This window comes from Perognathus longimembris, chromosome 6, assembly GCF_023159225.1.
Source record: "Perognathus longimembris pacificus isolate PPM17 chromosome 6, ASM2315922v1, whole genome shotgun sequence".
In the NCBI taxonomy this organism is placed as follows: Eukaryota; Metazoa; Chordata; class Mammalia; order Rodentia; family Heteromyidae; genus Perognathus; species Perognathus longimembris.
Window position 1 is genome coordinate 4,046,822 of NC_063166.1, and position 70,962 is coordinate 4,117,783.

At 43.8% G+C, this 70,962-nt stretch overlaps 4 protein-coding genes and 1 long non-coding RNA gene across 5 annotated transcripts in view; 4 read left to right on the plus strand and 1 right to left on the minus strand.

Annotated features, from left to right (window-relative positions):
* The first annotated feature begins 13,455 nt into the window (after positions 1 to 13,455).
* LOC125352498 (cysteine-rich secretory protein 2-like) lies at positions 13,456 to 21,322 on the plus strand. Its single transcript, XM_048347640.1, has 7 exons — positions 13,456 to 13,524; positions 14,326 to 14,442; positions 15,537 to 15,624; positions 16,534 to 16,679; positions 17,207 to 17,304; positions 19,289 to 19,377; positions 21,198 to 21,322. Exons 1-7 carry the CDS (start codon positions 13,456 to 13,458, stop codon positions 21,320 to 21,322), a joined length of 732 nt encoding a protein of 243 aa, XP_048203597.1.
* Positions 21,323 to 24,015: 2,693 nt separating this feature from the next.
* On the plus strand, positions 24,016 to 26,080 carry LOC125352501. The gene is made up of 3 exons (XR_007211174.1): positions 24,016 to 24,053; positions 25,127 to 25,248; positions 26,045 to 26,080. It is a non-coding gene; the product is annotated as an uncharacterized LOC125352501 (long non-coding RNA).
* Positions 26,081 to 35,089: 9,009 nt separating this feature from the next.
* Positions 35,090 to 42,833, plus strand: LOC125352496 (cysteine-rich secretory protein 2-like). The gene is made up of 7 exons (XM_048347639.1): positions 35,090 to 35,158; positions 35,915 to 36,031; positions 37,061 to 37,148; positions 38,611 to 38,756; positions 39,288 to 39,385; positions 40,679 to 40,767; positions 42,706 to 42,833. The coding sequence occupies exons 1-7, from the start codon at positions 35,090 to 35,092 to the stop codon at positions 42,831 to 42,833; spliced, it is 735 nt and encodes a 244-aa protein (XP_048203596.1).
* Positions 42,834 to 48,577: 5,744 nt separating this feature from the next.
* On the plus strand, positions 48,578 to 61,585 carry Rhag (Rh associated glycoprotein). The gene is made up of 10 exons (XM_048347641.1): positions 48,578 to 48,777; positions 52,604 to 52,787; positions 53,578 to 53,728; positions 55,344 to 55,491; positions 55,753 to 55,919; positions 57,589 to 57,726; positions 59,044 to 59,165; positions 59,961 to 60,034; positions 60,359 to 60,432; positions 61,476 to 61,585. Exons 1-10 carry the CDS (start codon positions 48,621 to 48,623, stop codon positions 61,548 to 61,550), a joined length of 1,290 nt encoding a protein of 429 aa, XP_048203598.1. The 5' UTR covers positions 48,578 to 48,620; the 3' UTR covers positions 61,551 to 61,585.
* A 9,034-nt stretch (positions 61,586 to 70,619) lies between these two features.
* C6H6orf141 (chromosome 6 C6orf141 homolog) overlaps positions 70,620 to 70,962 on the minus strand; it is a 477-nt gene continuing 134 nt past the window's right edge. Inside the window, exon 1 of the mRNA XM_048347538.1 lies at positions 70,620 to 70,962. This exon is cut by the window's right edge and continues 134 nt beyond it. Within this exon, the coding sequence (XP_048203495.1) occupies positions 70,620 to 70,962 (343 nt within the window).

Here is a 70,962-nt window from a genome sequence, read left to right on the forward strand (position 1 = left end):
CATTGCATGGCATGGTGAATGCAATTTGTGGTCATAATTATACTCTCAAAAACAACTTGGAGAACATGGCACAGGTGAACATGAATTGATTCTTTGTGCTCCATCCTCAGATGCTCTTTTGTGGCTTGACCTTTGCTCCTGGCTGTTTCATTATCACAGATTTTCACAGCACCCTTCAGGCACAGTGTTCGTTTGGGTTACCATAGCGTGGCCTTGTCTGAGCTGCATCAATGGGCAGACCCTGTTGGGCTTGCTCCGTACTCTCCCCTCTCCCCAGGACAGTTTCTTTCCTGTTCTCTCACCGCTGGTCTCCTTAGCCTGCTGACTAATACACTCCTAAAGCAGCCTGAAAAGGAAGACAGCAAGTGCCAATCTTTGGGGATGTTAGCAGCTACAAAACCACCCTAATTTTTTGGGGGGGTGTTAACAATGGTAATGTTATTTTTATAGTTTTGTTTTATTCTTTCCACTCCTATTATTTTCAATGATTTAATATCAGTAGGTACAGATATTAGGACCCCCAGGGGTCCTCTGCAATCCCCACCCTTCTCCGTGAACTCCACCTACGTGGGGTCCACTTAGGCTGGGCCTTTCCTCCACACAGGTGCACATCCAGAATGCCACCCTGGCCTGGGGAGTCGCGGTGGGCACCTGTGCGGTGTGTGGACATGGAGATCCAGCCGTTCGCATCCATGGTCATTGGGAGTGTGGCAGGAATGGTCTCCGTGCTCGGATACAAGTTCCTGTCTGTAAGTAAGGGCACACGTGCTGCGCCCAATCTGAAATCTGCACCCTTTGCTTCTCACATTCCAGACACAGGTGAAAAGGCAGACAATCAATGCCCTGCCCCCAGGGGCTCTCCTTGTGTGGATGCCCTTTGTCTTCCTTTCTGGGGTACCCCACACACATCTCAGTCAGTGGGTGGCGCAGTGACTTCTGGGTATCAGGAGAGAGCCCCATGCCAGGTATTTACAATTAGTACAAAGTCACTGTTAAGTACCTGTGTGCTGCTCTTCTCCAGGGATGTGCTTCTCCTACTGCAGATGTTGTTTCTGTTTAGCATGGCATAATGAAGGGCTCTGGGCTCTTTTAAGAGGTGTGGGCTGTGGTCAGAGGTGAGAAAGAGTAGGCCCTAAGATCACAACCCTCCAAACCCATCCACCACAGACTGAAATGGCAATTTTGTCATCAGTGTCATCAAAGCATTTGGTTCTGGTGGATTTCAGCTTTGACCCACAAAATTCTCTTCTTTGGGGATAAGATGGAAATGCGAAAATGCAAAGTAGAAGTGACATAGGATAAACAACCTAAGGCAAGAGGAACACAGATCTTTAAATATATGGAACTAGTATAGGGTGGGTATTATTTTTGCCCCTCCAGCCCCATACAAATAAAGATGTACAGAGATGACTCACTGCTTCACCATAGAAACCTATTTGTAGAACCTATGTACAGTTTGATACAATAGGCATTGGATATATTTCTTGTACTGTTTGTTACCTCCTCCCTCATTCCTCCCTCCCCCCTCTCCCTTTCTGTTCCCCCCACACACACATGGGTTGTTCCATTCATTTAAACCAAACAGTTTTGCAAGTATTGCTTTTGTAGTTGTTTGTCTTTTTTTACCCTGTGTCTCTCGATTTTGGTATTCCCTTCCAATTTCCTACTTCTAATACCAGTATACATGGTTTCCAATATACTCAGATAAGATACAGATATAGTGCAAGTACAACCACAGGAAGGCAATACAAGAGGATCATCAATAATAGAAGCTACAGTTACACATAGCACGTTGAATGTAGTTACAACAGTGATATAACAATCATTTCCATAACATGGAGTTCATTTCACTTAGCATCATCTTATGTGATCATAAGGGTATAGCTATTGGGCCTTGTGATGCTCTGCTATGACTTGCCTAAACCTGTGCTAATTATTCCCTATAAGGGAGACCATACCCATGTTTCTTTGGGTCTGGCTCACTTCACTTAGTATAATTTTTTCTAAGTCCTTCCATTTTCTTACAAATGGGGCAATGTCATTCTTTCTGATAGAGGCATAAAATTCCATTGTGTATATGTACCACATTTTCCTGATCCATTCGTCTACTGAGGGGCATCTGGATTGGTTCCATATTCTAGCTATGACAAATTGTGCTGCGATGAACATTGTTGTGCTGGTGGCTTCAGTGTGATTTTGTTGGTGGTCTTTTGGATAGATACCCAAAAGTGGGGCTGCTGGGTCATAGGGGAGCTCTATGTTTAGCCTTCTGAGGAATCTCCATACTGCTTGCCAGAGTGGCCAAACTAGTTTACGTTCCCACCAACAATGAAGTAGGGTTCCCTTTGGCCACATCCCCTCCAACAATTGTTATTGTTAGTTTTCTTGATATAGGACGTTCTTATTGGGGTGAGATGGAATTTCAATGTTGTCTTGATTTGCATTTCTTTTATGGCCAGTGATGTAGAGCACTTTTTCATATGTCTCTTGGCCATTCTCATTTCCTCATCAGAGAAGTCTCTTTTTTAAGTCTTTAGCCCACTTGATGAGGGGGCTATTGGTTCTTTGCGGTTTTGTTTTGGAGGGATGTAATTTTTTTAGCTCTGCATATATTTTAGAGATGAGGCCTTTGTCTGTTGAATGTCTGGTAAAGATCTTCTCCCAGTCTGTGGGCTTTCTGTTTATCTTGTGAGCTATGGCCTTTGCTGTGCAGAAGCTCTGCAGTTTGATGCAGTCCCATTTGTCCAACCTTTCTTTGATTTGTAGCCTTTCTGGGTATTTGTGAAGGAAGTTCCGTCATGTGCCAAGGAGCCCAAGTGTTTCTCCTACTCCTTCCTTTAGTGTTTTCACGGTGTCTATTTTGATTTCGAGGTCTTTGATCCATTTGGAATTGATTTTGGTGCAGGGTTATATATAAGGATCTAGTTTTAGTTTGTTGAATGTGTTGAACCAGTTTTGCCAGCACCATTTGTTAAAGAGGCTATCTTTTTTCCATCCTATTTTTTTTAGCTCCTTTATCAAAGATTAAGTAGGCGTAGTTCGGTGGGTTCATTTCTGGGTCTTCAATTCTATTCCATTGGTCTTCAGGTCTGTTCCGGTGCCAATACCAAGCTGTTTTTATTACTATAGCTTTATAATACAGCTTGAAGTTGGGTATTGTAATTCCTCCAGCACTGTTCTTTCTGCTTAGGATTGTTTTTGCTATTCTGGGTCTTTTATTGTTCCATATGAATTTCTGGATTGCTTCCTCTATTTCATTAAAAAATGGTTTTAGGATATTAATGGGTATTGCATTGAATTTGTAGATAGCCTTTGTCAATATTGCCATTTTGATTATATTAATCCTCCCAATCCAGGAGCATGGGAGGTTTTTCCAGTACCTTAGTTTTGCCTTAATTTCTTTTTTAATGTTTTTAAAGTTCTCATCATAGAGGTCTTTCACTTCTTTGGTTAAGGTTATTCCTAGGTATTTTATGTTTTTTGAGGCTATTGCAAAAGGAGTTGGTTTCCTGATTTCAGCTTTGGTGTTTGGGTCATTAGCATATAGAAATCCTATTGATTTTTTGAGGTTTTATTTTATATCCTGCAACTTTGCCAACGTTTTGGATCAGCTCTAGTAGCTTGGGGGTAGAGTCTATGGGGTTCTTTAGGTATAGGATCATGTCATCTGCGAAGAGAGAAAGTTTAACTTCATCTTTTCCTATTTGGATCCCCTTTGTATTTTCTTCTTGCCTAATTGCTCTAGCTAGGAATTCTAGTACTATGTTGAAGAGAAGGGGAGAGAGTGGACATCCTTGTCTTGATCCTGATTTTAAAGGGAATGGCTTTAGTTTTTCACCATTTAGAGTTATGCTTGCTGTTGGTTTGTCATAAACTGCCTTGATTATATTCAGGAATATTCCCTGGAATCCCAGTTTTTCCAGGGCTTTTAGCATAAATGGGTGCTGGATTTTATTGAACATTTTTTTGCATCCAGTGATATAACCATGTGGTTCTTTACCTTGCTCCGGTTGATGTGGTGGATTACATTAATTGACTTGCATATATTGAACCAACTTTGCATCCCTGGGATGAATCCAGTTTGATCATGGTGTATGATTTTTTTTATGACATGTTGAAGTCAATTGGCCAGAATTTTGTTGAGAATTTTTGCATCTATGTTCATCAGGGAAATTGATCTATAGTTGTCTTTCCATGATGAATCCCTGCCTGGCTTTGGGATGAGGGTTATACTGGCTTCATAGAATGTGTCTGGTAGTGAACGTTCTCTTTCAATTACATTGAAGAGTTTGAGAAATATTGGTGTGAGTTCAGTTTTGAAGGCCTTGTAGAATTCTGATGGGAATCCGTCTGGACCTGGGCTTTTCTCGGATGGGAGATCCCTTATTGCCATTTCTATTTCAATACTGGATATGGGGGGGGGGGGCTGGGGATATAGCCTAGTGGCAAGAATGCCTGCCTCGGATACACGAGGCCCTAGTTTCGATTCCCCAGCACCACACATACAGAAAACGGCCAGAAGCGGCGCTGTGGCTCAAGTGGCAGAGTGCTAGCCTTGAACGGGAAGAAGCCAGGGACGGTGCTGGGGCCCTGAGCCCAAGGCCCAGGACTGGCCAAAAAAAAAAAAAAAAAAATCAATACTGGATATGGGTTTGTTTAGAAGGTTTTCATCTTCATGGTTGAGTTTGGGGATATGAATTTTTTCTAGGAAATAATCCATTTCTTCCAAGTTCTCAAATTTGTTGGCTTAAAGGTTTGCAAAATAGTCCTTTATTGTGTTCTGAATTTTGGTTGTTTCTCCTATGTACATTCTAATAAACATCATGTGACCTATCTGTGTATTCATAAAAATTCAACCTATTTTTGAATAATAGCTTCTGTTGGGTACAGGTGGCTCAGGCTTGTATTCCTAGTTACTCAGGATCCTAAGATCTGAGGATGCTGGTATGAAGATAGCCTTGGAAAGGAAAGTCCCTGAGACTCTTGTCTCCAATTAACCACCAGAACACTGGAAGTGATGCTGTGACTCAATGTAGTAGAGTCAAACCTTGATCAAAAAAAGCTCAGGGACTGTGTCCACACCCTGAGTTCAAGTTCAGTTGGGGACCTCTACATATCTACCAAATAATGATGTGTCTTCGTCTTCCATTCTTAGCCACTGCTTGCTACCAAGCTGAAGATTCAGGATATGTGTGGCGTCCATTATCTGCTCGGTTTACCTGGTGTGATGCGTGGCCTGGCCAGTATCGTGGCGATAGTCATGAACGTGCCCAACAAGAGAGTAGGAAATGGATTTGTGTCTCACTGGCCTGGCACAGATTCCTCGCTTATCTGAGAGAAGAGAACAAACATTTTCTTGCTGTTTGCTTCTTGTATTGCCATTTAGCTCACCTTGCACAACTGTTCCTTACTTGCTGTGAGAGGGGCCTGGTGCTGATTCCCATGCCCCCAGGGCACTGGTGTGTCCTTTAATACCTCATGCCTCTCAATTTGTACCACCTGCTACCATTCCCTCCGTTGTAGAATCTTTTCTACTGATTTCATCTCCATGTGGCTGGCCGTAGGAAGGTAGACATCTCCTTACACATTGGTAGTGAGTTATATCAAATAGCCTGAAATTTGCCTTTCCAATCTAATCTCTGAATTTCATAAGCAGTGTATCTCTCCAGTGGCTGAGGGAACAGGGCTCACGGGTGCTTTCTACCTCTCCCCTCTCTCCATGGAGGAGAGCAGCTGGCACACAGCTGGGATCCAATCCCATCTACTGAGTGCAGCAAATCAGGCGACCAATGTTTGCAAAGCGTTGACTTCTCTGTAGGAAGACCTTACATTGTCCTGAAGCGACATCAACAAAATAGTTCCCTTTGAGCACGTTTAAGAACTTTGCTAACTCCACTCAGGTGTTTCAAAGAAAAACAAAACTAAAGAATATAAGTGTGCTGCCCAGCTAGCAGCTCACTGGAGTGCAGTGCTGTCCTCCGTCCTGCAGGGGGCAGAAAGCCATGCCCTCAGTAAGGGAGGTTTGGTGTTGGTGTGCAGGGAATCAACCATTCTTTCTTGTGTGACTTCCTACATCTTCCATGGCCTTGCAGGCTGCAGCCCTGGGTTCTTCGGTGGGGACGGCCGTCGCCGGAGGACTCATTACAGGTGAATGCTTAGCTGGGCAAGGTGGTACCTGGCACTAATTCCAGCTGCCCCGGAGGCTGAGTGACAAGACTGGGAGGTTTCTGTCAGCTGCGCTCACATCCGAAGGCCCTGTCTACAAGGCAGAAAAAGAAAAGTTGAACATTTCCCTGGTACAATCCAGTACTCAATCATAAGTAAACCAACCCAACAGTTGCCATGGCATTTGTACTACTATTATGGTTATTTCTATAGTCTATGACTATGATCATTTTTTACTGTCTGTTACCATGGTTGTTACCCTGGTATAGAGGTGAACAAGTGCTCCCTACATTTTTAAAAGTCAAACTATAAGAAACTAGTCTCACGGGTGGGGATGCAGCCCTCTATCATGGACTCCTCACCAGAGTTTAGAAGCTGTTATAATTTTAACACTGAAGCTTATATTTAGTTACTCCAGTTTTCAGGTCAGCCCTAACACTACAAAAAAACAAACTGAAATCCTAACCGATTCCAGTTAGTTCAGTCCTTGATGGTCCACAATATCAAGGTCGTTTGTAATATTTTGGGTATTTTACAAAGCTATTCAGTATCTCACTGTGCCGATTGTCATTACTCAATCACAGAAGCCCTAGGACCTTCAGATGAGTTGACAAAAACATTCAGTTTATGAAGCTCATCTTTCTATCATCTGATTCTGCTTTTCTTAATAAATAACACATTGGTGGGTGAGTTGTTTCTTCTGCTCTCTGGGTAGCCTGCTGTCCTACAAAACCGTTGGACAGCTCTGAAAAGAGAGCTGGGGAGAGGAGTCAGTTTCAAGTAACCATTTTCTTCCAACTGACGGTATTTAAAGGTCAATTGATCTATAAAATGCTCTAGTCAAAATTTGGCTGAGACTAGAGTCACGTACTAGGAGGGCTGAGTTCTACCTAGCGCAGGGAACCCCCTTCCAGCTATCTTCAGCAGAAAAGTATTTAGTGTGCTAAAATGTCTTGGTAAAACTAACAAGCCCTGGTAAATGAGGCTGGAAAATGCTAAAGTCATTTGTTAAAAGTTTTGTCTTAAATCTTGGATGGTTATTGCAAGAGTAAGGTTGGCATAAATACCTCTTACCACTGGAAAATGTACGGGCAATATTTATTTTGCATGTTTTAATATCTTTTACCTATGTATGTGTGTGCATGTGTGAGTGTGAACATGTTCAAGATTAAAACTGTCAGTATAATGTAAAAATGGGCGAATTTAAGTTTAAACTTGAAGGTCATCAGATTTGGGCCTTACCAAATGTTTTAAAGAATTAGTGCATAGTTTAAAAAAAAACAGTTAAAACATATCTAAGGGGGCTGGGGATATGGCCTAGTGGCAAGAGTGCCTGCCTCGGATACACGAGGCCCTAGGTTCGATTCCCCAGCACCACATATACAGAAAACGGCCAGAAGCGGCGCTGTGGCTCAAGTGGCAGAGTGCTAGCCTTGAGCGGGAAGAAGCCAGGGACATTTTGTTTAGCAAAAGACATCGGAAATGTAAAATTTATTTTCCTGTACTGTTAAAATTTGGAGCTAAATGTCAGAAATTTGGATATTAATGTTTGGTATCACTGCTAAAAATTGCTTGGGTTTCTCAGTTAAAGATGGGGGGAAAGGACAGAAAAACTTAGGACGAGCCTGTGATCTGGCAAAGGTGCAGCTTAGCAGTCCATGTGGTGGGCCAGGCCCTGGGGGGAGCCCACACACAGTGAAAAAAGAATAAGCTGGCACAGAGGCAATTCATCAAGCCCCAAGGAATAGGATGGGCAAATGGAGGCTTTTATTTGTCCTGTATCTTTTCCTTACAGGTGGACATAAAAATCTGATGGTAAAATATGTGTTGTGATGATGCTATTGAAATCTAAAACTGCCCCTTGGGAGGTTTTAAAAAAATTTTAAAGTTTTCAAAAGAGAGTTAAAAGTTTATCTGTACGATGTAATTTGATTTCTAGGCTATGTTGCAATTTGGATGTATCTTTAAAAAAGGGATAAAGATGCTGAGTCTAGATTCTTGTGTTTGTAATTCTGGTACTTGTAATTCTTACATTAAGGGAAAACTGTCATTTGAGTTCAGAGGTGTTCTAGGCAATAACTCAGACTGCAGAAAAAAAAAATGGCCCTTTTTAAATGGGCCACCCTGAGGCAATGGACTGTGACCAGTGCCTCTAGATTTCAGAGTTCTTCAAATACAAAAGAAAGCTAAAGTGTAATTATTAAAACAGAGGTTAATGTTAGACTTTTTTAAAAAAATCAGGAATGGATTTCTATATATGAGATTTAAAAATAAAGTTGTCCTAAATGTTTGTTTTAAATTAGACAAAAATAATTGAGGCTGCCAAAATGATTGTTTAAATTGCTATTCCAGTTTGACTTGCAGGTTTTATAACAGTTTTCAGGTAGGACTACAGTAAAGGACAGATGATTCTTACAAGTTTATCAAATGTAACTTTGGCCTTTAATAAGTTCCAGGTAAGATCATGCTTAAAAACTACTTCTGGGGCTGGGGATATAGCCTAGTGGCAAGAGTGCCTGCCTCGGATACAGGAGGCCCTAGGTTCGATTCCCCAGCACCACATATACAGAAGACGGCCAGAAGCGGCGCTGTGGCTCAAGTGGCAGAGTGCTAGCCTTGAGCGGGAAGAAGCCAGGGACAGTGCTCAGGCCCTGAGTCCAAGGCCCAGGACTGGCAAAAAAAAAAAAAAAAAAAAAAAAAAAAAAAAAAAACTACTTCTGTGTGGACCATCTTGTTGCTTTAATTGGAGTAAAGTGGCCTTTTGTAAGACTCATTGATCTGAAAACTGCGGTTCAAAGCCAGCCCTGGCAGAGAAAGGTCCCTGTGAGAGTCTCCATCTCCAATCAGCCAGCAGAGTGCTGGGAACAGAGTTGTGTGGAGCTCTAAGTGGCAGAGTGCTAGCCTTGAACTGGGGAGCTGAGGGACAGCACTCAGGCCCTGAGTCCAAGTCCAGCGACAGATCAAGAGAAATGCCGAAGGTGCTTTTACCTCCGAATAAAAAAGTCACTCCTGGGACAAAAGTGATGAAGCATCCAGAGACAGTAAGCCACTCCTTGGATGGCAGAGATGGTGTCAGATCCTAGAGTCATGTGTGCTTGGCCCTTAAAAAGTTAATCAGAGTTGGGAGGTCCTAGAAGAATAGTTTGTAAGCATGCCTTTCTAATACCCATGTCTGTCTACTGGACAGGAACTTGCCAGTCATTTCTGATAGTGGGTAGTAAAGCTAAGATTGTCAAATGTGGGGATAGTTTAAATCCCAACCCCCTGCATCTGCTCAAAGCCCTAACTGGCAGTGAAAATTCTGAGTTGGCATATCTGTTCAGGAAAGGAAACTTGTGGACCTGAGATTGTGTCCTTATCGAGACCTACCTGAGGCCTACAAAGGTAATTTAGGCATTGTTAGGTTAGCAGAGATCCGTTTCCCCAGCCAGTCAGGAAAATGCTTTTTGCAAACTAAAATGTTAAAAGGCTACATTGATGTAGCCCCAAAAAGTCTGTATAGTTGTTAAAAGTTTAATGTTGAATGTAATTTCCAGTTTGGAGTAAAGCTCCTAATAGACATCTAATCCTGCCACCTCTCGGTAAAGTAGACTAAGGTTATAGATTCCTGTCTAGGTAAGGTCAGCACCCCTCAGCCAGCCTCAAGAAGTTACAGAAGATGAATGATCTTCGCCCATCAGCTCCCTTAAAAGATGAGGCAGGATAAAGTAGGAAGCCCGCTTCTCCTCCTGATGTACTCCCACTTCGACCCTCCCTTCTCAAAGAAGACTCAGGCACTAGACGTCCTCTTCCCCACTGAATTCGTTGGCAGGTAGGGAGTGGCTAAAGGGTTATCACCAGGCTCTTTTTGGGGGGGGGGGTCCTTCGGGCCACCGGAAAGCGCCCAATCAATTTGTCTAAGGTGCTAGCTTTTGTAGACACTTTTTCAGGATGGACGGAAGCTTTCCCAATCAAGTAGGAAACAGCACAGACAGTAGCAAAGAAGCTGCTAGAGGAGATAATTGCCAGGTTTGGACTCCCAGTAGCCATAGTCTCAGACAATGGTCCCTCTTTTCATCATTCAAGTAACGCAGCTATTAGGTAAATTACTGGGGATTAATTGGAAATTACATTGTGCCTATCACCCCCAAAGTTCAGGTCAGGTAGAGAGGAAAAGATACCTTTACCAAATTAGTTCTTGAGACTGGCAAAAACTGGACTACCCTCCTACACCATACTTTAAGGGCATCACACCTTATAGTTGTTAAAAGTTATGAAATAATGTTCAGGAGGCCTACTCCCTTATGCCCTAAGCTTGGTTCTGAAGCAATAGCTAAATTGTCTAACCAACATTTGCTAAAAGGCAAACAGGAAAATATTAAGGGATTTCACTAGTCAGGCCTTAGTATAAACTTCTTTAACCAGTCTAGGCAGAAAGTTGCAGGCAACCCAGCAGAAGGTGTGACATTCTACTGGAGCTACTGGGAGACACTGCTGCCTGTTGCTGCCACATTTCTTCCCATACCATTTGGGTTAAGATCAAAGATGGCTTGACAGTCATCTGGAGCCATCTATAAACTTCTCACTACTCAAGTAGATTTGGACATCAGGGACTACATGCATCCACTGATAAGCTGAAAGCAGGGGATGATATGAGCCTTTGTTTAACTGGTCCCCTTGTCTGACATTGTTAATAACCTCAGTAGCAGGACCTTTGATGTTGGTAATATTTATTTTAATGGTTGGTCCTTGTATTCTTCACAGGCTCACTACATTTGTAAGAGATTGTGTCAGTACGGTACAGCTAATGATGCTCAGGTCTCAGTATCAGCCCCTGGACATGGAAGACATATAAATGTTTGATAATGAGGCCATGATTGGCCCCTTCAGTAACCAGTAGAAGAGGAGGGAATATTAGGGCTGACCTGAAAACTGTAGTAACTAAATATAAGCTTTAGTGTTAAAATTATAATAGCTTCTAAATCCTGGTGATGACTCCATGATAGAGGGCTGCACCCCCACCCATGAGACTAGTTTCTTATAGTTTGACTTTTAAAAATGTAGGGAGCACTTGTTCACCTCTATACCTGGGTAACAACCACGGTAACAGACAGTAAAAAATTATCATAGTCATAGACTATAGAAATAACCATAACAGTAGTAGAAATGCCATGGTAACTGTTGGGTTGGTTTACTTATGACTGAGTACTGGACTGTTTTAGCCCACTCAAGCTTGCTCAGTGGTAATGGGAAAATATGGTCATAATTGTTAAAATAAAGTTGGTACTAGGTCAGCCTGACCACAATACTCTGCTTCTGTAAATGGTTTGCTTAGCCCATTTGTGACTTGCTCTACCCCTGCACTAACCCCCTGCATCAGTGCTACATGACCACCTGTTGTCAATTCCTGATAACAAGGCCAGTTCCTGATATCAAAGCCAAAATAGATAACTGAAAGGGTAGATAGCCAATAGAAATAGGACAAGACTTGCTTGCTAAATGCCATCCAATCAAGTATCTGCCAAGTTGGAAATACCTTGACCCTGTTGTAATCACAATAAAAAGCCTGCCTATCTGAGGGTAGGGACTCTCAATCCAGATCTGCTGTGTCGGTGATGGTTGGGAGTCCAGGCTCGAGCTTGCAATAAAGACTCTCATGCGTGTACATCAGTATCGGCTCCTTGGTGGTCTTTAGGGACCAGAAATCTAGGCATAACAGTAGTTTATGACATAAAACAAGCATAAGGAAAAAACATTCCTTCTAATCACTAAGGTGGTTGTCCTGAGTATCCTACAACAATCTTTTTTTTGTTGGTTGTGGGGCTTGAACTCTGGGCCTGGGTGCTGTCCCTGAACTCTTCAGCTCAAGGCTAATGCTCTACTATTTTGAGTCACGGCACCACTTCCTCTAGGAGCAATCTTGATTCAAGTAGAGTGTAAATTAAGGAGCCATGGTTCTACTTCTGATAGAGGACAGCAAATCAAATAATGGCACCCACTGAAAGAAACTTTCCCCCAAACCGAGGTACAGGAAAAAAGCCAGCACCATGCTAAAGGAATCTTGCTTATACCTCATTTCATTTCTGCTGCGGAAATGGTAACAGAGCAGTAAACAGGAGGTATAATTTCTTTACCACCCATAGCTGTACCCCAACCATATTGATCACCTTCCTCATTTTATTTCTGGTTGCTCCTATTAAAGGCAAGGTTGGCACAGCACAGCCCCAACTGCCCAGTGCCCCAGTACTCACTACATTGTGGGTTATGTAATAACCCGCCATGCTGGGAAATCCCGCCCTGTGCTGCATGACTGCCGAGCATGTAAGAGGCTGCCTGGCATTAGGCGGGGTCAGCAGTAAAGGAGGGGCAGCCTGGGAAGTCCTGACCCCCCAGAAAGCCAAGGTGGCACTCCAAATTGGTCTGGTGATTGGAGGGGGCCGGGCTTGAGAGCCTTGAGTGTATATATAGGCTGCCTGGGCAGCTGGGGGAAGAGAAGGGAACAGAAGAGAAGAGTGAGGAGGGTGATGAAAGGAGGAGGAGAGAGGACGTGAGTGAAGCCAGTGCGGCCGGAGGAGCTAAGCAGAGGAACTAAGCAGAGGAGCTAAGCCCGCAGGAGGAGCAGGGTGTCGTGGGTCTGCAGCCTCAGGCCTGAGGGAGCATCCACGGCCTGCAGCCTGAGGAGGAGTCCCAAGCCTGAGGTCTGAGGCAGAGTCCTGTGGTCTGAAGCCTGGAGTCTGGAACCTGAGGCCTTAGGGGGATTTGGGAACCTGACATCTGAGGGAGAGTCCAGAGCCTGAGGCCTGAGGGAGAGTCGGAGCCTGAGGCCTGGGGCAGTCTCCCGAGCCTGAGTCCAGTAGACAAGCCTAACATCCTTGGGGAGGCTTGAGGCTTAAGCCTGAGGAGAGGAGAGGCCTGCAGGAAGGAAGTTTGCTCCTCTGTAGGGTTAGAGGTTTGGACGCTGAGGTAGTTGAGGATTAAGGTACGGAGGCTCAGAGTTCAGGTCAGGACAGGTCTCATGTCTGGGTTCTGAGTAGCTAGCCCAGGACAAGTTAGTCACAGGCTAGCATGTGGAGATGGAAAGCTGCTCTGGTTCTGAGTTTTAGGTTATGAATAAAATCCCTTTGTAAATAAAACCCCTTCCCACCATAAGTTGTTCCTCAATGGATTATTGTCGCTCTGGGAATACAATAGGTGAACCTGGCTCCAACGTGTTCCTTGGGGATAATTTAGACCAGGACATGGTTTTCCTCCCTTTCATTCTCATGTTGTGTTCATGTGAGCCCTTGGTCTGCTTTGCCTCAGTTTCCAGCCATGGCAGCTCTCTCCATGCTGATGTTTGTCATTACCATGCTGCTCCCAGCTTTACCCACACAGGCCAAGGTAAGGTTACACGGGAAGATCCTTCCAGAGCTGTGTGACGCCTTTGTGGTTTGGGAAGCAGAAGAGGAAAGAGCCTGCATTGGGAGTGGTGGAGGGGGGAAGGGAAAGGTGGAGAGCCCTGAGCCCAGTGACTGAGGGAAGAAGGGAAGGGCTGCCCCTTGTGGCAGCCAGCAGCCCTGCATGGCTAAGGAGCGCTCCTAAAGACCAGTCTGAGACTGAGGACAAAACCCTTGACTACAACTACTTAAAAATAGAGGTATTATCATCATCGCCATTCTTATCTTTAAGTAGTGGCACAAGCCGGTTTATGAGTATAATGCATCTTGATCATTGTCACCCCTTCCATTATTCTCCCCCATCCGCCTAACCCCATCCACACCCTTAGGTGCCATGGTTCACATACGGATGTAGACTATGTATTGACCCACCCTTCCTCTCACCATTCTTCTGGATTTCTCCCTGTAGCGCCCCTCCTTCCACAGACAAAATGTGTTTCCAGTGCCCGGCATTCGTTTTGTTGAACTGTTGTTTGGTCCTTTGGAGGATCAGCACCACTGGAATCCTTATGGTGCCACACTGTGACGGAACCAGATAATATTCCTTCGGATAATGTAATGGTTGTGTGAACAATCCCCGTAGCTATTACAAAATTTTAAGGGAATTTTATTTCCCTCTTGAATCTTCTTATTGACAATTGTTTGCCGTTTCCAATATATATACATACATACATACATATATATATATATATATATATATTATATATATATGTTTCCCCAAAAATAACTTCTTCTTTTCCTTTAGGACCCAGCTTTTACTACTTTGTTAACAACTCAGACTCAGGTGCAAAGAGAAATCGTAAACACACACAATGACTTGAGGAGATCGGTCTCACCCCCAGCCAGCAACATGCTGAAGATGGTAAGAGCCAGGCCTGTGGATTGGCTGGGCTGGCAGTGGGCGGAGCAGGAACTTGGTGCTTCTGTCTCTGAAATACTATTTTATTTGAACACTTCTGTGGAGATAACTATATTTCCTTTAAAAGCAATGGTTCAATACTGTATTTGAGTTACATTATAGGTTATACTATATTTTATTACACAGGAAAGGTAGCATTAGGAGTCAATCTTTGGGCACCCATTGGGAAGCCATTACATTTTTTCATTCTGAGTTGGAAATCTAGATACTGTCCTCTTTTCTTCAGGATTAGTGTCAGTATTCGAGGAAAAACTACTTTCCAGGGCATACCTGTAAAAACTTGTGAACCTAGTAAAGTGTATACCCCCACATGAATGAAATAGGCTTTAGGTACAGTTGGAATAATCCAGAGCAGTTTACCATGAAAAAAAATGCAATATTTCACATGTTCATCAATGTTTAGAGTGGCACTATTGCATAAACACTAGGTATGGCTTCATAAATAGTTAGAAATGTGATGTGTGACAGCTTAGATATGTTCCCTACAGCCTTCTCCTCATGTGGAAAACAGCACTAGTGCACGGCGCGAAAAACAACACCAGCAAAAAATGCATTTTATTGGTGTATGTTAGTTGTATAGAGTAAGAAGATTCAATATCACATTGTCTAGTGCTTTACCACTTTGAGCCACAGCGCCACTTCAGGTTTCCACACGGTTCATTGGAGATATAAGAGTCTCACAGACTTTCCTGCCTGTACTGGCTCTGAACTGCAATCCTCCAATCTCAGCCTGAGTAGCCAGAATCACAGGCGTGAGCCACCAGCTCCAGCTTCATGATGATATTTTCACACATGTACACACGTGCTTAGACCGTAGTCACCCCCTACTGATCCTTGCACCCCCTCACCTGCTTCCGTTCCCTACCCCCACCCACCTTCCTAGTAGTCACCCTTTTGCAAAACTGCATTATAATAACTAAGAAAGTTAGAAAATAGTTCCAGAGACATTGTAAAACAGTGCTAATGAGCCTACCAGTCAGAGTACAGGTTTTATGTGGTCAAATCATAAAGTGTAATGTTTTTTCTTTCACATCTAGCAGTGGAGCTTAGAAGCAACTCGAAATGCACAGAAGTGGGCAAATATATGTATTTTTAAGCACAGCAATGCAGAGGATCGAAAAACCAGTATGTAAATCAGCAAATGTTTGTTGAATGATTGAAATAATAGGCTTTGTTGAGTATTATGTGAAGAAAACCTCATACATCAAGGCTAATTATGCTTCTCTCTTGAAAGTCATTTGACCATTAGGTCTATATGCACACAGACAGCTAATCATGGTAAGAACAAGTTTATCTTTGTCATTTCCACTATGCAAATAACTTGGATGCAATTATTCATCTGTTCCTCTCTGCCAGCTCATGAACAAAGCCAGTCACACATGATATGCTTTATAATTTTTAAATTAGAAACCAAGATTTGGGTAATAAAAGTCATTTGCTCAAAAATATACAGCACTTGTGCTGTCTAGGGTTTCCATGTTTCTAACCCACCACTCATTCTTGATATGGCATAGCAGGTATTTCTAAATCAGTTTTGGTATTCACAAAACATACTGCATTAGCTCTGATCATATGAAATAATATCTTATCAAAATGAACTAAAAATACTGAATTATGCTTCATATTTTGAGCTTGGATCTAAAAAATAACATCCTAAAATATCAAAAATGATCATAGCAAAAATGTATAGTATATACACATAATTCATTTGCACAGTAAATGCATAAAGACCCCATGTAATGCTGGAGGAATACTCTAAAAATATAAATGATCTTTTAAAAAATGATGGGATCAAGAACTTTGATGCATGCAAACAGGAGTGCATGGAAGGATAGCGTTTTTAAAGAATGGAGTCTCCTCCCCCTCCATGTGTAAAGCAGTTGCATCTTCTAAGCTCTTTCAGAACTGATAAAGAAGCAGGCATCAGTGTTACATATCGGGACAGTTAGCAGTTTGGGCGCCTCTCTGAAAGGCAGCACCTTCTCATGCGGGTTACCATTTCATTTCCCTCACCAATGACCCATTTTTTCCTAGGAACAACATGCGGTGAGAATCTCTTCTGGTCCTCTGGCTTGAGACCTTGGTCATATGTGATGCAAAACTGGTTCAATGAAAGCAAACACTTTATCTATGGCTTGGGACCCAAGACTCCCAGTGCTGTCGTTGGGCATTATACTCAGGTAAGCGGCATGATTCCAAAATACCTTGGCTTAAATGGTGCTAATACAGGATGCCTCTCATGCCCACATGGCTCAACTTCAACCTGCAGGTTCGAGCTAAGCACAATGCATTGACATTTGACTAATCCTTCTTCCATAGTCTGATAAGCTCTTGGCAGAGACGCATACATGCACTATGTTTTACCTACACTACAAATGGGGAAAGCGGTGAATGGATCTGACAAACATAGTGTTTCTCTTTCTTCATTATTTACATTTTGTTACGTTTATATTTGTATTGACTAAGTAGTTGTACAGAGGGGTTTCTGTCCGCCATGTCAGTTTATGGGCACAAAGCATCTGAATAAAAAGTGAAATGTTTTAAAAGCTTATGCCTTGTTCCATGATGTTAATGATCTGCAGAGCCCATGACTACAACTATGACAGGAATATCTTAATGACACATTTGTTTCTACTTGTATTTTTAATGCGTCCTCCCTTGTTTTTTTTTTTTGTTTTGTTTTTTTTTTATCTATTCTCACTTTTAGTTCGTCTGGTACTCAACTTACCAAGTTGGATGTGGAGTAGCTTACTGTCCCAGTCAGAAAACTATGAAGTACTACTATGTCTGCCAGTATTGCCCTGCGTAAGTAATCATTGGATAATCCACCATTCCTCATCCAGTCTACAGTCAGATGTTTAAATGCGCCTCTGCAATGAAAACAGAATAGACAGGGGATAAAAGGGAGGATATTTTTGTAGGAAATTTATCTTAAGACGGACACACATTTTACTTCTCAGAGACTTGAATATAAAACCAGAAGTTCTCATTCCTCATCTAAAACAGCTTCACTGGAGCTAGGAACATATGCTAGTGGTAGAGTGCTTACTTTGCTTGCATGAAGCCCTGCGTTCAATTCCTCAGCACCACACATATAGAAAGAGCCAGAAGTGGTGCTGTGGCTCAAGTGATAGAGTGCTAGCCTTGACAAAAAAAAAAAGAAAAAAAAACCCAGGGACAATGCTCAGGCCCCTAGTTCAAGTGCCAGGACTGGCAAAGGAAAATCATGTCACTTCTCTCAATCCCCTTTCCCTAAGACCAAGGGTGTTATGTGTATTTCTCTAGACCTCACACCGTATGTGTTTGCTAATTTCACACTGCTGTCTAAGCAAAGATCAGACTGAAAGGAAGGGGGGATACAGTGGCTTCACTTATGTCTTCTCTCTATCTTTCTCTCTCTCTCTACATATATATGTACATATAAATACAAACATATATATATATATACAAACCTACGTGTGTGTATATATATATATATATATATATCTGATTGTGTATGTATAAATAGTGCACACTAAGTCTTTCTTGGTAAGAAGGCTCAAAGGAAACCCCAACCTTCTCCTGAGGGCTTGATTTATAGCAAGAAGTATGTACTTATATCAAACAGTATCTTTAAAGTCACTAAAAAGTCCTCTGTACATATATAGTCACAATATGCCTGCTAATTTTCTTTTCTCAATGTGGGAAATTTCTTACCACAGGAAGGAGGGGTTCCCCCACCCCACCCATCCTGAGAGTTGGTAGTTAACCCAGATGCCTGAAGCTCCAGCGTGAGTGTGACCTTCAAAAATATTTTTTAAGTAAAGAGAGGAGAAAGGCTCTGAGATGATGCATCTGAACATGAGCTGTGCTCTTGGAACGAGGTGTAGAAACCAAGCTTAGGAAATAAAACCTGGAATACCTGGAAGTAGCAGAGGAAAAGGAACTTTCCAGCCACTTCTTCATCCTTCTCATAATTGTTTCCAAGTGATGGCACTTGCACACACACACACACACATACACACACACATGTGTGTGCACAAACATCAGTGTCCTGTGCAGGGGACAGACATGCAATTGCACTGCCTGGGGCCTTCACTGCGCTTCGTGGTTCTGAGACTTAGACTCCCATACACAGTCTGCAAGTGGTACGTAGAGTTCATCAGTCAGATACAGGTTAAACTATATAACATGATCACAACTTTGACATTTGAGTTTCTTTTACCTTTGTTCTTTAGCATCAGTCCTGTGTTTATAAATATTAAAAACAAAACCCCTCGATGTGCCACCTCAGAAAAAGCTCAAATGACTTTCTAAGCACATAGTCCTAACCACACACAGCTATCTATCCATGAAAAGAAAACTACCTGCTTGATGGACCTTTATTTTCCACATGAGAGAAACCACGGCATTTTCTCATCTTTCCATCATAGCATGGGAAGAATGCTGAGTGATTTTCTTTATCGTAGCCATGAACACCCAGAACCCCCTCCTTTCTAAAGGAATAAGGGCTTTGCCCCTAGCAAGAACTATGGGTGCGGTGGCTTAGCGACTTGAACAACACCACTGGGTAATGAGAGCATTGCAATAATAAAGCAGACTCCAAAGACCCTCAGACACCAGTGACCTCTGTTCAGCCAGTGAAATCATGGTCAGAGACAGGTAAATGTGTGAAGCACTTTCTTAATTTGGATTGTTGCCTGACACATTGGGAAATCACTACTAAAAGCCATAAATACCTCTGTGTATTTGGTCAGTGCTGTCCTCCCAGGTAAACCAAACAGCAAAACATTTGTGTTTTATATTTCAGTGGAAATTTGCTGAGTAAAAAGACTAAGCCATACCAAGAAGGAACACCTTGTGCCAGCTGCCCCAATAGCTGTGAAAATGGACTATGCAGTAAGTCTACCAATGAACTTAGCTTTGCAACTCCCCCCCCCACATTACCAATGAATGCTGCCTGCTAAGAAATTAATATGGCAAAGGTGGCATTTGAAAAATCGAAATGTATAATCCTAAACATGATGTTACCTCTCAAAAAATATTACTTTCTTTGTACCAATGAGTTCATTATGCTCATCTACTGTAGTGTAAGTAGAAACATAGTGTTTGCATTAACAATTGATCATTTGCTGTGGAATTTGATAGTAGTTTGTGCACATTGTAATGATAAGAGCCAATCTGTACATAGCTTTGGCTCATATTGTTGGAAAGGAGTGGACAAAACATCATCTAATAGGTAGCTCATATCTATCAACAGTCAGCAGTAAAAGAAGAAAAGTTAACTATTGGAAGTAGACTCCAGTGACTTATGCCGACAGCCAAGCTGCTGAGCAAAAGAGAATTGTGGTTTGAAGCCAGCCTGCATCCATGGCATCCACCATAAATTAATCAGCCAACACTGGGCTGGGCCAGCCACAAGCAAGCAAGCTGAGCAAGAGTGTGATTTCCTAAGAGTGTGATGTCCTAAGTTCAAGCCCCACTTGCAAATGTGTGTGTGTGTGTGTGTGTGTGTGTGTGTGTGTGTGTGTGTGTATTATAGGCTTTCTATGGTGGTGAGAATTTTATTGAAACTATTCTGAATGAGCAGGCCTGGCCTGCTCACTAGGACTGTGACCTTTCAAGGGCATTCCCCTTAGCTGCCATTCTTCCAGGCTCACTTGTGCAGCTGTGATTCACAATAGTGACATCAAGCAATATAGAAACCCGTGAAGGGGAAAAGGAGCACAGTGTTTGAGTCTTAGCAGGTTGAGAGCTCATGAAAGGAGGCTCCCGGGTGACATGGTTGAGCTGCTGGGTCCCTTCCCTCAGGTATCACGTGTGTGGGGGTGGGGAGTACAGGAAGTTCATACCCAAGGCTAACCAACCTTTCAGATGGCAACAGGATGGGGGCAGTGTGAAGTTTATTGCGTTTGAGGTGTATGAGGTCCACCCAGACAGAGTCTAGAGAAAAGAAGCGTCTTAATACATCTGCCACTTTACATCCATCCAGAAAGATAACTTTCTTCAGAAGGAAAGCATTGAGACAAAGTTATCCTATCCGGTAATAAGGGGTGAGAGAAATAATTGACCGCTACCTGCTCCAAACAGGGCTAGTAAGATGAAGACAAGTTTAATTTAATGAAATGTTTAATATAATTTTGTGTGCACTAGTATTGAGGCTCGAACTCAGTGCTTAGACACTCTCCTTTAGCTATTGAGCTCCAAGTTGGCACCGTGCCACTTGAGCCACAGCTCCACTTCTGACATTTTTCTGGTTAATGGGAACTGAGAATCTCACAGACATTCCTGCCTGGGGTGCTTTGTGTTTTGATCCTCCAATCTCAGCCTCCTACGTAGCTAGGGTTCTTGACGTGACCCACAAGCACCCACCCAAGTTACTGTAGCATTTCACGTGGCTCCCTGTGACTAGTGACTGTACCTGTCAGACTCTGTGGGTGTGGAGGTGTGCCTACCTTCTTTTCACTCTGCTTGCTGAGGGATGAAACTTGGTTGATTCATTTCAAAACTTGATCGCTGGATTTAAATTTTTAAAAATGTGTTGGGTTAGACTGTGACATGACCCACGCCCCCTGCCAGGGCCCTCCTGTCATTACAAGGGCCCCTCAGCCTGGAGCGACCCTGTTAGCCCACTGTTACCTTCTCCCCTCTGTGTTGAATACATAGCTGGCTTTGTTACTACAATGGCCATATGGTAACTAAGGCTGTTTTCATTGCAGCCAATGGTTGTGAGTATAAAGATAGCCTGAGCAACTGCGAATCCCTGAAGAAATTTGGCTGTGACCTCGAACCGCTGTTAGAGAAGTGCAAGGCCACCTGCCTGTGCCCAGACAAAATCCACTAACCTACCCAGCCTGCCCCTTTCCGGTCTCCATGGAAACAAGGGCGGCATCCTGCAGCCCAGGCCTACCAGGGGAAAGCTTAGGGATGCTAAGCACAAATCTGGGAACAAGGGATAGCACTTCTTTCTCGACTAGATTTCGACAGACATCTCATACTGCAATTTATAATGAAGTGGCGCCACCAACAATGACAATTTGGACTTTCCTATAAACATGTTGCCTTCACGCGTTAAATCAAGTTGAGAAGTTTGGATGAGTCACCACAGCCTAAAAGTTCTGATCCGAAAGCCAGGTGCCAAGACTCCTGTTGCAGCATGCTAAAGGAAGACGAGACTGTGACTCCATTTTTGTGCCTACTGTACATGCTTCGCCATATTAAAAAGGAATTCAAAGATTGTCGCCTTTTAAGAAAAATAGACTGTCAAATAAAGAACTAGTATAACCAACTCCATATGGTACTTCCCATGCAGTATCTTACTATGTCCAGAATAACTCCAAATAAGAAATTACCACAAAGCAAAATTTCAATAAGGGGAACCTTTAAAATTAGGTTTTCACAAAAAGAAATCAGTTATTTTGTCTTTCCTATTTGATATGTTAGTATCTGCCTCTATAGGCCATAACCCAGCACAGTTTACAATTACTGAGGTATGATATTTAAAAATAGTAACAAATATTTTAGAGACATTTCTGACTCTTAACTCCAGATTCAGAAGTTTGAGCTCAGTGAGTCACCCTTGCTAGACAGGCCCACTGCTGCCTGGCCATACCTCCAGCCCTATATGAAACAGCCAATTTCAATATGGGAATATGCACACTACAAGTCTAAAAACATTGAATTGGTTATTGAAAGCAGTCAGAAAGCTATGACCAAGCAGATGCCAAAATAGTATCAAGTACTGATGCCTTGCAATGATATAGTTCATTGGAACCATTCAATCTCATTAATGATAATGAATTCATGATTCCATGGCCTGCCAACATGGAATCTTTAATCAGTGATGTTAGAATAGGGATTTCAATGCTCAAATATTTGTACTCCATGTGTTGTGGAAAACTTAGAAACATTCTCCTGAGAGTTACTACTAATGAAGAAATACATCTTTTTTGAACATGCTTCCACCAGAATACAATGATTTTATACACTGTTCATTGAAGGCCCCAAACTACATAATAGCTAGTTGCTTCAAAAAAATTGCCAGTAGGCCCTTGTGACAAATACCAGCTTGCTCATTTGCTAAAAGAAACAAGAACCTCCTGTGTGTTGTTTTCTATTCTAGTAGTCTAACTAGACAGTAGCATTTCAAGTAGAACATTAAACTTTTTTAGGTAACAACTGTTGATGGGGTGATTTCAAGTCACAGCAACCCACTCAAGTAGCACCAGCTGCTAACACCATCTCTTTCACTGCTCTCGTTTTGAAGAGTTCCAGAATTAACATGCATGATGTATATCACAACAATACAAACTTATTTTTTCTGTATTCTCAGGCACATCCTGTTCAAGCTTTTCCCAATTACTAATATGCAGGTCACATGATTTTTCAAGTCTGAAGGCTTGTGTGATTTAAGTACATGAAATGAAGGTAATTGTTCCATCCCCACTAACCTCTACCACACAAAGGAGTAAGGGTAGTCTCTGCAGCAATGCATGCTGGTTAAATGGGTCACCATATAGTGGAGAATAAAATGTGGCCCTCATCTCACAAAAGATACAAATTACAAAATGGATTGACTTAAAAATAAAGCATAAAACTATGAACGTACTACAAAAGAAAACAGAACTCAAAGCCATAATACTAGTCTAAGTAATGATATTTTTTAATAAGAACCCCAAAATAGAGACAAAAAAGTCACAGGATTAAGTGAAATTATATCAAAGTGTAAGTAGAGCAAACATCAGAATGCTGATCAAGGAGGTTGTGGAGGTGTTGGTCAATCATTTGCACATTCATTTAGACTGAAGCAATAAGCCGGAAAGATCCATTGCATGGCATGGTGAATGTAATTTGTGGTCATATTTCATACTCTCTAAAACAACTTGGAGAACATGGCACTGGTGGACACGAATTGATTCTTTGTGCTCCATCCTCAGATGCTGTCTTTCGGCTTGACCTTTTCTCCTGGCTGTTGCATTATCACAGATTTTCACAGCACCCTTCAGACACAGTGTTCGTTTGGGTTACCATAGCACGGCCTTGTCTGAGCTGCATCAGTGGGCAGACCCTGTTGGGTTTACTCCATACTCTCCCCTCTCCCCAGGACATTTTCTTTCCCTTTCTCACTTCTGGTCCTCTTAGCCTGCTGACTAATACACTCCTAAAGCAGCCTGGAAAGGAAGACAGCAAGTGACAATCCTTGCGGATGTTAGCAGCTACAAAACAACCCTAATTTCAGGGGGTCGCGGGGTGTTAACAATGGTAATGTTATTTTTTATAGTTTGTTTCTACTCTTTCCACTCATATTATTTTCAATGATTTTATATCAGTAAGTACTGATATTAGGACCCCTGGGGGGTCCTCTGCAATCCCTAGAGGATTCTGTTTGAGCCCCACCTACGTGGGGTGCACTTAGGCTGGGCCTTTCCTCCACACCGGTGCACATCCAGAACGCCACCCTGGCCTGGGGAGTCGCGGTGGGCACCTGTGCGGACATGGAGATCCAGCCGTTCGCATCCATGGTCATTGGGAGTGCGGCGGGAATGGTCTCCGTGCTCGGATACAAGTTCCTGTCTGTAAGTAAGGGCACATGTGCTGCGCCCAATCTGAAACCTGCACCCTTTGCTTCTCACATTCCAGACACAGGTAAAAAGGCAGGCAAACAATGCCCTGCCCCCAGGGGCTCTCCTTGTGTACATGCCCTTTGTCTTCCTTTCTGGGGTACCCCCCACACACCTCAGTCAGTGGGTGGCGCAGTGACTTCTGGGTATCAGGAGAGAGCCCCATGCCAGTTATTTGTAATTAGTACAACATCACCGTTAAGTACCTGTGTGCTGCTCTTCTCCAGGGATGCTGTTCTCCTACTGAAGATGTTATTTCTGTTTAGCATTGTAGAATGAAGGGCTCTGTACACTCTTAAGTGATGTGGGCTGTGGTCAGAGGTGAGAAAGAGTAGGCCCTAAGATCACAACCCTCCAAACCCAACAAGCACAGGCTGAAATGGCAATTTTGTCATCAGTGTCATCAAAGCACTTGGTTCCAGTGGATTTCAGCTGGACCAACAAAATTGTTTTTGGGATCAAGATGGAAATGGGAAAATGCAAAGTAGAAGTGACATAAACAACCTAGGGCAAGAGGAACACAGATCTTTTAAATGAATTGAACTCGTGTAGAGTGGGTATTATTTTAGCCCTTCCAGCACATACAAATAAAGATGAACAGGGATGACTCACTGCTTCACTGGAGAAACCTCCTTATAGAACCTATGTATATTATAAAATCATCATATGACCTATCTGGGTATCCATATCAAAATTCAACTTAATTTTTAATAATAGCTTCTGCTGGGTGCAGGAGGCTCAGGCTTGTAATCCTAGTTACTCAGGAAGCTGATATCTGAGGATCCTGGCTTGAAGCCAGCCTGGGGAAGGAAAGTCCATGAGACTCTTATCTCCAATTAACCACCAGAACACTCGAAGTGTCGTTGTGACTCAACGTGGTACAGTGCTAACCTTGAGCAAAAAAGCTCAGGGACAGTGAACAGGCCCTGAGTTCAAGCCCCACAAACAAACAAGCTTCTGAAATTATTCAGATGGGGAAATCTACATATCTACCAAAATAATGAGGTGTCCTCGTCTTCCATTCTTAGCCACTGCTTGCTACCAAGCTGAGGATCCAAGATACCTGTGGCGTCCATTATCTGCACGGCTTACCTGGTGTGATGGGCGGCCTGGCCAGTATCGTGGCGATAGCCATGAACGTGCCCAGCAAGTGAGTAGGAAATGGATTTCCATCTTGCTGGCCTGACACAGATTCCTCGCTTATCTGAGAGAAGAGAACAAACATTTTCTTGCTGTTTGCTTCTTGTATCCCCATTTAGCTCACCTTGCACAACTTTTCCTTACTTGCTGTGAGAGGGACCTGGTGCTGATTCCCATGGCCCCGGGCATTGGTGTCTCCTGTAATACCTCATGCCTCTCGATTAGTACCACACCCTACCATTCCCTCCATTGTAGGATCTTTTCTACTGATTTTATCTCCAGGTGGCTGGCCATAGGAAGGTAGACATCTCCTTACACATTGTTAGTAAGTTCTATCAAATGGCCTGAAATTTGCCTTTCCTATTTAATCTCTGAATTTCCTAAGAAGTGTATCTCTCCAGTGGGTGAGGGAACAGGGCTCATGGGTGCGTTCTACCTCTCCCCTCTCTCCATGGAGGAGAGCAGCTGGCACACAGCTGGGCTTCAATCCCATCTACTGAGTGGGGCAAACCAGGTGACTGATGTGTGCAGAGCGTTGACTTCTCTGAAGGAAGAAGATGTTACATTGTCCTGAAGCGACATCAAGAAAATATTTCCCATTTGAGCACGTTTAAGATCTTATCTAACTCCACTCAGGTATTTCAAAGAAAGACAAAACAAGAAAATAAGTGTGCGGCCCAGCTCCCAGCACACTAGGTGCAGTGCTGTCCTCCATCCTGCAGGGGGCAGACGGCCATGCCTTCAGTGGGGGAGGTTTGGTGTTGGTGTCCAGGGAATCAATCTTTCTTTCTTGTGTGACTTCCTAGGTCTTCCATGGCCTTGCAGGCAGCAGCCCTGGGTTCTTCCGTGGGGACGGCCATCGCCGGTGGTCTCATTACAGGTGAATGCTCAGCTGGGCAAGGTGGTACCTGGCACTAATTCCAGCTGCCCTGGAGGCTGAGTGACAAGACTGGGAGGTTTGTGTCAGCTGTTCCCACATCCTGTCTCCAAGGCAGAAAAAGAAAAGTTGAACACTTCCCTCTGCCTTAATGTTCACAGAATAATGAATGAAAAAGAAGTCAACTGAAGATTCAAACCTGTTCTAAACTCCTGGGGGTAGACATGACTCCTCAGGAGGAGGCATTCCCACTGTATTTAATTACCATGCCAGGAGATTTTCTGCTTCTGCTTCCTATTCTCACTTGTTTTCTCTCTGGCTTCACAGGTTTAATTCCAAGGATACCTATCTGGAACCAGGCACCTGATGAATACTGTTATGATGATGCTATTTTCTGGAAGGTACTGAACAGAATTCCAAACAGAAATGTAAATGATGATGCTGTTAGTGAACACCTCACTCACCTTGCTGCCTGAGGGATGTATGTTGAAAGTAGGCAGAATAGAGGCAATGTTCCCATCAGTCAAATAGCAGACTTGGAAATAAAGATACTAAATATAAGTAACACCATCTTTGCATCTTGATAGAAGTTAATAGAAGATGGAGTCATCTATTAAGATGCCAAGAGAGCATTAGTATTAGGTTTAGTATCCTTATTTCATTCTCCACACATTTTATGAACACAAAATCAAATCATTGATTTCCTAATGAGAGAGCTTCATCATGGTATTTCCCCAAAGCAGGAATCAAAGGATGGAAAGAGAGAACTGAAATATTTATTCTTTAAAGTCAATATGGATGGGGTAGGGTTATGGCCTACTAGCAAGAGTGCTTGCCTCTTGTACATGAAGCGCTGGGTTCAATTCCCCAGCACCATTTATTCAGAAAACAGCCAGAAATGCCACTGTGGCTCAAGTGGCAGAGTGCTGGCTTTGAGCAAAAAGAAACCAGGGACAGTGCTCAGGCCCTGAGTCCAAGCCCCAGGGCAGGCAAAAAAAAAAAAAAAAAGAAAGAAAGAAATGTATATATATGTGTGTGTATGTCTGTGTGTCTGTGTATGTGTGTAAAATCAATAGGGGTCCTGAGAAACAGAGTGAGATAAGATTCTCAAAGACAAAGCAAGGAGTATTTAAGGTTGAAGCTAATTTCTTGGGGCATTTTTAAAGTACCCCCAAAACAGCAGTCTCTTCCTGTCCAGCACTTTCTACCTATTCATTCCACTGACAGTTATTCTCAAGGGATTTCTTGCACAGACTGAGCAGGACACATTCACAGGCGCTTTTGGCCCAATTTTCAGGGGTTATGGACATATAAAGCAGAATTCCTGTCATGATGAATAAGATTTATATTTTTGTCCTTTTATTTGATTGCCCATTAGACTATGCTAGAATATAGCTCACCAGTAGAACATTGGTGCACATCACTGAGTTCAAACACAAGTCCTCTCCCTCAAAAAATAAAGGAAAAAGAGGAGAAAAATGGCACTGCCACAGTAGGGAGGCACCCCAACTCGCTCCAACTGAATAGTGAGCTGGGAACTCCAGCACCCAACACCCCATTAAGAACCCAGCAAAACCAGCAGCCAGAAGCAGTGGAGAAATGCAGGAAACAACAAGGAGCAAAAAAAGAAGAGCCTATAACCTGCACGGAGCTGGAGAATCTCTGGGGTACCCTCCCCCCACAAGCAGACCCTGGCCCAAACAGGGCCAGCCTGAGAAAGGGGACCCGGCGATCGGCAGACCGACTGCCGAAAACCCACACTGGGAGCGCAGATTCCAGACAGCAGGACTCCATGGACCCCCGGGGGAGCACGGACCAAGACACACGGCGGCGACGGGAAGTTCGGGTCCACACAGCCGGGATCGGACGTGAGCGGCAGGGGAACCGAGCGGTGCAGAAGGGGAAAACCGGGGACGCCACCACAACCTTTCGCCACACCACAGCACTCCAGCCCCGAAGGACCAATGGTGGCGCGGGACACACACACAATCCAGGACCAGTGAGTCCCCCATTACCCCCTCCCCCAATGGGAGACCAGCTATCAGAGACCCAAACCCTACAAAGAAGCTAGAGCTCCCACCCACCCCCTCCCCACCCGAGGGAACAAAGAACCCCCAAATCAGGCGGCAAGCTCCCATCAGGTGCTGGGAAGACACAGGAGTTTAGCAGGGGAAGGGCGGAGCAGCCCCAAGGCCGTCCAGGAGCCGGAACTGGCCGAACCGGCCCTGCCCCCTTCCCAACAGGAGCCGGGGGACGGCCGGCAATGCAAGCCCCACCTGAGGCACCTGGACCTCACGGACTTTTACAACTAAAATCACAGGTGCTGGTGGGCAATACCAGCCCAGCAGGGACACCTGGGCTTGATCACGCCACCCCCTCCTCACAGCGGAGGCGCAGGCTGAGGGCGCTAACCCGTGCCTGGACAGTTGATCCCACTGGGCCCCACACATACCGCCCCCCACAGCGGACTCGCGGGAGGGCGCAAGCACAACCCAACAACCTGGGGCTCGCTCTGGTAGGCGTACCCCGCTCAGGTGGATGGGGCCACAGCAGCAGCGCCCGTTGTAGTGTGCCCACAGTGCACAGGTGGGCGGGCCCCCCGGCGACAGCTCCCGCTCTGGTAGGCGTACCCCACTCAGGTGGGTGGGGCCACAGCGGCAGCGCCCGCTCTGGTAGGTGCACCTGCACAGGAGGGCAGAGCTCTCCAGCGGCCATGCCCACTCACTTTGGCGCATTTCACACAAGTGGGTCAGCCGCCCTTCAACAACACCAGCCCCGGAGCGGTCCACACAGGAGGGCGAACTGCCTGAGAGGTGAGCTCCTCTGACCAAGATACAGAGTGGAAAAAAGAACCAAAGAAGAGATAAGCCTCCACACCACGCTGAATTAGTGACCAGCAAACCCCCACCAGGGGCATGCTAGGGTCAGCACAGCACAACGGCAGGACACTGTCCCGCAGAGAAAGACACAGAACCTACCGGCCCCCAAGAGCAGGGATAGTGACCACCTCAGCAAAAACCAAGGAGGTCATGCTCACCCATTGGGAAGCAAGGTTCAACAGCCAAACCCAAACCCAGAGCCAGGACACCAGGACACAAGGCTCCCACTGATGGACCAGCGGGAACCAGCACAAAGCCAAACCAGAGAAACCACCCACAGATCTCCAGATGCGCAAATCACAAAGAAATATAACACAGTTCATCAAAGGGCAAGCCAACTCGCCAGCTCCAAAAACCAGCACGATTGAAGAGGAGATGGAGAATAAAAAAGCAAATGAGGCCATGTTAACAGAAATGATGGAAAGCGTCAGAAACAAAATCAGAAAACAATTCCAGGAGTTTAGAGTGGAAGTCTTGAAGGACATCCAGGAAGCCAAGAAAGAAATGGAAGCAAAAATGGATACCTCCTTTAAAGAAGACCTTAACATCCTGAGAAGTGAAAGGCATGAAAAAATAGATTTAAAATACAACTCTTTAAAGGAAGAAATTTCCACGATCAAAGCTGATCTGGCAACCATAAATAGCTCTCTGACATCCATAAACTCCGCAATTGAATCCACAGCACAAAGAATTGACCATATGGAATCCAGAATCTCTCTCTTGGACGATGATGCAGCCGATAAGAACCAAAAAATTACCACACTCCAAGAAACGGTGAAGCTTCAGGGCAGACTAATCCAGGAGCTAGTGGACAAAGACAAGAGATATAATCTGCGCATAATTGGAATAAAAGAAGGAGCTGAATACCAGAGCAGAGGGCTTCAACATATTTTCAATAAAGTTATTGCAGAAAACTTCCCCAATCTCAGAAGGGACCCCATCCAGTTAACCGAAGCCTATAGGACACCTGGCAGGCCAGACCCCAGAAAAGCCACACCAAGGCACATAATATTCAAGACTTCAGATCTCAAGAATAAAGAGCAAATTTTGAATGCAGCCAAAGCGAAGAAAGAAATTTACTACAATGGGAAGACTATCTGAATAACAGCAGACCTCTCCACACAAACCTACTATGCGCAAAAAGAGTGGAAGAACACCATCCAAGTTCTACAGGCCAACAACTGCCAACCTAGAATAAAATATCCAGAGAAGTTAGAGTTCACATTCGAGGGGAAAACCAGATCTTTCCATAGCAAAGAGGATCTAAAGGAGTATGTGAATAAAAAACCAGCCCTACAGCGAATTCTAAGAGGGGAATCCCACCCAACAGAAATCATACAGGACACACAGACAGAAACAGAAAGAAACTACAATAGCCAGAGCCCAACAGAAAGAGCAGATCACTAAAGACAAGAAAAAAAAAAAAAAAAAAGAGGAAAAACATCCCAACAAGAAAATGGAAGAAGGGGCTGGGAATATGGCCTAGTGGCAAAAGTGCTTGCCTCCTACACATGAAGCTCTCGGTTCGATTCCCCAGCACCACATATATGGAAAATGGCCAGAAGGGGCGCTGTGGCTCAGGTGGCAGAGTGCTAGCCTTGAGCGGGAAGAAGCCAGGGACAGTGCTCAGGCCCTGAGTCCAAGACCCAGGACTGGCCAAAAAAAAAAAAAAAAAAAAAAAAAAAACTCACTGAAGAAAGGAAAAAAAATGCAAACAATGTGAACATTAAAAAAAAAAAAATGGAAGGAGAAAAAACACTCTTATCCTTGATCTCTTTGAATATAAACGGTATAAACTCTCTGATAAAGAGGAGCAGACTGGCAGAATGGATCCGCAAACAAAAAGTTGACATCTGTTGTCTACAAGAGACCCACCTTACAGCAAGGGACAAAAACAGGCTCCGAATGAAAGGATGGAGCAAGATCTTCCAAGCAAATGCATCTACCAAAACGGCAGGTGTGGGCTGGGGATATAGCTTAGTGGCAAGAGTGCCTGCCTCGGATACACGAGGCCCTAGGTTCGATTCCCCAGCACCACATATACAGAAAATGGCCAGAAGCGGCGCTGTGGCTCAAGTGGCAGAGTGCTAGCCTTGAGCGGGAAGAAGCCAGGGACAGTGCTCAGGCCCTGAGTCCAAGGCCCAGGACTGGCCAAAAAAAAAAAAAAAAAAAAAAAAAACGGCAGGTGTAGCCATCCTGATCTCAGACAAGCTGGACTTTTCATTAAAATCAACCCAAAAAGACAAAGACGGTCACTACATTTTAATACAAGGAAAAATCCAGAATGAAGACATCACGGTGATAAATGTATACTCACCAAACAAAAGAGGCCCTACATATGTCAAGCAAATTCTCACAGAACTACAGAACAACATAGACCCAAACACAATCATAGTGGGAGACTTTAATACCCCACTCTCTCCAAGAGACAGATCCAACACCCAGAGGATCAGCAAGGGAGCTGAGGACCTAAGTAACACCATATCCCAAATGGATCTTACAGATCTATACAGAATCTTCCACCCTACAGAGACCCAATACACCTTCTTCTCAGCAGCCCATGGATCATACTCCAAAATAGACCATGTCATAGCCCACACAAAGAACCTCAGCAAATACAGAAGTATTGATGATATCCCATGTATTATATCTGACCACAGTGGAATAAAGGTAACCCTCAATAACAACGGTTACCACAGAGGCTATACACATTCTTGGAGGCTAAACCCCACACTGTTATCCAACACTTGGGCCACAGACCAAATTAAAGATGAAATCAACAAATTCATAAGCCACAATGACAATGAAAATACATCACAAAGAAACCTACAGCTAAGGCAGTACTGCATGTCAAATGGTATTTCCCACAGGATTGGGGTAGCGACCCAACATTATGTAACTGAAACCAAAAAACTACTCAAATATAAAGGTCAAAAATTGACCTCTCAGTGGAATACAATAGCTCAAAATCTATGTATGTACGTTCATATAAGACTACTGTCAACATATTGTCTAATATCGACATTACATTTAAAGCCCTAGGCGACTTTTCTTGGGCATAGGCCACGTGGCTACTATATATGTTCTTGGTACATTGTGTATTGTATATATGTCTACCTGACCTAGGGAAGGGAAAGAAAAACAGGGTGTAAGATATCACAAGAAACGTACACACTTCCCTACTATGTAACTGCACCCTTTTTGCACAACACCTTGTCAAAAAAATTTGTGTTTAATTAATAAATAAATTACGAAAATAAATAAATAAAGGGAAAAAACCAATGTGGAACCCAAATAAATGATAATATATATCAGATGAATGACAATGAGACTAAGGCTGCTGACATGAAAAATAATATTTCAGAAGGGTATTAACTGGTATTTGTGCAGTCAGAAGTACAGCTTAAAATATGTGCTCGTCTTACCCTCTGTCTCCTCAAATTTCTCCTTCCTACAGAGAAAGCAGATATTCCATCCTGCTCTCAGAACTAACAGTAAGTGGTTATACAATCTCATGTGAATAGTTTATCATGCATTATGGCTTAAAATGGATACAATTTAATGAGAATGTTATCAATAGTTTTTAAAGTTAAAGTATAGTGCTGTTGTTCAAATTACCATATTAATTTACGATTAATGACTTTTATATTCATCCTGTAAGTACACAATAGTACTTCTCATTTGCCTGACTTTATAATGATAATAACTACCTTTAGAGAAACTGAAAAAGTATGGCTATCTCTATATGCTTTATTTTCCCACATCATTGATTCCCCCCCCACCCCGCCTGCCGCTGTTAGTAGATAAGTTTAGGCCTTAATGTAGATCTAGTCTTTCCTGAGGCCAGAATAAAGAACAAAGTGAGATCAAGTGATCTCTACTATGCAACAATGACTTTTTTTCTCCCAGTTGAGTCTATGTCTCTTTCAAAGTGCATCAACTTTGAAGTCATAACTCAGAAAAGCCTAATTTCCAACACCTCTTCAAAACTTGGCAGTAGCCCAGGTGAACAAATCCAAGCCATAGAATTCTTACCTGCAAAATATAAGCAAACTTACTAAGGTATGAGAGTTAGAAATATGGCACTTTTTAAAAATCCAGATTTATTGGTGAATGTCCATTCCTTTCCCTTTCATTCCTTTCCCACATCATTTGAATCAGGAGGCTATAAGGAACAAGGATTGATAATAAAAAAATTAAAATAAAAATAAAAAAAACCTAGTTGAAACTCAGTGAAGCTCCAGAAAAATGAAGAGAAGTGGTTGGGGATTTTTTTTTCTCCAAAGATTAGAGGGTGCCAAACATGCTCAATGTGGAAAATCTTTTCAGAGCTGTCCAATGGTTTTGTAGGACAGCAGGCTACCAGAGAGCAGAAGAGACAACTCACCCACCAATACATTATTTACTGAGAAAAGATTCTATGGCAGATGATAGAAAGATGAGCTTCCTAAACTGAATGTCCTTGTCAATTCATCTGAAGGTCCTAGGGCTTCTGTGATTGAGTAATGTCAATAGGCACAGTGAGATACCAAAAAATAATGCAAATGACCTTGATGTTGTGGACCATCAAGAACTGAACAAACTGGAATCGGTGAGGATATCAGTTTGTTCCTTGTAGTTGATGGGTGCTGTCCCTGAGCTCTTCAGCTCAAGGCTAGTACTCTACTATTTTGAGTCAAGCACCACCACCTGTGAGAGCAATCTTGAGTGAAGTAGAGTGTAAATTAAGGAGCCATGGTTCTACTTTTGATAGAGAACAGCAAATCAAGCGATGGCACCCACTGAAAGAAACTTTCCCCCCAAACCAAGGTGCAGGACAAAAGCCAGCACCATGCTGAAGGAATCTTGCTTATACCTCATTTCATTTCTGCAGCGGAAATGGTAACAGAACAGTGTAGTAAACAGAAGGTGTAATTTCCTTACCACCTAGAGCTGTACCCCAAGCATATTCATTACCTTCCTCATTTTACTTCTCATTGCTCCTATTAAAGGCAAGGTTGGCACAGCACAGCCCCAACTGCCCAGTGCCCCAGTACTCACTACATTGTGGGTTATGTAATGTCCCACCACCATGCTGGGAAATCCCACCCTGTGCTGCATGACTGTGGAGCACCTAGGAGGGTTCCTGGCAGTAGTCTGGGTCAACAGTAAGGGAGGGGCAGCCTGGGAAGTCCCTCCCACCCAAACAGCCAAGGTGGCACTCCAAATTGGTATGGCGATTAGAGGGGGCGGGGCTTGAGAGCCTCGAGTGTATATATAGGCTGCCTCAGCAGCTGGGGGAAGAGAAGAGAGAGGAGGGAGGAGGTGAGTGAAGCAAGGCCGGCGGTAGGAGCTGCTGGAGGAGCTGAGCGGAGCCAAACCCAGCCATCAGGAGGAACAGGTGGTCTTGGGTCTGGAGCCTGAGGCCTGAGGAAGAATCCCAAGCCTGAGGTCTTACGAGGATTCTATGCCTGAGGTCTTAGGTAGGGTCCAGAACCTGAGTCTGGAGCAGGAGTCCACACCTGAGGCCTGAACAAGAGTCCAAAGCCTGAGGCCTGAGGCAGAGTCCTGTGGCCTGAGGTGGAGTCTAGAAACTGAGGTCATAGCGGGATTCAGGAGCCTGATGCCTGGGGGAGAGTCCAGAGCCTGAGGCCTGGGGGAGAATCTGCAGCCTGAGGCTGGTAGCCTAAAGTCCGTGTGGAGGCTTGAGGCTTAAAGCCTGAGGATAGGTGAGACCTGTAGTAAGGAAGCTTCCTCCTCTGAAGGTTTGGAGGTTTGGCCGCTGAGGTAGTTGAGGATTAAGGTACGGAGGCTCAGAGTTCAGGTCAGGACAGGTCTCATGTCTGGGTTCTGAGTAGCTAGCCCAGGACAAGGTAGTCGCAGGCTAGCATGTGGAGATGGAAGGCTGCTCTGGTACTGGGTTTCAGGTTGTAAATAAAACCTTTTCCCACCATAAGTTGTTCCTCAATGGATTATTGTCGCTCTGGGATTACAATAGGTGAACCTGTCTCCAGCGTGTCCCGTGGGGCTAATTTAGACCACGACATGGTCTTCCTCCCTCTCTGTCTCATGTTGTGCTCATGTTAGCCCTTTGTCTGCTTTTTCAGTTTCCAGCCATGGCTGCTCTCCCCATGCTGATGTTTCTCATTACCATGCTGCTCCCAGCGTTACTCACAGAGGCCAAGGTGAGGTTACAAGGGAAGATCCTTCCAGAGCTGTGTGACGCCTTTGTGGTTTGGGGAGCAGAAGAGGAAAGAGCCTGCATTGGGAGTGGTGGTGGGGGGGGGGGGAAGGTGGAGGGCCCAGAGCCCAGCGACTGAGAGAAGAAGGGAAGGGCTGCCCCTTGTGGCAGCCAGCAGCCCTGCATGGCTAAGGAGCGCTCCTAAAGACCAGTCTGAGACTGAGGACAAAACCCTTGACTACAACTACTTAAAAATAGAGGTATTATCATCGCCATTATTATCTTTAAGTAGTGGCACAAGCCGGTTTATGAGTATAATGCATCTTGATCATTGTCACCCCTTCCATTATTCTCCCCCATCCGCCTAACCCCATCCACACCCTTAGGTGCCATGGTTCACATACGGATGTAGACTATGTATTGACCCACCCTTCCTCTCACCATTCTTCTGGATTTCTCCCTGTAGCCCCCCTCCTTCCACAGACAAAATCTGTTTCCAGTGCCCGGCATTCGTTTTGTTGAACTGTTGTTTGGTCCTTCGGAGGATCAGCACCACTGGAATCCTGATGGTTCCACACTGTGACGGAACCAGATAATATTCCTTCGGATAATGTAATGGTTGTGTGAACAGTCCTGGTAGCTATTACGAACTTTTAAGGCGATTTATTTTTACCTCTTGAATCTTCTTAATTACAGTTGTTTGTCATTTCCAACAATATATATATTTTTTCCCCCAAAATAACATCTTCTTTTCCTTTAGGACCCAGCTTTTACTGCTTTGTTAACCAATCAGACTCAAGTGCAAAGGGAAATCGTAAATAAACACAATGACTTGAGGAGATCGGTCTCACCCCGGGCCAGCAACATGCTGAAGATGGTAAGAGCCAGGCCTGTGGATTGGCTGGGCCAGTAGTGGGCGGAGCAGGAACTTGGTGCTTTACCATGGTTCTGTCTCTGAAATACTATTTTATTTCAACTCTTCTGTGGAGAGAACTATGTTTCCTTTAAAATCGATGGTTAAATACTGTATTTGATTAACATTATATGTTATGTTATATTTTATTAAACTGGAAACATAGAATTAGGAGTCAATCATTGGGCATCCAGTGAGAAGCCAATACACATTTTCATTCTGAGTTTGAAATCTAGATACTGTCCTCTTTTCTGCAGGATTAGTGTCAGTATTAAAGGAAGAACTACTTTCCAGGTCATACCTGTAAATACTTGTCAACCTAGTAAAGTCTATTTTCCCACTGAACGAAATAGGCTTTAGGTATGGTTGGAATAATCCAGAGCAGTTTACTATGAAAAAATGGAATATTTTACATATTCATCAATGTTTAGAGTGGCACCATTGCTTAAATGCTAGGTATAGCTTTATAAATAGTCAAAAATTTGATGTGTGACAGCTTAGATATGTTCTCTACTGCCTTCTCCTCATGTGGAAACTACCATTAGTAAACGGTGCGAAAAAACACTAGCAAAAATGCATTTTATTGGTGTATGTTAGTTGTATAGAGTAAGGAGTTTCAATATGACATTATCTAGCACTCTACCACTTTGAGCCACAGCACCATTTCTGGCTTTGAACTGCAATCCTCCAATATCAGCCTCCTGAGTAGTTAGGATTACAGGCGTGAGCCACCAGAGCCAGCTTCACGATGACATTTTCACACATGTACACATGTGCTTAGACCGTAGTCACCCCCTACTCATCCTTGCACCCCCTCCCCTGATTCATTCCCTACCCCCACCCACCTTCCTAGTAGTCACCCTTTTGCAAAACTGCATTCTAATAGCAAAGAATGTTAGAGACTAGTTACAGAGAAGTTGTAAAACAGTACTAATGCGCCTACCAGTCAGAGTACAGTTTTCATTGTGTAATTTTTTTTTCTTTTACATCTAGCAATGGAGCTTAGAAGCATCTCGAAATGCACAGAAGTGGGCAAATATATGTATTTTTGAACACAGCAATAAAGAGGATCGAAAAACCAGTATGTAAATCAGCAAATATGTGTTGAGTAATTGCAATAATAGGCTTTTTAAAGTATTATGTGAAGAAAACCTCATGCATCAAGGATAATTATGCTTCTGTCTTTGTAAAGTCATTTGACCATTTGGTCTCTATGCACACAAACAGCTAATCATGGTGAGAACAAATTTATATTTGTCCTTTCCACTATGAAAATAACTTGGATGCAATTATTCATCTGTTTCTCTCTGCCAGCTCATGAGCAAAGCTGGTCACACATGGTGTGCTTTATAATTTTTAAATTAGAAACCAAGTTTTGGGTAATAAAAATCATTTGCTCAAGAGCATACAGCACTCGTGCTGTCTAGGGTTTTCTGATTTCTAACCACCACTCTTTCATGATATGGCATAGCTGCTGTTTCAAAATCAGTTTTGGTGTTCACATAACATACTGCATTATCTCTGATTATATGAAATGATATTTTATCAAAATGAACTAAAATACTGAATTATGCTTCATATTTTGAGCTTGGCTCTAAAAAATAACATCCTGAAATATCAAAAATGATCATAGAAAAAAATGTATAGTATATATGCAGAATTCACTTGCAGAGTAAATGCATAAAGACTCCAAGTAATGCAAGGAGGAATACTCTAAAAATAGAAATGATCTTTTAAAAAATGATGGGATCAAGAACTTTGATGCAGGAATTTTACACAAAATACATCATCAAAAATTTTATAAGTATATATGGGCAAGCCCCACAGGAAGTTAGATCATTGTTGCTGTGTACCTCAGTAATGCTGGTGAGACAATGAGAAGAGAATTACCAAGAGAGGTGACCCCATGCATGGGAAGTCCGAAGTAAGGCTTCAAGATCCAAGTGTAGTCAGCTATCTCTTCTTAAAGGAAACAACAGCAATTAGGCAGCACAGTAAAGCCAGCATTTCCTTTTTACTGAAATGTACACATTGGGTGTGAGGCTACAAACATCTAGGGAAAACTCTGTGGAAGATGCAGACTTGCTTTCCCATTTCCTGACCAGGGAAGACACATAAACTCTGAAAAGTTGTTTTCCTTCCTGCTGTCATTTAGCTTCCAGGGGATTCTTAAAGATTGCCTGAAATAAACACCTTTGTTCCCCGCCCTCACAACCACTAAGCATTATTTTCAAGGTCCCATTTATGGAAAAATCTCTAGAAAGGGGAGAGGGCATAGGGCGGGGGCGGGGGTGAGAGAGTACAAGTCTGTCCTTTCCTTAGCATACGAGTGTGCATGGAAGGATAGCATTTTTAAAGAATGGAGTCCCCTCATCCTCCATGTGTAAAGCAGTTCCATCTACTAAGCTGTTTCAGAACTGATAAAGGAGGCATCAGTGTTACATATCGGGACAGTTAGCAGTTTTGGCGCCTCTCTGAATGGCAGCACCTTGTCATGGGGGTTACCATTTCATTTCCCTCACAAATGACCTATTCCTTCCTAGGAACAAAATGCGGAGAGAATCTCTCGAGGTCCCCTGTCCGGAGATCTTGGTCATATGTGATCCAAAAGTGGTTCAATGAAAGCACAAACTTTAGCTATGGCATAGGACCCAAGATTCCCAATGCAATGGTTGGACATTATACTCAGGTAAGTGGTGTGGTTCCAAAATACCTTGGCCTAAATGGTGCTAATATAGGATGCCTCTCGTGCCCACATGGCTCAAATTCAGCCTACAGTTCCAAGCTAAGCACAATTCCTTGATATTTGGCTGATCCTTCTTCCAGGTCTATCACATGTCCATAGTCTCAAAAGCTCTTGGCAGAGACGCATACATGTACCATGTTTTCCCTATACTACAAATGGCGAAAGTGGTGAATGGATCTGACAAACATAGTGTTTCTCTTTCTTCATTATTTACATTTTGTTACGTTTATATTTGTATTGAATAAGTAGTTGTACAGAGGGGTTTCTGTCTCCGATGTCAGTTTATGGGCACAAAACATGTTAAAAAAAAAACAACTGAGGTGTTATAAAAGCTTATGCCTGGTTCCATGATGTAAATGCTCTGCAGAGCACATGACTCCAACTATGACAGGAATATCTTCATGGAACATTTGCTTCTATTTGTATTTTTATTGCATCCTCCCTTGTTTTTTTTTGGTCTATTCTCACTTTTAGCTTGCCTGGTACTCAAGTTACCAAGTTGGATGTGGAGTAGCCCACTGTCTCATTAAGGGAACATGGAATTACTACTATGTCTGCCAGTATTGCCCTGCGTAAGTATCCACCAGAGAGTCTGCCGCTCCTCATCCAGTCTACAGTCAGATGTTTAAACGCTCCTCTGTAATGAAAACAGAATAGAGAGGGGACAAAAGGGAGAATACTTTTGTGGGAAATTTCTTTTAAGACTGACACACTTTTCACTTCACAGAGACCAGAATATAAATCTAGAAGCTCTCATTCCTTTTTTTTAAAACAGTGTCATTGGGGCTGGGAATGTGACCTAGTGGTGGAGTGCTTGCCTCGCATGTATGAAGACCTAGGTTTGATTCCTCAGCACCACACATATAGAAAGAGCCAGAAGTGGCATTGTGGCTAAAGTGATATAGTGCTAGCCTTGAGCAAAAAGAAGCCAGGGATAGTGCTCAGGCCCTGAGTTCAAGTCCTAGGATGGGCAAAAAAAAAAAATAATGTCATTTCTCGCAATCCCATTTTCCTAAGACCAAGGGTGTTATGTGTATTTCTCTAGACCTCACACCATCTGTGTTTGCTAATTTCATACTGCAATCTAAGCAAACATCAGACCGAATAGTGAGCGGAGGCATACAGTGGCTTCAGTTATGTCTTCTCTCTCTCTCTTTCTCTCTCTCTCTGTATAATATGTATATACACTAATATGTACAAACATATAACATATGTACAAACATATGTACAAACATATAAGTGTATATACATATTATATATTTAAATACTCATAATGGTTATTATTAGCAAAAAGACATCCTTTGGTGTCTCTAAGGCATTTCAGGATACACTCAATGTATTTCCAAAACCCAAGTGATTCAAATGACTTGCTAAACACAAACTCCTAACCACACACAGCTATTTATCCAACAGAAAAATACATGCTTGATGGATATTTTTTTTATATGAGAGAAATCATGGCATTTTCTCATATTTCCATCACAGCATGGGGAAGAATGCTGAGTGTTTTTCTTTATCATAGACATAAACCCCCAGATCACCCTCCTTTTTAAGGGTAAGGGCTTTGCCCCTAGCAAGACCTATGGGTGCAATGGCTTAGCCACTTGCCCATCACCACTGGGTGATGAGAGTATTGAAATATCAAAGTCGACTCCAAAGACCCTCAGACCTCAGTGACCTCTGTTTATTCAGCCTGTGAAATCATGGTCAGAGACAGGTCTGTTTGTGAAGTACTTTCTTAACTTGGATTGTTGCCTGACACATTGGGAAATCACTACAAACAGCCATAAATAACTCTGTGTATTTGGTCAGTGCTGTCCACCCAGGTATACCAAACAGCAAAACATTTGTGTTTTATATTTCAGTGGAAATTTGCCGAGTAAGAAGACTAAGCCATACCAAGAAGGAACACCTTGTGCCAGCTGCCCCAATAACTGTGAAAATGGACTATGCAGTAAGTCTACCAATGACCTTAGCTTTGCAACTCCCCCACACATTACCAATAAATGCCGCCTGCTAAGAAATTAATATGGCAAAGGTTGCATTTGAAAAATCAAAATGTATAATCCTAAAGATGATGTTACATCTCAGCATATATTACTTTCTTTGTACCAATGAGTTCATGATGCTCATCTACTGTAGTGTAAGTAGAACCGTACTGTTTGCCTTAACGATTGATCATTTGCTGTGGAATTTGATAGTAGTTTGTGAACACCATAATGACAAGAGCCAATCTGTACATAGCTTTGGCTCATATTATTGGAAAGGAGTGGACAAAAGATCATCTAGTAGGTAGCTCATATCTATCAACGGTCAGCAGTAAAAGAAGAAAAGGTTAACTATTGCAAGTGGACTCCAGTGACTTATGCCAGCAGCCCAGCTGCTGAGCAAAAGAGAATTGTGGTTTGAAGCCAGCCTGCATCCATGGCGCCCCCATAAATTAATCAGCCAACACTGGGCTGGGCCAGCCACAAGGAGGCAATCTTAGCAAGAATGTGATGTCTTAACTTCAACCCCTACTGGCAAATGTGTGTGTGTGTGTGTGTGTGTGTGTGTGTGTGTGTGTGTGTATTATAGGCTTTCTCTGGTGATGAGAGTTTTATTAAAACTATTCTGAATGAGCAGGCCTGGCCTGCTCACTAGGACTGTTACCTTTCAAGTGCATTCCCCTTAGCTGCCATTCTTCCAGGCTCACTTGTGCAGCTGTGATTCACGATAGTGACATCAAGCAATATAGAAACCCCTGAAGGGGAAAAGGAGCACAGTGTTTGAGTCTTGGCAGGTTGAGAGCTCGAGAAAGGACGCTACCGGGTGACATGGTTGAGCTGCTGGGTCCCTTCCCTCAGATTTCGCATGTGTCAGGGTGGGGAGTACAGGAAGTTCATATCCAAGGCTAACCAACCTTTCAGATGGCAGCAGGATGGGGGCAGTGTGAAGTTTATTGCGTTTGAGGTGCATGATGTCCACCCAGACATAGTCTGGAGGAAAGAAGCATCTTAATACATCTGCCACTTTACATCCATCCAGAAAGATAACTTTCTTCAGAAGGAAAGCATTGAGACAAAGTTATCCTATTCTGTAATTAGCAGTGAGAGAAATTGTCGGGGAAGTCGAGAGAGAGGCGAGGCTACCTGTGGCCATCGCTCCCACGTGAGAGCGATAAAGGGCCACCCAGGAAGGGGCGGACAAGCCCCTCCCCCCCAGTGAGGGGAAGTCGAGAGAGAGAGAGCCCACAGAAATAATTGACCTCTACCTGCTCCAAAGAGGGCTAGTAAGATCAAGACAAGTTTAATTTTAAAAAATGTTTAATATAATTTTGTGTACTAGTATTGAGGCTCGAACGCAGGGCCTGGACACTCTCCCTTAACTATTGCGTTCCAAGTTGGCACCCTGCCACTTGAGCCACAGCTCCACTTCTGACTTTTTGCTGGTTAATGGGAACTAAGAATCTCACAGACATTCCTACCTGGGCAGGTTTTGTGTTGTGATCCTCCAAGCTCAGCCTCCTCCCTAGCTAGGGTTCTCAGCTTGACCCACCGGCAACCAGCCAAGCTGCTAATCCATTTCACGTGGCTCCCTGTGACTAGTGGCTGTCCCTATCAGACTCTGTGGGTGTGGAGGTGTGCCTGCTTTCTTTTCACTCTGCTTGCCGAGGGATAAAAGTTGCTTGATTCATTCCAAAACTTGATCACTGGATTTACATTCAAAAAATGTATTGGGTTAGCCTGTGACATGGCCACACCCCCTGCCAGGGCCCTACTGTCATTACAAGGGCCCCTCAGCCTGGAGTGACCCTGTTAGCCCACTCCTACCTTCTCCCCTCTGTGTTGAACACATAGATGGCTTTGTTACCACAATGGCCATATGGTAACTAAGCCTGTTTTCATTGCAGCCAATGGTTGTGAGTATGAAGATCTCCTGAGCAACTGCGAATCCCTGAAGAAGAAATTTGGCTGTAACCTCAAACCGCTGGTAGAGAAGTGCAAGGCCACCTGCCTGTGCCCAGACAAAATCCACTAACCTACCCAGCCTGCCCCTTTCCGGTCTCCATGGAAACAAGGGCGGCATCCTGCAGCCGTGGCCTACCAGGGGAAAGCTTAGGGATGCTAAGCACAAATCTGGGAACAAGGGATAGCACTTCTTTCTCCACTAGATTTCAACACACATCTCATACTGCAATTTGTAGCTAAATTGGCGCCACCAACAATGACAATTTGAGCTTTGCTATAAACATGTAGCCTTGACGCATTAAATCAAGTTGAGAAGTTTGGAAGTTGAGTCACCACAGGCTAAAAGTTCTGATCTGAAAGCCGGGCACCAAGACTCCTGCTGCAGCATGCTAAAGGAAGACGAGACTGTGACTTCATATTTGTCCCGACTGCACGTGCTTTGCCATATTAAAAAGGAATGCAAAGATTGCCGCCTTTTAAGGAAAATAGACTGTCAAATAAAGAACTAGTATAACCAACTCCATGTGTGTACTTCTCATGCAGTATCTCACTATGTCCAGAATAACGCCACATAAGAAATTACCACAAAGCGAAATTTCCATAATGAGCACACCTTTAAAATTAGGTTTGCACAAAAAGTAATCAGTTATTTTGTGTCGGTGTCTCTAGCCCCCCACGCTCTCCCAACCTGCGGGAGAGATGGGGAAATAGGCCCCGACCGAGCTAGCCAAGAAGAGGAAAGAGTTGACAGACCGCCCACACCCAGCCCTCCCTCACTGGAGGACAAACAGACAGCCTGGGAACTAAGTCAGTGCAAAGTCTCGTTTATGGAGGTTGATCCATCTATTAAATAAGGCACAGGAGCCAATCAGGTCAAAGATTGGCAGGAAGGGGAGGGGTGTAGTGCACCTATCTAGGGGCTGTGAGTGGTGGCCTGAGCTGTCCGTCAAGGGTGGAAAGGCCGTCAACCAATCCTAAGAGGCGGCCTTATTCTACGTCACAGCCCACCGGACTGCCTCCAGGTTCACCATCAGGTGCCATCTTGGCCACAGGTGGTCCCAAGGCTGGGAGGCTAGGCCAGCTAGAACCGCCTTTCCGGAGTAACAAGTGTAACATTAAACTTGTGTTGGTAACAACTTTTGACGGGGTGATTTCAAGTCACAGCAACCCACTCAACTAGCGCCAGCTGCTAACACCATCTCTTCCACTGCTGTCCTTTGAAGAGTTCCAGAATTAACATGCATGATGCATATCACAAAAATACAAACTTATTTTTCTAAATTCTCAGGCACATCCTGTTCAAGCTTTTCCCAATCATTAATAGACAGGTCACATGATTTTTCAAGTCTATAGGCTTGTGTGATTTAAGTACATGAAATGAAGATAATTGTTCCAGGCCCACTAACCTCTACCACACAAAGGAGTAAGGGTCGTCTCTGCAGCAATGCATGCTGGTAAAATGGGTCACCATATGGTGGCGAATAAAATGTGGCCCTCATCTCACAAAAGATACAAATTCAACACAAAATGGATTGACTTAAATATAAAGCATAAAACTATGAACGTACTACAAAAGAAAACAGAACTCAAAGCCACAATACTAGTCTAAGTAATGATATTTTTTAATAAGAACCCCAAAATACAGGCAAAAAAGTCACAGGATTAAGTGAAATTATACCAAACTGTGAGTAGAGCAAACATCAGAATGCTGATCAAGGAGGTTGTGGAGGTGTTGGTCAATCATTTGCACATTCATTTAGACTGAAGCAATAAGCCGGAAAGATCCATTGCATGGCATGGTGAACACCATTTGTGGTCATTATTATACTCTCAAAAACAACTTGGAGAACATGGCACTGGTGGCGCGGGCCTGTAATCTTAAGTAGTTACCCTCGGAGGCTGAGAGGGGAAGCCTGTGATTTGAGGTCAGCCCAGGCATAAATGCAAGACTCCCTCCCCATCGACAGCCGGATACAGTGACAGTCACTGCTGCTCTCCATCAGGCCGCACACGTCAATAGCCTGATTATAGTCCAGGCGGCTGGGAAACACAGACAACCTAATTTGAAAGGACTGGAGGCCTGGCTCAAGAAGCAGAGCACCTGCCTAGCAAGTGAAAAGCCCTGATTGTGAACCACAGCAACCCCCCACCCCGCGTAATATTAATAACCTAGAGAGTGGAAAACTCTGATTGTGAACCACAGAACCCCCTGAAATCATCACAATTTAGAGTATAGGTTGTGTTTCCCACGCCAAAAAAAAAAAAAACAACTGATGCGAAGTAATTTATAATGACCTTGAGCTATCTTTTCTGCAATGTATGAAGATTGCAAATGACCAAGGACTTCATCATGATTCACCACTACATATAATCCATTCATTTACAATGTAAGTAAAATACAGCAGAAAATAAAGATTTCCAGCATATAAAGAACCGCAACATTAATCCTGCTCCTACTCGTCAAGCTTTAAGTCAATTGTGCCCTGTCATTCTTTTTCACTTTTTGTTTTGTTTCATTTCGTTTTTTGCCTGTCCTGGGACTTGAACTCAGGGCCTGAGCACTGTCCCTGGCTTCTTTTTGATCAAGGCTAGCACTCTACCACTTGAGCCACAGCGCCACTTCCCTCTTTTTCTGTGTATACGTGGTACTGAGGAATCGAACCCAGGGTTTCATATATAGAAGGCGAGCACTCTACCACTAGGTCATATCCCCAGCCCCTTTTGTTGGTTTTTGGATGTCCCAGTTCCAGAGTTTGAACGTGGGGGGGGGGTCTCCTGCTCTCACTCCGTTTTTGACCACTCGAGCCCCACCTCCCATTGCAGCAGCATCTTCGCTGCTTAAGTGGAGATGGAGTTTGCACCTGTCTGCCCTTGCTGGCTTTGAATTGAGGCTTCCGGACAGCTGCGATTACAGGCGTACTCCTCCAGCTCCTGGCCACCTGCCGGTCTTATGGAGACAGACTCTTGGATTCAGACTCTAGTGTCTGAATCATTTGCAGGTGAGCTTTACTCTGCTGTTACAGGCGCCACTTTTCTACTTGCTCTCGAAAGGATCGGTCAGGAATAAGCACGTTTGGCATGGAGATGCCCCTAGACGCTGCGAACATTAAGAATGCTAAGGCATTCTCCAAGCCCAGACCTTTGCCCCACCCACAACACCCATCCAACTGGCCTAGCGCAGTGATGCACCCCTTTCGTTGAGTTTATTCATTTCCCCCATCTGATTAGAGTTAGCAAATGTCGCCAGGCCAGCCACTGTCCTGCATCAGTCGATGTGGAGAAGGCTCTGGATGCTTTCTCTGAAGCCACCCTTGTGTGTAGGGTTCAGCCAGCTGTATAGTGATAAAGCGTGGCGGGCAGTGAGAGAAAGCTCTAGAAGGAGAAGGAGTCACAGCGTGTCATATTTCCCGGGAAGCCCCCAGCTGCAGCCTTATCTCTGAACGGCAGCTTGCTGCAGGCGGGTGACGTCCCTCCCACTAACGCTGCTGCACACTCCCAGGGCCCGGCCACTACGCAGGTGGGAAGTTCCTGCCTCTCTCCCCTCCCTACCACTCCTTCTCTCACACCACCTTCTCCTCTGTCCTTCAGTTTAATTCTTTACAGTGGCCACCATGCACGTTTTTACTGGAGAATCATTATGAATTCTCTAGGCAGAAAATCAAGCCACGATGATGAGACACAAGGAAAGATGGTGGAGTCTCACACATGGTGGGGGGGTGAGACACAAATAGTCCGTTCCAGAAAGGATCCTGGATTGGATTCTGTGGCAGAAGGAAGTTGTTAGGCAAACACTGAGAGTCTGATAGCATCTTATCAATGATATCCTGTTTCTTATCATTCTAGGATGGCCAAGTTAGAGGAAAGTGACAAGAAGCCTGCCCTAAAGGACAGAAGAAAGAGCCATTTTTTCCAAGTGTTTGAATTGTGTACTTTTTAACAGCTCAGAAATCATTTAGTCCTAAATATCGCACATTGTGTTGTGGAAAAGCATAAGACAGACAGATAGAAAGACAGACAGACTGACACACACACACACACACACACACACACACACACACACTGCCACATATAAACACTTGGTATTCTTGGGCTAGCAATCAGTTGCACTTTGTCCCCTTCATATGTGGAGTAGAAACTTGTGGACATAGGTCTAGTGCAGGGAATTGTATGTAACTGTTGGCATTAAGTTCTTGAACAAAGATCTGTTTGACCATGAGAACAATTCCAGGATGGAGGGAAGAAGTTTGCATTCAACATGGTTGTCTTGAATAGCTTATCCATTTATCAACACTACCAACATAATTGATTAGCCCTGGCCCTACTTAAACTCTTTCTCTCCTTTTCTAAGACTAGAAGGTATATCCCATGGTATTTATTTACTTGCATATTTACATATGTGTATATCTGAATAAGGAGTCAAGAAAACTATCTATTTATGGACAAAACTACTTCTTTTGCCATTGTCAATGGGATAATAATCAATATCTAGCATCTCCAATACTAGGTGGACTATGGCTTTTAGCCACCCAGCGCAGCTGCCCAATCAGCTCTAGCTTCAGGAACTCTTTCCTTTTCTCCCAATCTGATCTTTCATCTAGTTTTTTTTTTAACCACTTGCTACTACTCACACCTGCCCTGGTCTTCCAAAACTTGTTCTTCGTGCTGTCTCTCTGTCCAACAAACCGTTGCTGTGGCCTTGGTCCAAGGCAATAAGTGCTAGAGATAAATTTTGCTCTATAATAGTTTACATTGCCAACACAATTGTACTATCTATGGATCAAAGATACAAGTATGTTCTGTCTTGTATATGTTCTCTAACATTTGTTAAATTTTGTATATTTTAGGGGTTGCATTATGACAATTTTATATGTGTCTAACATGTATTAACAAATTCGACTCTTCAACCTATATCCATTTGTATGTGAAGGAAATTTCATACTTGTTCTTTCTGTCATTTGGAAATATATCACATAAATACTATTTTGTTACTTCTTTGTTTCTATATAATCAATCATTTGCATATACTTTTGCCTTCCCAGATAAATCATTAACTTCATCATGGAAGTTGATGAAGCTTATTAGATTTGTAAGTGCTACAGAGTCTGGCATGATTTCCAACCTATATGATGTCCATTCAAAAAGTGTCTACCTTGGGCTGGGGATATGGCCTAGTGGCAAGAGTGCTTGCCTCGTATACTTGAAGCCCTGGGTTCGATTCCCCAGCACCACATATACAGAAAATGGCCAGAAGTGGCGCTGTGACTCAAGTGGCAGAGTGCTAGCCTTGAGCAAAAAGAAGCCAGGGACAGTGCTCAGGCCCTGAGTCCAAGGCCCAGGACTGGTAAAAAAAAAAAAAAAAAAAAGCATCTACCTCGGGTGTGCTACTTCTGTGGCAAGGATAATGTTGCTCTTTGCCATTCTCTGATTTCTATGTTGTCCATTTTGCTGAAGATTGAAGCAATTATTAAGTATTTTCAGAAGTCAATGGAGATAAGTAACTATAAATAAGTCTATGAGAAGCATGTATAAATTATTAGGATAAAAATATCTTGATCTTTAACAAAAAAGTGTCCACTGAATTAAGTTAAATAGCATCCTATATAATTTTGCAATTGGCCATTTTGTGTCAGATTTGGCTTTAAACCATAGATTTAGATTTAAACTAACACTCAACATGACTGAAATTGTAGAGCATAAGTTTCCCCAATGGGCAGGGCATTTGAACCAATCAGCCCATTTTGGTGACGTCCTTGGGGATTTTGCACATGTCACCCATTGCCTCACAGAGCAGCGTTCTCTTCTTATCAACCTCTCACAGCTTCTACAGCCCAGTGTGTCTCTCTCCTTCGCCACCAGCATGAGGTTCAAGTTTCCTCTCCTGGCCATAGGCCTGGAGGTCGCCATGATCGTTTTATTTGCAAAATTTGTTCGATATGAGACATATCCACAAGTCCCCCAGCAAGGCAACATCACCAGACCTACAGCAATGGACAGATTCCTTCCGCTATATCCTCGTGAGTAGGCGATTTCTACTTTTTATGTGCATTGCATTCTCAGATGTGACGTTTGGGGACTGTTGGGTCTTGAGCTCTGAATAGAATTAGGAAACAGTTGGGAATGCTAACCATGTGCATTTCTGACTGTACAGTGTCTGGGCATCATGCATTTCTGACTGTGAAGGGTCAGGGCAGTCTACATTTCTAACTGTAATGTTTCTGTACATTTCTGACTGTAAAGTTTCCAGGCACTGTACATTTCTGCAGAGGAAACTGGTCTTCTCCCTGTTGTGATGGTATTTGGATAGAATCTCAGATCAAGATTCAAATATGGAACAAGAAGTGTAATGTTAAAATAACCGATCGTGTGTGTGTGTGTGTGTGTGTGTGTGTGTGTGTGTGTGTGTGTGTGTGTTAGGTAATGACTGCTATGTTGCCCTGTTTTTTTCCTTGAATTTATTACTCACTATTGGGAACTTGGCAGGGGAGAGAATGGAGACAAAACTAGAGTGATATGAAGAGAAGCTTGGACTCTGAGAGTCCATGACAGACGAAGGGGTCACAAGAAAGAAAAAGAGGGTTTTACATTCTTAAAAAAAAGAAGACGAATGGGGTGCTTAGGAGGATGTGGGAAGTTCTAGGGTGGTCATTTTAAAGCATGCGCTCAAGGGGTTATGATATTCAGAAGCGAAAGCAGTTTATTTCTTTGAAATACAAAGAAAATGGTGAGTACTTTACATATCATAAAGTAGAGTCCCTCTCTGAGAATGGTGGCTGAAAATTAAAAAGAGAAGTTGAGTTTCTGGTTTAGAAGGACAGGCTATGCATAATACATTATACATACATACATAATACATAATATTACCATTTACTGTATACTAATTATGAGCCAAATCCATTCATTAGCAGACTAATGAGGGAGGGAGACAGTAAGACATAATTATTACATAGATTACTTATTTTTAAACAAGACTCAATTTTAAAACTTATTTAAAACTGTAGCAATGATACTCACACATTGCAGCCTATTAACGACATGACACTGCGTTTTCACCCCCACACTTTTGACTGCTATCACGTAATAAGGAACCTTCATAGCAGAAATTTTGACCTAGGGTGACTTAGCAGAAAATACAAAACAGATGGCTCAGAACAGAGTTAAGATCATCAGTGGAGACTCAGAATCCATATCCACTTGCCTTTACACTGGGTTGATTAATCTTGATTAATGAAGTCTTATAATTTGAAAGTTAGCAATAAACCAGAATCGTATTGAATTCTGTATGCCTCATATATTTTATTCAATTATTTATCATATTATATATATGTGTGTGTGTATATATACATATATGTATTTCTCTTTACCGTACCAAGCATTTGCTCCAGTAAGTTTACTCTAAGATAGAAACAGGCACCCCAGGGCTGGAGATTTAGCTTAATGGAAGAGCACTTGCCTGTCCTGAGTTCAGCCCTCAACTCTGCAAAACCAGAAAAAGGAAAAGAAAAGAAACAGACACAAACCTTTCGTGGCAAGGTTTACCATCTAGTACACATGGATGAAAGGAACAAGATGCAACCCAGAATAATAAACAAAATGGCACAAATCTGGTGTAAGATCAGTGTGGTTCAAAATTACTACTCAGATTTGGAGAGCTGAGTAACTGGCACAATTCAAACTATCCCAACTAAGTCCCAAAATAAAAGCCCCAAGGTAAATCACAAAATTTGAGGCAAAACAAAACTGGAAGGAAATTACTTAAAATGGTAACTTTCCAGTAGCCTGTGATGGGTGAGTGGTTTCTGGGACCAGGTGTACAGCACACCATGACCCTAGCGAACGGTAGTGAACGTTATGCTCTGGACTAGCGATGTGCATAAGTAATTCTGACATCATTCAGGGATGGGTTGCAAGAACATTTGGATGGAAATGAATGCAGAGCGGGGCCCTCGCACGGTCAGAGAGAATCACTCTGGAGACTCTGTCGTTTACAAGACAGACACTGGCAATGGAGCAATGACAGGGCACTGCTCAAGCACTAAACCACAGATCAAATTCACCATTGCCAATAATGGGAAAGACAAATTACAGGCCACCTGGTGGGAGCCAATGATGTGCACAATGCCAATGCCATCTTCCTGACAAAGTATTTGGTGTGATGGTGAACCAATCACACAAACCCAAAGTATAACGCGTGTATAAAAGGTAGAACAATACCATGGTGAAACATGGTAAACCCATCAAACCAATGCAAAGTATGACATTTGCAAAAAAGTGGTACAATACCACAAGTCAGAAACACAGGGAAGGATTGCTCGATTTTAGAAGTGTCTGAAGATGCACTAAGACAAAAAGAAAAAAAACACACAAAGCCTGAATGAAGAACAAGTCAAAAACTTGTATAAAAGGGTAGTTTGTGAACAAATGGAATTTGCATATAATTATATATAAGATATTATGATATTGTATATGTATCGGTGTTGCATTTCTTGGACGTGGTGATGATTTTGTGTTTATTTGGAATGGTCTTCTGCTTATGAGACTTAAGCTAACGTAGTTTGGAACAAAGTGTCATCCTACTTTCAAATGGTTCAGAAGAATGTGTGTGTCTGTATGTCATACAATGAGAAAGAGCCATCAAAAACAGGAAATATTAATAACTGATAAATCCAGGTGAATAGTATTTTATTTTACTGGATTTTCAGAAAAGAAGAATGGCGATTCTTTCATCTCCACTACCCCCAAATAAAGGAATGGATTGTAAACACTATATACAAACCCAGGAGCTCAGGCATTTGCCCAAGCTGTTTGAACAACTTAAATAATAGATGAGGTTCTTATGCCCCCTGGTGGATAAAAGCACTAACAGGATTTAGTTGTGGGAGGTGGGCTCACATTTAACATAGGAAGCATGTGCGCACACATACAACTTTATCTAGTGTTTCCTGGTGTATAAGGCACTATGCTCAGCTCAACGAACAATTGGTGTGATTTCCAGAGCTGATGTAGTTACATACATCAAGTCATCCACCAAACATTTATTTCCCTGTCTCTTACCTACAGATTTAAATGACTATGTTCTAACCCTTTCTACCCAGAAACATGCCTAGGATTGTAGCTCAGGGGTATGACATTTGCTTAGCATGCAATGAGGCCCTGGATTCAATCCCTGTCACAATACATATATGTGTGTGTGAGTATGCGTGTGCATGTATGCATTTACATGCACATACAAAATAATATGGAATGTACATGAGTATATATATGAGAACGCACAACATAGTAAACAACATGTGCATTTCATCGACTATTATAGTGTGACACATTGTAAATAAATGGCACTGCCAGGTGACAGAGGATAAGATGGAGTATACACAGAAAACCGAGCGCAAGGCAGGATGAAACTGTAATTTCCCCTGGAGGATTGGGAGAATGACTGAAGAGCAGATGAAACTTGCAGGGGGTTCTGTGAGGTTCTCCTCGGGTGGAAAATCACAAACATGGAAGAAGTCACTGTATGATAGCACATAATTTCCCAAGAAAAGGTTCAAATACTGAGTAACTGACTACGTTCTCATGGCCGTCATCTATAGCCGATTGACACTAGCTGCATGCTCACATCACTCTGGCTGGAAGTTCTGGCCACAGGAGCCAAACTCTACATCTGACCCAGTGAGGCTACGGTGGTGTGTAACAGCAGGTATCATCTCTCCCCAGACAGTGCTTTCCCCTTGCGGAGTTTTACTTGGAGCTGGTGGCATTGAATGAACTGGATGGACCGACATGTCACCCCTTCCCTGTGTTCTCGTCCTAAAGATGCGTTTCCTCTGCTCTTTTCCTCCTCAGTATTTCAAGACGTGCATGTGATGATATTCGTTGGCTTCGGCTTCCTCATGACCTTCCTGAAGAAGTACGGCTTCGGGGGTGTGGGCTTCAACCTCCTCCTGGCGGCCCTGGGCCTGCAGTGGGGCACCCTGGTCCAGGGGCTCCTTCACAGCTGGGGGCAGGCGTTTGCCATCGGAATCGAGAAGTGAGTGCCTCCGCTGAGCTGGGGACGCTGGGGCACCCTCCTGCACCCAAAAGGACGCATGTCCGTGCTGAGATTTTAACCACTTTGGCGACGCTCCTTCCGAAGGTGGTGAAGTCATGGGGGTGGAGTTCCCACGGAAGGGATGAGAGTGTAGATGCAGGTTCCTGGGAGAGATGCTTGACGCCTCCCGCCACGTTCACTCCGGGCGAGAAGGCAGCACGCACACCTGCTCACCAGACACCACCTCCAGCAGCACCTTCCCTTAGACTTCCCAGCCCCCCACATGAAAAGAAATGCCTTTCCGTGGGTTACAAGCTACCTGACGTGTGGCATTGTGTGACACAAAGACCAAGTCCACTTTTCAACCAGGTGTCTCATCGGCAAGAGCTGTCCCAGGATGTCCCTTGGTAGCCAGGCTTTGAACTGATGGAAAACTGTGTCCTCAAACAACCAGGCGTGGTTGAGATCCTAGAAACCCAATCAGTGCCTTGCTCCGCGGAGATGTCTATAGCTTGTCCAGTTTGACGTGCTGGGTACTGTAAAGAATCCCTTGAAATAGAAAAGAAGGAGGCAGGGGAAGAAAGTGAAGTGGAAGAGAGAGGAAGGAAGTGGGAGAAAAAGGACGTGGGGGTGAGCGTAGGCCTGTGGGCAATGCCTGATGAGTGCTAGCAGGAGCAGAGCTTGCTCTCTGGATTAACCGGAGCCAGGGGGCTGGCCTTATTCTCCATCCTCTAGGTATGCATGGTTTAGGTATGCATTACTCTTCCATTTATTTTTCTCCTTCCCCCAGCATGATAAATGCGGACTTCAGTACAGCCACAGTTCTGATTTCTTTGGGAGCCGTCTTGGGGAAAACGAGTCCCATCCAAATGCTGATCATGACAATTCTAGAAATCACTGTCTTTGCTGGCAATGAGTATCTGGTTGGTAACATATTCATGGTAAGTGCAGAGAACTCATCTGGACCTATCCCTGGCATCCATTCTGGCTGTAACACGTGGAGGGTGCCCAGAGCACACAGAATACCACAGCATTATGCTGACAGCCACAATTACCAAGTGCCTGTTGGCAAACTTGAATTGTATACACCTTACTTCATTTCATCGTTGCAAAAAATGTCAGATATTATTGTAGGTGGCTTTTGTGTTCCATAGAACTGATGACTCCATGTGGCAAATGACTCCCTTTAATCTGCATCTGAACCCTTATTTATCCAGCACCCAAACCTTTATTACACTACCAATGGTTACTTCCTGTTTATAAAGGTAAACAGCCTTGTATAAAGCTGTATATACAAAATTGTTATGTACTAGATCAAAATTCTTCCCTGTTACTGATTGCTGGACACCAGTGGCTCACACCTGTAATCCTAGCTACTCAGGAGGCTGAGACCTGAGGATCCCCCTTCAAAGCCAACTTGGGCAGGAAGGTCTCCATGAGACTCTTATCTCCAATTAACCACTCAAGAATGAAGGGAGGAGAGGGAGGGAGGGAGAAAGGGAGGGAGGGAGGGAGGGAGGGAGGGAGGAAGGGAGGGAGGGAGGGAGGGAGGGAGGGAGGGAGGGAGGGAGGGAGGGAGGCAGATGTTTTGCCTACAGATATTGAAACATTTGAAGACAGGCCCAGACTTACATGGGTTCTTGTAAAGTTCAAGCACAATTTCTCACCCCTCTCAGTCTCCTGAAAGCAAGGTGGAGTGTAGGAAGGTTCCCACACTGAGAAAGGCCTCTAATAAAGCTAAGATCATTAGCTTAATTATTTCTCCAGCCACATGTCAAGGAAGTATCTGGTGCAGATGAGAAGTCGGCCTCTGTGGTGTGTCCTGTGCTTCTACTGCTCTCTTTTCCTTTGACACTCTTGCTCTTTCTCCCTCCCTCTTTCCCCACTGTTGGACCCAGGTATCTGCAACCGTAGCCAGGACACGGGGGATGCAGAGGCGAGTGGACCAATGCACACTTTATTTCAGGAGGGCAGGGTTTATATAGGGTTAGAAATCAACTCACAGCTTCAAACGTAAAAATTAATACAGCATGGTGTGTGTCCATATCAATATAAAAGTTTTGGTCTCTACTGCAAGGGAGGTGGCTATTACAAAGTTTTAGCTATTACAAAGGGTGACTACTTACAAAGGGCTTAGCTACTACAAAAATTGTTGATATTAAAGCAAAGGATTAAACCAGTCAAAGCAGAACTCTATCACCTAGCTACTATTTCCTCCAGACTAATTGTCTTTGACCATGACTTCTATATTTACTGTGAAGAAACGTATTTACAGTGAAAAGTTTTTGCTAAAGCAGCTGGGCAAACAAGTCTCCCCAGGGAGGCGCTATGTGGGGGAAGGGAGAGTCTCATAACAAAGGTGGCTTCCTGTGGCCATCAAACACAGGAGACTTCTTTAATGGAGATTTTTCCCCAAAGGCCTGTTCGTTTGCTAATAAGGCATCCTGAGTAACTGTGCCAAGGCTAAGTTCCCACTGGTCAGAGAAGTTATTCTCCCAGACCCCACCCGTCTTCTCTAATTACAAACACATTCTGGCATTTTCCTTCCTCCTGCAGGCCTCCGATATTGGTGCATCAATGACAATCCACGCTTTTGGGGCTTACTTCGGCTTGGCTGTCGCTGGTGTCTTGTACAGATCGGGCCTGAGAAAGGGGCATTGGAATGAAGAGTCGGTGTACCACTCAGACTTGTTTGCCATGATTGGTGAGTAGAGAGCGTTTGCCCACTGCTTGTCTACTGCATGAGAGCTGGAAGGAAATCCTAAGGTCAACGTGGGTGTGAAGATGCCCCCAAAGAATATCTCTGGGCTGGGAGCATTTGCTAAGCAAGTGCACAGTCTTGAAATCCAACTGAGTGCTCCTCTGTTCTGTTAAGCATTTTTCTAGACATTATCTGTGCCCAGAGCAAACTGCCTTTCTCCTATGGTCTTCCCTCCGAGCTAATGTTCCTTCCGACGTTTCTCAGGGACCATTTTCCTCTGGGTATTTTGGCCGAGCTTCAACTCAGCCATTGCTGAGCCCGGAGACGCCCAGTACAGAGCCATTGTCAACACGTACTTCTCCCTCGCTGCCTGCGTGATCACAGCCTTTGCCTTGTCCAGCCTCGTCCAGCACCGAGGCAAGCTTGATATGGTAAGTGTCCTATTCCTGTCACTGGAAGCCTCACTTAGCATTGCTGAGATTTGCTCAGATATCCAGCTCAGTTCTGCATACTGGCTGAGCTACAGGAGGCACCATGAAACAACCAACCTGTGGAGAGGATTTTAATACAGTATTCATTCACCCATTCGTTCACGCATGTGTAATCATAGGCACTCTTAACAAATTGAAGTGCTCTCAAGAAATTTATAAAATTTACAATTGTGTAGAGAATCCAGGCTTGTAGACTTCAAAGATGAAAATTTATTTCTCTAATAATGGAGATAACTGCTGAGCACTGGTGGCTCATGGCTGTAATCCTAGCTACTCGGGAGGCTGAGATCTGAGGACCGCAGTTCAAAGCCAGCTTAGTCAGGAAAGGCTGTGAAACTCTTAACTCCAATAAACTACTCAGAAAAAAACCTGGAAGTGGTACTGTGGCTCAAGAGGTAGAATGCTAGCCTTGAGCCAGAAGAAGCTCAAGGACCATCCCCAGACCCTGGGTTCAAGCCCCAGAACTGGCAGGAAAACAAATAATAATAATAAAATAAAATAACAACAAAGATAACTGTTCCCAAAATCTTAGAAACTCTTCACTAGATGCAAGACTTGTCAGAGAGTAAGAAAGGACAATGAGATAAGGCACGCTGATCTCCCAACTTAAGTACTCCTCTCAAAGAAATAACAACAAAAGGCAAGGTGAATTTTTAGAAAAGAAAAGGAATATTAGTGGGAAAAATGGAGAAATTCAAATAATGTCTTTAATAGTTTTGAATTAACTCTAATTTCCTTTGTCATGATAATGTAAGATGACAACGCTGGGGGAGACAGATGAGGGATGTGTGGACACTTCGTATTTTTGCAACTTCAAAATCCATTCCAGCCGGTCTCCTGGTGTTTCTTGCCTGTGAGCTAAAGAAATGGCTCTCCTCTTCGCCTGTGGCACAGAAATGGATACTAAGGTCTACTTTTCACAGAATGGTTGACAAGTATTTCGAATCCATTCCAGTTGCATCACTAGGGATACTAAGAGACAACGAGTGAAGTCATTCATGTACAGATGGGTGGTTCTCTCTCAATATTAGGAACCATCTCCTCCTACACTAAACTGGGGGTTTCTGGGTGATCTGCGGGACACGAAATGATTCTTTGTGCTCCATCCTCAGATGCTCTTTTGTGGCTTGACCTTTTCTCTTGGCTGTTGCGTTATCACAGATTTTCACAGCACCCTTCAGGCACAGTGTTCGTTTGGGTTACCATAGCGTAGCCTTGTCTGAGCTGCATCAGTGGGCAGACCCTGTTGGGTTTACTCGGTGCTCTCCCCTCTCCCCAGGACAGTTTCTTTCCTGTTCTCTCACCGCTGGTCTCCTTAGCCTGCTGACTAATACACTCCTAAAGCAGCCTGCAAAGGAAGACAGCAAGTGCCAATCTTTGGGGATGTTAGCAGCTCCAAAACCACCCTAATTTGGGGGAGGGGGAGTGTTAACAATGATAATGTTATTTTTATAGTTTGGTTCTACTCTTTCCACTCCTATTATTTTCAATGATTTAATGGCAGTAGCTACTGATATTAAGACCGCCAGGGGTCCTCTGCAATCCGCACCCTTCTCTGTGAGCTCCACCTATATGGGGTCCACTTAGGCTGGGCCTTTCCTCCACACAGGTGCACATCCAGAATGCCACCCTGGCCGGGGGAGTCGCGGTGGGCACCTGTGCGGACATGGAGATCCAGCCGTTCGCATCCATGGTCATTGGGAGTGCGGCGGGAATGGTCTCTGTGCTCGGATACAAGTTCCTGTCTGTAAGTAAGGGCACACGTGCTGCGCCCAATCTGAAACCTGCACCCTTTGCTTCTCACATTCCAGACACAGGTGAAAAGGCAGACAATCAATGCCCTGCCCCCAGGGGCTCTCCTTGTGTGCATGCCCTTTGTCTTCCTTTCTGGGGTACCCCACACACATCTCAGTCAGTGGGTGGCGCAGTGACTTCTGGGTATCAGGAGAGAGCCCCATGCCAGGTATTTACAATTAGTACAAAGTCACTGTTAAGTACCTGTGTGCTGCTCTTCTCCAGGGATGCTCTTCTCCTACTGAAGATGTTGTTTCTGTTTAGCATGGCATAATGAAGGGCTCTGGACTCTTTTAAGAGATGTGAGCTGTGGTCAGAGGTGAGAAAGAGTAGGCCCTAAGATCACAACCCTCCAAACCCAACCACCAGAGACTGAAATGGCAATTTTGTCATCAGTGTCATCAAAGCATTTGGTTCCGGTGGATTTCAGTTTTCACCCACAAAATTCTCTTCTTTGGGGTTAAGATGGAAATGGGAAAATGCAAAGTAGAAGTGACATAGGATGAACAACCTAGGGCAAGAGGAACACAGATCTTTTAAACGTATGGAACTCATGTACAGTGGGTATTATTTTAGCCCCTCCAAGCCATGCAAATAAAGATGTACAGGGATGACTCACTGCTTCACTGGTGAAACCACTTTATAGAACCTATGTATATTCTAAAAACATCATGTGATCGATCTGTGTATCCATATCAAAATTCAACTTAATTTTTCTTTCTTTCTTTCTATTTTTTTTTTTTTTTTTTGCCAGTCCTGGGCTTGGATTCAGGGCCTGAGCACTGTCCCTGGCTTCTTTTTGCTCAAGGCTAGCACTCTGCCACTTGAGCCACAGCGCCACTTCTGGCCGTTTTCTATATATGTGGTGCTGGGGAATCGAACCCAGGGCTTCCTGTATACAAAGCAAACACTCTTGCAACTAGGCCATATTCTCAGCCTTAACTTATTTTTTAATAATCGCTTCTGCTGGGTGCAGGAGGCTCAGGCTTGTAATCATAGTTACTCAGGAAGCTGAGATCTGAGGATCCTGGCTTGAAGCCAGCCCAGGAAAGGAAAGTCCATGAGACTCTTGTCTCCAATTAACCACCAGAACACTCAAAGTGTCGTTGTGACTCAATGTGGTAGACTGCTAACCTTGAGCAAGAAAGCTCAGGGACCATGTCCATGCCCTGAGTTCAAGCCCCACAAACAAACAAGCTTCTGAAATTATTCATTTGGGGAAATCTACATATCTACCAAAATAATGAGGTGTCCTCTCTTCCATTCTTAGCCACTGCTTGCTACCAAGCTGAGGATCCAAGATACCTGTGGCGTCCATTATCTGCACGGCTTACCTGGTGTTATGGGCGGCCTGGCCAGTATCGTGGCGATAGCCATGAACGTGCCCAGCAAGTGAGTAGGAAATGGATTTCCATCTTGCTGGCCTGACACAGATTCCTCACTTATCAGAGAGAAGAGAACAAATATTTTCTTGCTGTTTGCTTCTTGTATCCCCATTTTTCTCACCTTGCACAACTGTTCCTTACTTGCTGTGAGAGGGGCCTGGTGCTGATTCCCATGGCCCCGGGGCATTGATGTCTCCTGTAATACCTCATGCCTCTCGACTTGTACCACCTGCTATCATTCCCTCTGTTGTAGAATCTTTTCTACTGATTTCATCTCCAGGTGGCTGGCCATAGGAAGGTAGACATCTCCTTACACATTGGTAGTGAGTTCTATCAAATAGCCTGAAATTTGCCTTTCCAATGTAATCTCTGAATTTCATAAGCAGTGTATCTCTCCAGTGGGTGAGGAAACAGGGCTCACGGGTGCTTTCTACCTCTCCCCTCTCTCCATGGAGGAGAGCAGCTGGCACACAGCTGGGCTTCAATCCCATCTACTGAGTGGAATAGATCAGGCGACTGATGTTTGCAGAGTGTTGACTTCTCTATAAGGAAGATCTTACATTGTCCTGAAGCTACATCCAGAAAATAGTTCCTGTTTGAGCACGTTTAAGAACTTTTCTAACTCCACTCAGGTGTTTCAAAGAAAGACAAAACAAGAAAATAAGTGTGCGGCCCAGTTCCCAGCACACTATGTGCAGTGCTGTCCTCCGCCCTGCAGGGGGCAGACGGCCATGCCTTCAGTGGGGGAGGTTTGGTGTTGGTGTGCAGGGAATCAACCATTCTTTCTTGTTTGGCTTCCTAGATCTTCCATGGCTATGCAGGCAGCAGCCCTGGGTTCTTCGGTGGGGACGGCCGTCGCTGGTGGACTCATTACAGGTGAATGCTTAGCTGGGCAAGGTGGTACCTGGCGCTAATTCCAGCTGCCCCGGAGGCTGAGTGACAAGACTGGGAGGTTTGTGTCAGCTGTGCCCACATCCTGTCTCCAAGGCAGAAAATGAAAAGTTCAACACTTCCCTGTACCTTAATGTTCACAGAATAAGGAATGAAAAGGAAGTCAATTGAAGATTCAAACCTGTTCTAAACTCCTGGTGGTAGACATGACTCCTCAGGAGGAGGCATTCCCACTGTATTTAATTACCATGCAAGGAGATTTTCTGCTTCTGCTTCCTATTCTCACTTGTTTTCCCTCTGGCTTCACAGGTTTAATTCTAAGGATACCTATTTGGGACCAGGCACCTGATGAATACTGTTATGATGATGCTATTTACTGGAAGGTACTGAACAGAATTCCAAACAGAAATGTAAATGAAGACGCTGTTAGTGAACACCTCACTCACCTTGCTGCCTGAGGGGTGTATGTTGAAAGTAGGCAGAATAGAGGCAATGTTCCCATCAGTCAAATTGCAGACTTTGAAATAAAGATACTAAATCTATGTAACACCATCTTCGCATCTTGATAGAAGTTAATAGAAGATGGAGTCATCTATTAAGATGCCAAAGGAGCATTAGTATTAGGTTTAGTATCCTTATTTCATTCCCCACCCATTTTATGAACATAGAATCAAGTCATTGATTTCCTAGTGAGAGAGCTTCATCATGGTATTTCCAGGAATCAAATGAGGGAAAGGGATGGGCTGGGAATATGGCCTAGTGGTAGAGTGCTTGCCTTGTATACATGAAGGCCTGGGTTCAATTCCCCAGCACCACATATACAGAAAATGGCCAGAAGTGGTGCTGTGGCTCAAGTGGCAGAGTGCTAGCCTTGAGCAAAAAGAAGCCAGGGACAGTGCTCAGGCCCTGAGGCCCTGAGGACTGGTATAAAAAAAAATGAGGGAAAGGGAGAATTGAAATAACAGAAGTCCTTTCACTCCTATCCTTTAAAGTATCTATTCATTAAAATCACTAAGGGTCCTGAGAAACAGAGTGAGAAAGGATTCTCAATGTAAATAACAAAAGCAAGTAATGCTTAAGGTTGAAGCCGATTGGTCGGGGCATCTTAAAATTTCCTCCCAAAACAGCAGTCTCTTCCTGTCCAGCACTTTCTACCTATTCATTCCACTGACAGTTTCTCTCAAGGGATTTCCTCCACAGACTGAGCAGGGCACGTTCACAGGTGCTTTCAGCCAAATTTTCTTGTAGTCAAGATGAATAAGATTGATATTCTTGTTCTTTTATTTTTCCTCAACTGAATCTATGCCTGTTCTTAGCCCATTCTTAGATAACAACTATATGAAAGTATCTGTTTGAACATTAACTTCAGACAGGCCCCCAAAAAAGCAAGGAATAATGACACACCCCTATCTTGTTCTCCTCCTAGGTCCCTAAGCACAGAGAACTTGACGATCAATTCCCTGCACTCGAGGACCACACGCAGCAGAAACCTGAGGTCTAAATTGCGTTCCTGTGCTCCTACTTCCTTCACCATCAGGAGTCAAGTTTAAATAAACAAAAAGGGCAGCATCCCAACACATCCTTGGTCCCTAATAGCCAGTCGAAAAAAAGTGTCTTTATATCCTGTGCTGTTTCTTGGCACATGAATAACTTTCACTGAAGGGATGTGAATCATACCTACATGGTCAAATAGAATCTATTCCAGGACTTCAAGAACAATTTTGACCCTGAACACCTGATGCATAGTCTCAGAAATTTCCTCCAAATATACAGATTTACATAGAAAAGTGCTTCCCAATGATATCAGTGTTTTGATGTATATATCATGTTTTTAATCCAAAGACTCTAAAAATGAAGCTCATGAAACTATCTATGCAAGAAAATGAAAGAAATGTATGTTCATAAAGAAGTAATATCATTTTGGTTACCACTTTTTAAATTTTAAAACTAGTCTAGTAATGTTATACCTGTTCGAATATCCTTATTCTGAATTCCTTTTCTCATATTTACTGTCTGCAAAAATAGCATAAATGCTACCTGACTAATTTCACTAAAGTAATTTCAGGGAAAAATATCAAAAGCAAACCATTCTTCTGATTCTCTTTCTCTATTTCTCTCTCTCTCTCTCTCTCTCTCTCTCTCTCACACACACACACACACACACACACACACACACACACCACAATGACATGTGAGAAAATGTTACATGTCTGTTGGACCTGGGTAACTGCAACCGTAGTCAGGACACGGGGGATGCAGAGGCGAGTGGACCAATACACACTTTATTTCAGGAGGGCCAGGGTTTATATATGGTTATAAATCAACTCACAATTTCCAGGGTAAAAGTTAATACAGCATGATATCCATCTCAAATACAAAAGTTGAGGATGATACTACTGGGAGGAAGGAAACTAATACAAAAGTTTACCTACTACAAAAGGTGGCTACTTCAAAGAGTGCTTACTATTAAGGGCTGAGCTACTTCAAAGAGCTGAGCAACTACAATTGTTGACAGAGGAATAAACCAGTCAAGGCAAAACTTTATCACCTAGCTACTATTTCCTCAAGACTTTGACCAAGATGTCTCTATTAACTGTGAAGAGACTTCCCTATTTCCTGTGAAGAGACTTCCCTATTTACATTGAAGCGGTTTCCTAATGGCAGCTGGTCAAACAAGTCTCCCAAGGGAGGCTTTGTACAGGGGAAAAAGTCTCATGACAAAGGTGGCTTCCTTTGGCCATCAAACACAGGCGACTTCTTTAATGGAGATTTTTCCCCATAGGCCTATTAGTGTGCTAATAAGGCATAAGAGCTTCTGTGCGGAGGCTAAGTCTTCCACTGGTCAGAGAAGTTATTCTCCCACACGTGTCATCATGACTTTAATTTAAAACTACAATATCACATCTGGAACAAGAAGTAAAGAAAAACAATTCCTTTAGAGATTTTTTTTTTAAGTTTATCATTAAGGATCTCTGGAGGGAACCAGGATCTCTGGAAAATATAGTAACTACATCTCACTCCAAACCTCATTCTCCAAGAAGAAGTAGAGCAATGATTTTATCACACATAAGTTATTTTTTTCCAGATCAGATTATCAGCTTAGCCTACACTTACTGCTGTTAAGGATTCAAGGAATGTGGAGGGATTCTGTTGTCCTGATAATGCTCTTTTCGCTATTTTCTTAAACTGTCACAATAAGTAAAACCTGTCATTTAACCAATTCTATATCAATGACCAATGCTACCATCCCCCCACGCTCTCCCATCCCCACAGCTGGTTGTGCTGAAAGCACTTTTCCCATGTATTCTTTTTATTACTACATAGTTATTACCTGATAAACTTAGAGCTTTGTTCTGTAAGGGATTATCTAATTCTAAATGCTTCCCAGTATCACTTCCAACTTTGCATGTCGTATTTCTTTCTAAAATAAATAAGAGTGCCCTCCTATGTTTTCACCTATTTATTCTTCAGAGTGAACTATCATAATTCGTGCTTTAGCTTGTTGGGAAGCTCACATTTCACCAGGAAATTTACTAGAGCTGAAGTCCAAAACTCCATAACTGATACCCTGGGTTGCTTTGCTTATCTTCCAGTGAGGTAACACTACTCCATTGTGCACTTACTCCTGAGCAGGTGGAAGGGTGGATCCCAAGCCCTAGATTCAGTGATCTTCCCACAGCTGCTCCGGTGCCTGTGAATGTTTTGGTAGTTAGTCATTTACCTGTTGGACTCCTCATTACACAGGTCATCACTGATAACAACTGCAGCCTCTGAGTCAAGCTCCGTACTGTGTCTTGTTGACATTAAACACGTGTGTAGGTTGAGTTCGCTTTACTTGAGGCAGAGGGCTAACAGTCTTGTTACTAAGCATTGTAAGAAAAATTTCCCCTCTGGTGTGTGTGGGGGGTGGGGGGGTTCTGTCTGTTTGTGATTCAGAACTCTTGATTCATGTTCAAAGAAAGAAACAGGAGAAACAACATAGGACTGCTTATGAATTTTTACTGCACATAAAGCAAGCCACAGGTTTAGCCCTTGCATCTGGGAAGCAGAATTAAGAAGACTTGGAAGAATATGGGCAAACATTTAGAATAGGTTGAAGTGCATACTGCAAACAAGACATAGACTTGTTCCTTAAAGACTGATGCATGGAAACAGGAAAGACCATGAGCTATGCAAAGTTCAAGGCACTGGACATTTACATTAAAAAGGAACTAGAAAAAAATCACACAGTACATTAAAAATAACGATTAAGAAACTCGTTTGCATACCTTGGAGTTCATTTCGCTTAGCATCATTTTATATGATCATATGTACAAAATTATTGAGCTATTGTGATTCTCTGCTAGGACTATCTTAGACATTTACTTATTATTACCAATGAGGGAAACCATGGAATCTATGTTTCTTTGGGTATGGTTCATTTCACTTAATATGATTTTTTTCCAAGTCTTTCCATTTCCTTATGAATGGAGCAATATCAATAATTCCCAAAGAAGCATAGAATTCTAATATATATATATTATATTATATTATATATTATATTATATTATATATATATATATCACTTTTTTCTTTTTTCCTTCCTCTGGTTTTCCCACTTTTTTCTTTTTTCCTTCCTCTGGTTTTCCCCCCTGATGTCACTGTATTTGATTTTGGTATCCTGGATGTTGTATATACGTTTATCTGAATTAGGGAAGGGAAGGGGAACATCAAAATGGTGAGACAGAGGATAAAAGGCGAACCAATGTAATAGCAATATTCACAAGACAATATGTTGGAAATTAATTGTACAACTGGGGAGGGAAAGTGAGAAAAAACAAGGGAGGGGGTAACAAGTATGACACGAAATGTACTATCTTAAGTATGTAAACTGTAACTCCTCTGTACATCACCTTGACAATAAAATTAGATTAAAAAGAAGGAACTAGATTAAAAGTAGAGAATTAACTAAATACGTCAGTTTTACATTGTCAGAAAAAAATAAGAATGTAATACTTGACTATCCTTGGTTAGCAAGATTCAGACATTATTATAAAGCAGAAGAAAATTGAGATTTTTGATGAATGAATGCAATAGAAATTCATGATTAATATCCCATACTAGTATATTAGGGAATCTTTTTGACTGGAAAAAGCATTTGGAAGTGACTAGACTTGATGCCAAAGAAACAAAAACATGATGGGTTCTATGTAATTTCTCATGGCTGCTATGATTTCCAGAATTGATTACAAAATTGAAGTTGTAGAGGACTGTGGTCTCAGACGTATGTGTAAGAATTTTTTAGGCTGTTTGTGCATCTGTTGCTTAATGGGAACATTTTTATGGCATTAAGGTCGACGAAATTTTGCTTGTACCATCAACTATCAAAGGAAAAGGAGACTTGTGGAGTCTTTGCCAAAGAAGGAAGGCAGAGCTGACGTTTCCAGTATTAGAGCTTGAAACCTGAATCTCATGTCAAGTGCTCACAGGGAGCACAAACAAAACCCATTCTATTTAAACTGAGAGAGGGGTCCGTTCTCAACACCTATGAAGGTACGCAGGCAATTATTATGACCACAGTTTCATAAAATGCCTACCAAGAAAGCTTGCCGCCTGGGTCTTTGAGATTTCCGCACTGGTGTCTGAGGCCCGGGCACTGCGTCTGTGCGGGCCGTGTCAGTCACCGGCAGGATTGGGGCTTTCCCTTTTCTTCACCAGTCCCACGGGCCAGGTCACTTTGGGGCTGCCCCCGTCTGGACAGGGGCCCAATGCCCCTTACTGACTTCACCACACCCCCGGCGCCTTGGGGGGCCCGCGCCCTGCCATCTGAGCTGGCTTTAGGCCCAGGTCTCAGGGCTATCTTGCAGCCATTAGAAAACACATCTTCCCTTACCTGCATTTTGTCAGTCATGAGGTTCTACCTAACATGCCAGGGGGGTCTGAGGTCAGATTCCACCGAGCTCCTGTGCTAACTCCTGAGAAGAAACCTCCCTACCACTCTGATTTTCCGAGACAGCAAATGACCGGAACTTTCCCCACAGGCAACCTCTGCTTACTGCTTTGTGGGGGCTTTCCTTCAGGTGTGAAACTGGAAAGGTCCTCTAAGTACCACCAACCAGGAGCTCGAGCTGGTGTGTGTGTGTGTGTGCAGAAGACTAGATGCTATTTTGTTTGAGGATTCCCATGACCATCATCAAAACAGCAATGAAGAGAGCTCACCTGCTAAGTGCAATGACGCGGGACACGTAGAGCGCTGTTTTCCTTCAGTGAGTAAGCACACGGGGGTTAATGACGGGTGATTGCGGAGGTCCCAGCCAGCCTGCTGAGGTCAGAAAGTACAAGGCTCCTGCTCCTGGCACACTGGAAGGTAGAAACCCAACACCCCCCTGTCCAGTGCTTGTCATAGCAAGGGGCCCTGTTAGCAAAGGAAACATTGCTGCCGTCCTCTGAGACACAAAAACATCTTTAGACTTTATGAAGTCACCTGCCTAAGTACTTCTCCCCGGCTCTTCCCCAAGGCTCCACAAGGTAGGAATTATACCGCACCAAGACAAATAGTCAAAGAAGACTTTATGTAAGGGTCTTGTAATAAGCCTGATTGGAACTCAGTTTCACTGAGACTTCACGCACAAAGGAATTTTTTAGCAGTGGGAAAAGCAAAAGAAAAGTCCTGGAAGGCATTAGAAGAGATGGATTGGATTTGCCCAGGACACTGAGCGACCATTCTGGCCAGTTCATCCTGAGCCACTATTCACAAGGCATCTTTGGAATAAGGAAGATGGGGAGTTTCCAGTCAACTAAATAAAATGATAAATAATGAAGAAATCGGACCCACTAACCTTAATTTACCACTTGGATACACTTCAGGAATAGCTACATGACGTTTCTAATTGCATTTAGCTTATGAGTGTGTGTTGGGCCAATACATCAGCCAATTCTGAAATCAATATGAAAATTAATCAGTGGACTGTTTCTCTTTCCTGGGGAACTGAAGTAGCTTTGATTGGAGATCGGGGAATCTGAGTTTTGATTACAACCCTATCGGCCTTCCCATTTTTATAATGTCATGATTACACAGTGGGAGAGGCATACTTGGTGTGTCTATTTACCAGAAGTGGAGAAAATTATGTTTACCGAGAATCATAAAGTGAACCAAATAGTAACTTTGAGCCTTTGGTTAAAATCTGCTATCAACACAATTTTATGTAGATAATTGTGAAGTAATGAAGAAACTTCAGTAAAACTGATGAGTAAATTAAGAAGAATTCAGGTACAGTCCTATCCTATAATCCTCTCTACTCTGAAGGCTGAGATCTTAGGAGTGAGGTTCAAGGCCTGCACAGGCAGCAAAGTCCAACAGACTTTATCTCAAATTAACCACTCAAAAGCCAGAAGAGGGTAGAGCACTAGCCTTGAGCAAGGCAACTCCGGGGCAGCACTGAGTTCAAGCCCCAGGACCAGCACCAAAACAATTTAACAAGTAAAAACAACAGAAAAGGCTAATTACTATAAAATATATTCTTTTCTGTTGTTCTTATTTGTTAAATTACTCCTGTTTCTGCTTTCAATGGAGAAATCTTTGATTCCAATTCAACTCTTGACTTTATAAACACATGGCCGAGTCTCCTGTTTTGTTGGTGAGTGTTGGCAGCCTAGCCCCTAAGGATTGCTCTCAACTCCTGACTCTCCACAAAGTAATCTAGACTGTCCTTATCTTCATCTAGAGAAGGTAAATGTCTAGATTGGCCCAGTGTAATTAAAGGGCACCGGAATGACTGTTGTTAGGAGGTCAGCTGCTGAGGAGTCACAACCCTTTGCTTCTTCACCTGATTCAGTTGACTACAAGGCCGGCTCCGCCTTTCCCAGTTCACTCTGAGAGGCTGACAAGTCCCAACTCAGCCTCCAGGAGTGTTGCAATTGTGCTTTCTTTAGTAATTTCCTGCCATTGCTCCCCTCAGGGGCTGGCTCCAGACAGCACATAATTTCATTCTTGGAGAATAAAAGAACTACACATCTGAATTAGTGTGAAATCACCAATCAATACTTCATCAGGGAAAACTTCCCAACTTTTCACAAAGACATGAGGATCCTTTTTTAGAGAGCTTTCTTTCTTCCTTTTACTATTTTACAAACACGTATGCTATTTTACCCTTCTGTGAGCTCTAAAGATTTCCATAGTTCTACAGAATTAATGGAAGATATAGAAAAAAAGTTCTTTCTAGTTTTGATCATTGATGAAGGCAGAACTAAATATAGAGATTATGTGAATATGAGTACAAGTTCAATATGAATAATCCAGAGATCACTGTAAGATATAAGCTCTGACAAGGTAGATCTAAAGTAAGCCAGAAATTCCACTTTTCTACAAACCTTCCTGAAAATGACCACTGCCATTGGTTCCTATACCTTACATATATGTACATGTTAGTTTATTCAGAAAATGTACAAGGGCTACTCTAGGGCTATTTCTGTGTAATGTATGCTTAGGATAAATTAAGTATATAAAAATGTATCACACAAAAGTATAATAAAACCATACTGAGGGCTGGGGATATAGCCTAGTGGCAAGAGTGCCTGCCTTGGATACACGAGGCCCTAGGCTCGATTCCCCAGCACCACATATACAGAAAACGGCCAGAAGCGGCGCTGTGGCTCAAGTGGCAGAGTGCTAGCCTTGAGCGGGAAGAAGCCAGGGACAGTGCTCAGGCCCTGAGTCCAAGGCCCAGGACTGGCCAAAAAAAAAAAACAAACATACTGAAAGCATAACAAAAATTCAAAGAGATTTGGGAGCATTGGAGAGCTTTCATTTTCTTTCACCTTATTTTTCTTTTCCTCCACAAAGTAATATTTCCTCAAACTTTTCTGTATGAGCAGCCGTCTTTTAACAGCTTTTTCCTTCTTTTCAAGAGTCGCATTGAGTGTTAGCCCTGAGCACTGGCAATGCACAATGAAAGCTAAATGGAGCAAATATAAAATGTGAGAAGGCTGCGGATAAGGCTTTATTGGAGACAGACAGGCTCCTGGTGGAAGGTGGTATGTGACTTTGACGTTGTCCTTCAAGTGGCCAGGTGCCTTCTCGAAAGCCGTGATGGGATCCATCCGCTTCACACAATTTTGTGCGATCTGTTTTTCTTTTTTTCCCCCTGAGGTAGACATACAACCAAAGATCTGAAGGCCAGCAATTCTCAGAGTTATCTTCACATTGACCACAAGGCCCCCTGCGTCTGTTCGCCGTTAGTGACGTCTGTTCACCGTTAGTGATGACAGATTTCCTCAGGCTCCGCACACATCTGGGTCTTAGGAGGTCTGAAAAATCTGTAAAGCAAATCCAACGGTATTTCAGTGACTGCTGCTTGTTCCCTGGCCTGCTTTAAACTGCAATCTGTCAGTACTTCACAGTCAGTGAACGGAGAGGGCAGGTAAGTATTTTTTACATGCGTGTTCATGTTCAATTCACTTAATTGGTGAAAGGTCTAAGTGAAAAGGAGAAGCCAAATGGGAAGAACTAGGGCAGAAGGCATTGTTCAATCACTTAGCGGCCCCCTGCTTTGGTTAATCGTCCCCGTGAAACAGTCCCTGAGTAGCAGCATGTTCAAGCAGGTCACCTCTTTCAGCCTTCCTCTGAGTTCCAAACCAGGCCAGATACTGGAGAGTTAACAAAGAATGGTACCGAATGACCGAGGGCAATAAATGAAAGAAGAAAAGTGGTTTCAGGAGCATCCGATTTCTTTTAAACATCACCGGGACGTGTTATCCGTTCATTCTTGCCTACCAATCTCTTTTGATGAAAGAATTACGGGTAACAATAGGTCTTAAGGCATACCATGTTCCGTATTTTCACCTACTTTTAGATCAGAACAGGTCTGATTCATCACTTCGATTATAAGGAGCTCTTTTTTCTTTTTTAGGTGGTAGAGCTCGAACTCAGGGCCTGTAGCTCTCACTTGGCTTTTCTACTCCGGACTGGCTCCCTCCTCCTTCCCACCGCACCTCGCTGGCTGGTTGAACGTAATCCTGGACTGGGCTTCGAAATGTGACCCCGGGATCTCAGCCTCTTGAGCAGCTAGGATCACACCCGCCCAGCCGCTGGAATAATTTACACTTTCTGATGGAAAGCACCTTGCAAACTACTCTTCATTAAGTATCCTTCCGTGGTAAAGCCCTGGGTCCAGGTTCCTCCCTCCTTTCCCGGGCTGCTGCTTCCTCTTTTGCGAACCCTGAGATCAGGGCGGGGGGGGAGGGGGGGGAGGAGACCCTGAACAGAGAGACCACGTGGCCCACCACGGGTGCCTTCCTCCACGAGGTGTGGCCTGGGGAGGGGGTCGGGGTGGGGAGGCTGATGGGAGAGGAGGGAGGATCAACAACGCCCCCCCCCCACCAGCCCCAGCAGTACTGACCTCAGTCACTCTCCAGGCGGCCTTGGGGGTCAGCGCCCCTCTGCGGGCTTCCGCAGGCTGGGGGGGTGGGCGCAGGGCTCATCCGTGGGAGGGGATTCCGCGTTCCCCGGGCCCCGTGGGGCGCCGCTCGTCTCCGCGCCTCGGCAGCTGGGGGGTGGGGTCTCGGCCCCCCTGTCCCCCCCACCCCCGGCGGCTCAGTCCCGGCCGGCGCGGAAGGTGACGGCGGTGAGCGCGCGCTCCTCGGTGCAGCGGGTCACCCGGCCCCGGGCGCACGCGGCGCGCAGGACCTCGCGCGTCACCCGGGCCTCCTCCACGCGCACCAGCAGCGGCCGCCGCGCCGGGGCCGCGGGCTCGGGGGGCCGCCGGGCTGGGGCCCCGCGGGCGGAGCCGTCCGCGCCCCGCGCGCCGTCCGCGCCCCGCGCGCCCTCCAGGCCCGCGGCGGCCCCGTCCCCGCCCCGCGCGGCCCGCAGCCCCCTCTGAGGGTCCAGAAGAAAGAGAACTTTCTCCCGGACCCAGGACTCCAGATCCAGGCGCCCC

What these genes read in the sequence shown, in the direction of transcription:
- LOC125352498 (XM_048347640.1), top strand. Translation starts at nt 13,456, where the DNA reads ATGGCAGCTCTCTCCATGCTGATGTTTGTCATTACCATGCTGCTCCCA. An exon ending in CCAGCAACATGCTGAAGATG is followed by an intron (nt 14,443 to 15,536) that starts GTAAGAGCCAGG and finishes TTTCACATCTAG; the next exon opens with CAGTGGAGCTTAGAAGCAAC. An exon ending in GTCTGCCAGTATTGCCCTGC is followed by an intron (nt 17,305 to 19,288) that starts GTAAGTAATCAT and finishes TTTATATTTCAG; the next exon opens with TGGAAATTTGCTGAGTAAAA.
- Rhag (XM_048347641.1), top strand. Translation starts at nt 48,621, where the DNA reads ATGAGGTTCAAGTTTCCTCTCCTGGCCATAGGCCTGGAGGTCGCCATG. An exon ending in AGACTTGTTTGCCATGATTG is followed by an intron (nt 55,492 to 55,752) that starts GTGAGTAGAGAG and finishes GACGTTTCTCAG; the next exon opens with GGACCATTTTCCTCTGGGTA. An exon ending in GCCATGAACGTGCCCAGCAA is followed by an intron (nt 59,166 to 59,960) that starts GTGAGTAGGAAA and finishes TTGGCTTCCTAG; the next exon opens with ATCTTCCATGGCTATGCAGG.
- LOC125352496 (XM_048347639.1), top strand. Translation starts at nt 35,090, where the DNA reads ATGGCTGCTCTCCCCATGCTGATGTTTCTCATTACCATGCTGCTCCCA. An exon ending in TGGTTGGACATTATACTCAG is followed by an intron (nt 38,757 to 39,287) that starts GTAAGTGGTGTG and finishes TCTCACTTTTAG; the next exon opens with CTTGCCTGGTACTCAAGTTA. An exon ending in GTCTGCCAGTATTGCCCTGC is followed by an intron (nt 39,386 to 40,678) that starts GTAAGTATCCAC and finishes TTTATATTTCAG; the next exon opens with TGGAAATTTGCCGAGTAAGA.